Source organism: Medicago truncatula, chromosome 3 (genome assembly GCF_003473485.1).
Source record: "Medicago truncatula cultivar Jemalong A17 chromosome 3, MtrunA17r5.0-ANR, whole genome shotgun sequence".
In the NCBI taxonomy this organism is placed as follows: Eukaryota; Viridiplantae; Streptophyta; class Magnoliopsida; order Fabales; family Fabaceae; genus Medicago; species Medicago truncatula.
Window position 1 is genome coordinate 14904727 of NC_053044.1, and position 60610 is coordinate 14965336.

The 60610-nt window shown below is 34.1% G+C and overlaps 5 protein-coding genes across 5 annotated transcripts; 3 read left to right on the top strand and 2 right to left on the bottom strand.

Annotated features, from left to right (window-relative positions):
* The first annotated feature begins 11511 nt into the window (after positions 1-11511).
* Positions 11512-19659, top strand: LOC25490494 (ABC transporter A family member 7). The gene is made up of 18 exons (XM_013603924.3): positions 11512-11744; positions 12586-12937; positions 13236-13315; positions 13407-13551; positions 13915-14034; positions 14110-14234; positions 14417-14575; positions 14745-14907; positions 14998-15123; positions 15210-15293; positions 15543-15904; positions 16123-16323; positions 16655-16764; positions 16860-16944; positions 17382-17510; positions 17609-17714; positions 18089-18177; positions 19185-19659. The coding sequence occupies exons 1-18, from the start codon at positions 11604-11606 to the stop codon at positions 19482-19484; spliced, it is 2877 nt and encodes a 958-aa protein (XP_013459378.2). The 5' UTR covers positions 11512-11603; the 3' UTR covers positions 19485-19659.
* Positions 19660-21064: 1405 nt separating this feature from the next.
* On the top strand, positions 21065-22391 carry LOC120579425 (nucleolar protein 58). The gene is made up of 2 exons (XM_039831537.1): positions 21065-21324; positions 22033-22391. The coding sequence occupies exon 2, from the start codon at positions 22063-22065 to the stop codon at positions 22378-22380; it is 318 nt and encodes a 105-aa protein (XP_039687471.1). The 5' UTR covers positions 21065-21324; positions 22033-22062; the 3' UTR covers positions 22381-22391.
* Positions 22392-26593: 4202 nt separating this feature from the next.
* Positions 26594-31005, top strand: LOC25490492 (dnaJ homolog subfamily B member 13). The gene is made up of 2 exons (XM_013603922.3): positions 26594-27210; positions 30334-31005. Exons 1-2 carry the CDS (start codon positions 26711-26713, stop codon positions 30767-30769), a joined length of 936 nt encoding a protein of 311 aa, XP_013459376.2. The 5' UTR covers positions 26594-26710; the 3' UTR covers positions 30770-31005.
* A 2942-nt stretch (positions 31006-33947) lies between these two features.
* LOC25490490 (polygalacturonase inhibitor) lies at positions 33948-34628 on the bottom strand. Its single transcript, XM_013603920.2, has one exon. The coding sequence runs from the start codon at positions 34626-34628 to the stop codon at positions 33948-33950; it is 681 nt and encodes a 226-aa protein (XP_013459374.1).
* A 12001-nt stretch (positions 34629-46629) lies between these two features.
* LOC25490489 (agamous-like MADS-box protein AGL62) lies at positions 46630-47172 on the bottom strand. Its single transcript, XM_013603919.3, has one exon. The coding sequence runs from the start codon at positions 47170-47172 to the stop codon at positions 46630-46632; it is 543 nt and encodes a 180-aa protein (XP_013459373.3).
* Positions 47173-60610: the final 13438 nt, after the last annotated feature.

Sequence of the window (60610 nt, forward strand, 5' to 3'; positions counted from 1 at the left end):
TAAAAAATAATTATGTTTCGGTTTAACATTTTTTCATTCAATTTTACCTTTCACCGCATTATTATTTTACCAATTTATCATTCTTTGTTTCTTTAAAAATCATTCTTTATTAACAAAAGCGACTGACGCTTAGTTAAAATTAAGATTATATGCATGTGTATAATGACAATGGATTTGTCGGCTATTATAAAAAATTTACCACGTGAACCATTGAAATTATGGAGCCATTTGTAAAACTTCTTTTAATAATCTCAAATGAATTTAGTTATGAAAATGGCGTCACATATAGTAGCTGCCTTGGAAAACAAAAATGTTTCGTGGGAAAAAGAAAATATACATTGGCATATACGATACGGTATTGAGAAACGAAAATAATAAGTGATGATCATGAATTATTATTTTTTTACAAAGTGTTGATAATTAACGTTAAGGCGGTCATTTGTGTAACATGATGGTTTAGTCCATCAAATTTGTGATTTAGTGGGAATTAAGAAGGACGGTTAGGGGAAAATGATACTCCATTCATCTCACAATAATTGTCACTTTAAATATCAATGAAGTATTTAATTATTTTTTCCATTATTATTTATTTATTGAATTTCATCCAAGTTAACTATTCTATTAGGCAACAATAAAGCATCAAGGTCTATTTTAAAAATAAATAAATAACAAAAACGAAAAAGGAAACTTATGCAAAGATATTTTGGTTTTTTTTTACTAAAAACAAATTTTGAAACGAATTAAAGAGCACTTATGACTTAATATCTAGATGAAAAAGAAGACTTTGATTTACCAAGAAAGGAATTTAAAGAGCACTTATGACTTAATTGAATTGATAAGAAAGAGCACTAATGACTAGATGAAAAAGAAGACTTTGCGTTACCAAGAAAGGAATTTGAAAGGGATTGAGCTAACTGCATAAGTAATACTACTCCCTCCTTCCTTTAATAAGTGACACAGTTGACCCAATTACGCATACCAATGCGTAATTTTGAGTTTAAATATCTTGAATAATATATTAAAAAAATTATAAAAATTTGATATTTTGAAAATATTCATCGAGACGAATCTAACGACATCTTATATGATATTATTTATCTTTGTATATTAGTAGAAAAATATGGTCGAAGTAAATTAGGTCAAAATTGCACATTTTCAAACAGGTCATTTATTGCAGGACGGAGGGAGTATTATGGTGGAATATTCTTTAGTTACTACTCCCTCCGTCCCTTAATACTTGACCCAGTTGACTTTATTACGCATGTCAATGCATAACTTTGAGCTTAAATATCTTGAATAATATATTAGGAAAAATTATGAAAATTTGATATTTTGAAAATACTCATCGAGACGAATCTAACGACATCTTATATGATGCTATTTATCTTTGTATATTAGTTGAAAAATACGGTCAAAGTCAGTTAGGTCAAAATTAAAAAATTCCAAATGGATCAAGTATTAAGGAACAGAGGGAGTAGTATTAATTTACCTGCAATTTTTGTTGTTGATTTTTTTTTGGCTAGCTCTAATTAAAAATTATAATATAAAATTAATATACCTGCAACAGATGATCAGCGGCAGCATAAATGGATGGTGAGTAGACAGTAATTATATACTCCATCCGTCCCTAAATAAATGACGTATTTGACAATATATATTATTGACTTAACGTATTTTGACCATATTTTTCTACTAATTCACAAAGATAAATAATATCATGTAAGATGTTGTTGGATTCGTCTCGATGAATATTTTTAAAATATTAAATTTTCATAATTTTTTTTTGTAGAGAATTGAAGATATCAAAGATAAAACATATGCATTGGTACATGTGCCGAAGTCAACTAAATCATCTATTGAGGGACGGAGAGAGTAGATTATAGTAGTATATACATAGCTTTGACAGAAAAAAGAAAATAATAAAAAAAGAAAATGACTGTAGTGTTCTCAGGGAAAAAAGAAAATGATTGGCGGAAATAATAGACAAGAAATAATAAAAAAAAACCAAAAAAAAACTTAAACCCACGATTAAATATTAATTTCAAAATCAAGATCTTCAGCATCCTTTTTTTTTAATTAACGTGATCGATCTGGACTCATGTTAAACTCATCATCTTCATGATCTTTCAATTGAGAAAAACAATATCTCAGTTTCACATTCAAAAACATCACTTACATCTAGAATCGTCCATCATAATTAGCTTTCTTTCTTTTGTTCGCTTCAGCAAAAATTACAGGATATTTTGAAGAATGAGTAAATAGTCAATTTTTTTCTTGAAATTGTAAGTTTCATCAATTACCTTTCTGAAATTAACAAAACTTCAATTACCCCATGAAATTTCACAACGTTACTCAATTTGCCCCTCCGTCAAATTTTTCTGTTAGCGAACATGACATTTTGCAAATACCCCCTGAAGTTTTGCACTTATGTGCAAAATGCCTCCCAAACTTAAAAATTTATATTATTTATTTCTTAAAAACAAACAATTAATAATTAAATATTAAAACTAACTATTAATTTTGGAGTTTGGAAAAACTACATACATATATACATCAAAATAGAGAAAAATGTGTATTTTTAAAGTGACAATAATGGTTATTTCTAATAGACAAATTATTATTTTTAGAGGTTTATAAACAAATTAATAATTAGATTTAAATTTATATTTTCTCCTTCACCATCTTAGTCTTTCAACTCCTCCAACTCTTTCAACAGTTTGCTCAAACCATTTAAACTACACAACCTCCAATATTAATCCACAAATCATCTCATTATTGTCACTTTAAAAAATACATATTTTTCCCCATTTTGGAGCCTATTTTGATGTATATATGCATGTAGTTTTTCCAAATTCCAAAATTAATAGTTAGTTTTAATATTTAACTATTAATTGTTTGTTTTGAAGAAAAAAATAATATAAATTTTTAAGTTTAGGGGGCATTTTGCACATAAGTGCAAAACTTCAGGGGGTATTTGCAAAACGTCATGTTCACTAACAGAAAAATTTGACGGATGGGGTAAATTGACCAACGTTGTGAAATTTCAGGGGGTAATTGAAGTTTTGTTAATTTCAGGGAGATAATTGATGAAATTTACACTTTCAGGTGAGATAATTGATTATTTAATCATTGGTTATTTATTGAAATAATGTACTATGAAAATGAAGTTATATGCAGGCTGCCGTTTTTTTAGAAATTTGTGAATTGGGATTTTAATCCCGTAGAATAGAAAGATGGAAAACGTATCAAAAGGGGGTTAAAATTTTTTTGGGATTTTAATTTTAGAGTTTAGAAGAAGATGTAAATAAACAATACATATAAATTCATGTAATTTTGAGGTGGATTTTGGTGAATTTATTTTTTTGTTTAAGAAAGGAGATCATGAAGATCAGACGAAGAAGATGAATAATCATGTGATTTTAGAGTTTTATGATTTTCAATATAAAAAAATAGCAAAATTATACTATGTGGTTTGCCACATTATCAGATTTTAATAGAAAATGAAAAAACGGATCAACTTGTGCAAGATTATAAAGATAAAGGACCAATATGAGAACAAAAATAAAGATAAAAGATCAATCTATTACAATTAAATAAGATAAATAACCATTGAAGTAATTTTGTTTTTTTTTTTAATTATGTAATTTCTTTCTTTTTGGATTTTTTTTTCATACGAAGAAGATGAAGATGATGAATGTATGATGAAGATGTTGAAGAGTGACATGGTGATTTGATAAAAATATGGAAGGGAGATAATATGTATAAATAAAGAAGATAAAGAAATATGAGAGATGCATGAGTGATAAAGAGGAGAGAGATTTGGAATTATAAGAAAAATCATGTGTAAAGGGTGTACCACAATAACATAGACACCAAGTAAACCTAACCGTTAAGATCTTGAAATAAACTTGTCCACGGTGGAACATATGAAGCAAGTGATCCATATTATAATTTGTCCTAACATCTGACGTGTCATGGCTTGAAATCTGATTGGTCCATTCAAACGACTTCACCGAAGAAGTCATTTACCCGACTTCATCATAGAAGCTCCCTTGAATAAATTGTTCATTGTTTTAGATCTACACCATAATAAATTGTCCATTTTTTTAGGGATTACATAGTTGTTTATTGTTGCTATGTAATATTGTTGGAGTATTTTGATCTTTTGTAAACTTCAACAAGTAAGATTAAAATATTTTTAAAAAAATAATATAAACTAAAAATGATGGCTGTTTACAATTTCAAACAATCATTTATTCATATATTTGATCTTTTGTCCACTAAAAAAATGGATTTTTGTAAACTCCAACAAGTAAGATTATAATATTTTAAGAAAAAAATTAATATATCCACCGATTTTAAATATACATTTGTTTGTTCACAAGTGAGGTCAAAATAAAATCAATTTAAATGCACATACACATAAATGGAAAAAAATATGAAAAAGAAAAGAATTAATTAATATGTATTTTAAGTAATTAATTCACATTTTGCAAAATAAATTAAAAATTAATTCACATGTATCAATGGTGTATTGGGGTGTAAGTGATTCGGATAAAATCGATGAAACCGAAAATCCAAACCGAACTAAATCGAAAAAGTATTAGATTTTGTTTGGTTTGATTGAAAACCGAACCGAACCAACCTAAACCGATCAATTTTGGTTCGGTTCTCAATTTTTCATCTTAAGATCCAAAGATCCAATGAACCAAACCGATGTTAACTCACTTCTCATTTTATTACTATTAACCCTGAGTTCCGCCGTTACGGTAATAGCGTCGACATGTTGAAGCTACAGAAACATCTCCTATTGATTCTAGTGATTCAGCTCCAAACACTATTATTACTGATTCTAGTGATTCGGCTACTGTTCCAATCTACTCTCCTGTTGTGGTCCCACCCGAGCCTTATAATGACTTACCTATTGCTCTTCATAAAGGTAAAAGGTCAAATGTTAATCCTCATCCTGTCTACAACTTTTTGAGTTACCATCGATCGTCTCCTTCCTACTTTGCTTTTGTTTCTGCTCTGTCAGTTGTCTCAATTCCTAAGACATTTCATGAAGCATTATCTCACCAAGGATGGAAACAAGCCATGATTGACAAAATGGTAGCTTTAGAATCTAACCATACCTAGGAGCTTGTTCCACATCCTCCTGGAAAATCTGTTGTTGGTTGTAGCTGGTTGTTTAATGTCAAAGTGGGACATGACGGACAAGTTGATCGATTAAAGGCTCGATTAGTGGCTAAAGTCTATACTTAGGTATATGGTCAAGATTACAGTGATACCTTCTCACCACTTGCGAAGATGACATCTGTTCGCCTCTTTATAGTTATGGCTGCCATGAAACGTTGGTCTTTATTTCAGTTGGATATCAAGAATGATTTATTGCATGGTGACTTGGAGGAAGAGATTTATATGGAGCAACCTTCTGGTTTGTTGCTTAGGGGGGGCGTAGTCTGGTATGCAAATTGCAGAAGTCCTTATATGGCCTGAAAAAATCACCTCGGGCATGGTTTGGTCGATTTAGCAAAGTTTTGCAGCAGTTTGGGATAACCCATTGTGAATCAGATCATTTTGTCTTTCTTAAATGTTCATCATCAAATCAATATATCTACCTTGTAGTTTATGTTGATGATATTGTGATTACAGGTGATGATTATGAAGGTATCAAAGCATTAAAAGAACACCTATTTCAAAACTTTCAGACTAAGGACTTAGGTCCTCTACGCTACTTTCTGCAGATTAAGGTGGCTCAATCAAAGTCAGACATTGCTATCTCTCAGAGAAAATATGCCCTTGATATTTTAGAGGAGACAGGTCTTATAGATTGCAAACGAACTGACACTCTTGTGGATCCTAATGTGAAGCTCCTTGTAACACCCCGTTTTTCCAACTTAAAAATTTCAAACATATAATCAGAGTAATCATCACATAAACGGAATGCTACACTTCTAAAATCGTAAACAAGATAATTAACTAATTATCCTTCAACATAATTCAAATTCCAAAACATTGCAGCGGATAAGTTCATCATCATAAATAAAGTCTTGGCACGCAGGCCTCATCAAAATATCTCATAAATTCAGTTAAACAACTTATTCATAAATCAAATACGTAAAGGAACAAGAAATAGCCACAAAAGATCCCATCCCGTTACGTATCAGAGCACCTCAAAGGACACAGTGAGGGATAACCACTCACGACAGCAACTCCAGCTACTTAAACTTGATCACCTGCAAGTTACTCACACAAAGAGCAACATTTCCAAGCAGAAGGGGTGAGATTTCACAAAACAATAATATTAAGCATATAATTCAACAATTATATTTAACAACAAAAAATCATCATAATATTCATCATAGATAATAATGTATCATTTATCACTTCATTCATAGTTATATAAACAATCACAACTTCACAACTCAACATCTTTGACTCGACAAATGCGACTATGCAACTTAAACCTCTTATATGCACGTGGTACCAATCAACGTAATAAGTATTAATATACTTCCAAGGCATCAAGCCCCCAACATAATTGAGCTAAAGCTCCAGGGCATCAAGCCCCCAACATGGTGAGCAAAGGCTCCAGGGCATCAAGCCCCCAACAATGAATGCTAATGCATGGACACAACATCTTAACAACTTAGAACAACATCATCTTATAAGTCCAATAATTTGGAACATCATCATCATCATCTTAGACCGATTCATGCAGCTTAGTTAAATAACAAACAGCAACATATGCAGTATGCAAATCATCATGATATAACAATATCGAATGCAATCAACAACATCTCATTTATCAACATAATCCATTTAATGTATTGATGAGATAAAACCGCAAGTGCACGGTCTTACCGAAGTAGTATGAAAAGAGTATCGTTCCGACAGGGAGTAGTTTAATTCAATTAACCTTTGATAATGATTAGAGGAGAAATGAGTTGTAAGTTGGGGTTTTTCAAGCGATTGAAAGATAATAATAATAAAAGGAGCCTTGGGATCGTTGGTTCATCTAAATGACAAGTCCTTCACAAACCAAACTATAAACTTATAACTTTATGTTAGACCTAATTTATCAAGACAGTTTCTCTTTTGTTCCTCTAGCAACCAAGCCTATTTCGCTGACTTGATTACTATTAGATTTTGGTTCCTATAACAACCAAGCCTATTTCGCTGACTTGATCATTATTAGTTCCCTTGAAGATCGAAACTATGTGTCTCAAAGATTGCAAAGACTATTTCGCTGCCTTTGCAATCCTTGTCTAAATTCACTTGTTCGAATATCAAAGCTCCACTTTCGTTTTATGAATTGATATTTGAGATGATGGATAAACAATTATCAAACCCTCCACTTTCGTTTCCACAGTTTGATAATGATTGATCCATGTTAAAGCGATGGATTTTGATAAGAAATTAGGGTTACATAAGATTAAGGCTTAGAGCTTGGCTTGATTAGGATTATGTCATTTAGAATTATCCAACAATCCCAAGACAAAGAGAAGTCTACTCACTCATGTTCATCGTAGACATGGGGAAGAAGAGAGAAAGTATAAAAGTAAATGACAAGAAAGTAAAAGAAAAGAAAAGAACTTTTATTAGAAAAGCAATTGTCACTTATTGAATTCCAAGAAAAGATGAATATTTGTGATGGATAGCTACTCTATTTATAGCATACATTCGACTTAAAATCTAAGCAATTACATTACTGGAATGTTCCACAAGAAACTGCTGGATAAAATAGAGTAGCTTAAAATCTAAGCAAAAGCAGCAAAAGTGACTCTGGAGGGTGGCACGGCCGTGCCAAGCTTCTGACTTTAGGGAGACATATTTTTGTCTCTGAATCTTCGTATTTTCGTACTAAATCAGCTTCAAGTCCCTTTCTTGTGCTCCAAGACTCAATCCATCCAATATTCGTTCCTGAAATATAATAAAATGCAATTTGTAGTAAACTAACTCAAAAAGGAAATAATATTAATATAAAATAAAATAAAATCTATTTAAAACTAAATTAAATAACATATAAAAATAGATATTAAATGACTCATCATGTATATACAATATTATAAACAACATCAATTCATATGCATCAGTCTTACTGGAACAATGACAGCAAGATAAACAACTTAGTTTCTAACCTCTAAGATCAACTCACATCAACTCGTGCGACAAAGATCGCATTTAACCTAAACAAGGAAGTCTGTAACACAAGTACTCGCGAGGCGAGAGTCTCTGCTCGCCATGGCGAGTTCAGGTTCAGTTCACAAAATTTCATTCTAAAATCTTTCCAGGTTCAATCTCATTCTCTAATCTTTCCTAATCATTATTAGACATGTTCAGGCACTCAAAAACATCTAAGGATCAACTCAAAAGTCAAAAGTACGAAATCTGGATAGCTCTCTGGTCATGCTCGCTATGGCGAGTTCATCTGTTCGCTATGGCGAGCTGCGACGTGCAACTCGCGAGGCGAGGAAAAAATGGTTCGCGAGTCGAGCGATGAAGTTCATCACTCGCGAGGCGAGGATCATTGTTCGTGAGGGCGAGCGATGAATGTTGGCTCGGGCAGAAGTGCAGTTTTCACGAAAATTCATCTTTTCTCATGGTTTTAAGCCTAACATTGATTCCAAAATTCATCCTACACATTATCTAAGGTCTAGGAACAGTTTCTACATCAATCTAACAAGTTTCCAACGTTTAATCATTAATTCTACAATTTTGACCTAGTTTTCAAAACCTCTAAAACTCATCCTACATCATGTTAAACCTAACCATTGAATCACAGACTTAATAGAATTGCAAAGTTAGTCTCACCCTTACCTTAATACTCAAAATCGCAGCTTCCTAGGTCTTCTTGCTCTTCTCTTGGCTTTTTCTCCCTTTTTCCAAAAACTGATCGTACGTTTTGTTTTTCTAATTAGGTTTCTCCTATTTATATCTCCTCCATCTATCTTATCTTATTTCTCTTTCTCCCCCAAAACTCTCTAAAATCTCAAAACAACCCCTAAACTCAAGATTTATTTTATTTTCAAATCTTATTTTATTAAACAATAAAATAAGTCACAACTCCTCATAAATCACATAAAATCACCTGAATCATATAAACCTCTTAAATCACACATATATCATATAAATATAATATAAACTCATCTTAATAACTTCTAGACTCAATTAAATAATTCAAAGAGGGCGTTACACTTCTTCCTGACCAGGGGGACCTTATTCCGATCCAGGAAGATATCGGAGACTAGTGGGAAAATTAAATTATCTTACCATAACAAGACCAGACATATCTTTTCCAGTTAGTGTAGTAAGTCAGTTCCTTAACTCTCCGTGTGACAGTCATTGGAATGCAGTTGTTTGAATTCTTAAGTACATCAAAAGAGCATCTGGAAAAGGACTTGTTTTCACTAATAGAGGCCACACTAATATCGTTGGGTATTCAGATGCCGATTGGGCAAGAGATGCGAGTGATAGACGATCTACTTCTGGTTATTGCATTTTTGTAGGTGGAAATCTCATTTCATGGAAGAACAAAAAGCAAACGGTCGTTGCTCGTTCAAGTACAGAAGCCGAGTATCGAGCAATGGCTCATGCTACAAGTGAGCTTGTGTGGTTAAAACATTTACTGCAAGAATTAAGTTTTTGTGAGGTTGGTCAGATGGAACTCGTATGTGATAATCAATCAGCTTTACATCTCTCCTCTAATTTGATTTTTCACAAGAGAACAAAGCATATAGAAGTCGACTGTCATTTCAGTAGGGAAAAGATTCTCTTTGGAGTCATCAAAACCTCATTTGTCAATTCTAAGGATCAACTTGCAGATATCTTTACTAAATCTTTACGAATTCCTCAGATAACTTACATATGTGACAAGATGGATGCATATGATATGTACGCTCCACCTTGAGGGGGAGTGTTGAGATATTGATATTTATTATATTTAATATAGTATGATCTTTTAACATCATTAGGAGTTATGATAGGATTGCATTCCTATTTAGATCATATCTCATGTATATAAATAATTGGTTTTCATTCCTTTTAATATTATGAGAAATATTCATATTCAAAAGTTAGGTTCAATTTCTTTTTTGAAAAACAATAAAAACCAAACCACTGAAGATTTTATTGGTTCGAACATTTTGTTTTTACCAAAAGTCGATCTAAACTAAACCGTTACACCTCTAGCTAGCTGTTGGATTGTGAATTGAAAGATGAACTTGAAAGGGTAGAAGGGCATTGCGGTCACTAAGGAAGGATATAATGGGAATTCTAAAAAAAATCAGCCGTGTCCAGTGGTTAAGGAAAGTTCGCGTGCACATGAAAGTGACCCTACAATATTAGAAAAAAATAAAGGGAAGGAAACTCAAGGTATTATTATACGGTCAAACACTCAAACCAACATTGACCATAAAAATTGGTAAAATTTCTTTATTTGTATTAATTTAATTTCAAATAGTGATTTTCACATATAATTTTTAATATTTAAATCTATGATTTTATTTTAAAATAAGTTTTTAGTATTTAAATTTGTGGTCTTATACTCATATTTTCATATGAATTTTAGATTTTATGTAGGAAAATACATATACAAATAAAAAAAAGACAACAATTGCATAAAAAAAGATAAAAATGAAATTGTTATCTTAAATTAACTTAAGAAATTATTTGTGTAATTTTAACTACTCCCTCTGTTTTAAATTGGGTGTTGTTTTAGCAAAAAAAAAAAAAAAAGGTAAGTTAATGAATCAAATATATAAATAGTTTATTGGAATGTGTGTATTACATTTAATTTTAATTTTTAATGAATTAAATACTCAAAATTTTAGAATTTTTTAACATGTGTCTTTAGAGGACAAGTTAACACCAGCAAAAAAATTGTTTTAAAATGAATGTCACTTGCACTTTTTAACGTATAATTATTATTTTACTTACAATTTTACCCTATAATTAATTGAGTGTAAACTACTTTCAAAGAATTACATCAATAATAAAGCTAGTTTAGTAAAATTGTCAAGGCTTTTGACATGATTATTACACTTAGGTGTGTTTGTTTCAAGTGTACCAAATTTATTCCTAAAAGTAACATTCTTTATAACATAAAGATAAAAAAATTATTCTAAGGTATTTAAAAAAAGATGTTTGATTAAAATTATAATATTTCAAGGAAATCTTAAAAATAAGGAATATAATAGGTAATTACACATAATTTTATTCCCATCTCTATGGGAACTTTATTCCCACCATTTTCTTTGAGAAAACTTTTCTATTCCCATAAACATTTTATACCGGGAATAAAATTTAGTAAACTTGTAACAAACATAGCCATATGCATTTTTATGATTTTATTCCCAACAATCTACAATATAACTTGAAACAAACACATCCTTTTTCTAAAACGACGTTCATTTTTAAAACGAACTAAATATAAGGTTTCTTTCAACTTTTGGGTTCCTCGTGAAAAATGAAGATGTTTTGGAATATCTTTGTCACTTATTGCGGCTGAATACACTTCAACAATTAATTTCTGCAAGCTGCACTTAGATATAACCGGTTAAATAACAAAAAAGTCAAACCAACTTATAAAACATAACGGGTTTATGAATCTGAGAGTTAGTTTTCAAAAGTTGAAGAAGTGTGTTGGAAGAAAGCAAGGCATGAGAAATACAAACAGAGCCAACGAACCTGCCAGCTTCTGGACTCAAGCAAACGCGCTTCTTAGAAAGAACTTAACCTTCCAGGTTACCATCTCTCTCGACTCTCTGTGTCTGTTACTTGAGTTATCAAACTTGTAAGCTCTATTATTAGTTGTTTTAACTAGTGTTGAAAGTTAGCAAAAGAACATTTAGGGAGTATAGTAACAACGTCTCACACATTCAATGATCAAAATGGTTGTTTACGCAAAAATATTTGAGTAAACAATGATTTTGGTACTTAAATATGTGAAACTTTGTCATTATACTTTCATAAGTGATAGATATCATTTACCTTTTTAGTGATATTTGAAAAGATGAGTTAGGTGGAATCCAAAGTTTACATTTACATATCTAAAATTTATTGGCTCACATGCTACTGGATCATATATGTTAAAAGTCTCACATCGGATAAGAGATGACCTGACAATGTGTTCATATGTGGGGACAATTCTCACTTCACAAGCCGGTTTTGTGGGGTTGTGTTAGGCCCAACCACCATTTCTAAGATGGTATCAAAGCCTCCTCCATGATCCGTTGGGCCACCTGCTATCAGGTTTCTGTTATCAGGCCACCACCATTTGTGTCCATGCTCCAGATGTCCAGTCCTAGGCGTGAGAGGGTGTGTTAAAGAGTCCCACATCGAATAAGAGTCAAGCTTTAGATGTCTTATGTCTAGTAATCAGCATGAAAGAATATGTCGGGAGTCTTGAATTGAACGATATGAAGCACTAACACAAACATGGAACATGATATTACCATTGACACGTGAACATCGGCAATAATTTGAGAAAATAAAATAAATGAATGTAACCATAATATGAAGTGTGCTGCATAGTCTCAACGTGCTACTTGATATTTCTTAACACAAATGACATTATTTTTTCAGAAACGAAATGTGAAGACAAACATAAGGCTGATCTTGTTCCCATTTGTGCTGTGTATATTGCTGGTTCTAATTCAAACTATTCTCAATAATCAATTTGATAAGGCCAAATATAAGTGTGGATGCGTGGAGAATGAATGTGGGGTTCAATATTCGGATTTTGACCAAGTTGGCACTTGTCCTATTACTAACCCTATGGAATGGCCTCCTTTATTGCAAACACCTGATCCACGATACCGCGCTGTTAGAACGGATTTCCTTCCGTTTTCTGATTTTCCAAACCCCTTATGCAGAAACAATGGCTCATGTCCCCTCACGATGCTCTTCACAGGCACTAATCAGTCTTTCGGAGAAGGTACATACGATATAACAAAATCAAATTCATTTATTCTCTTCCTTTGTCACTTAAAAGTATATATATGTTCCTGAAATATATGAAACTACGTCCTGATAGTCATGCTGTTAAGATGTTAGGTTTAATAGAATATGGACTTTTACTACTTTAGAGACTAATAATATTTGAAGGATTATATTGAGTGTTCATTCAATTTAATTAAATCTTTTCATCTTTCTTTTACTTTACTAACATGGTTTTCTATACAACTGATGATGTCATGTTTCATGTCATTTTAATCCTGTTTCTCTCTTTACAGTCTTGTCGAGGAATATGATCCCAAGTACCATTGATATAGATAATTCAAATGTTATGGATAGTTTCGCGACAAATGTCTTGGTGAGTCAGTAGTTATTTAATTTTGAGCAAATTACACTCCCTTTTTTTCTCTGTGAACACGGATGATGGGGTGACCATCATAATGTTATAGGGATCGTCAACAGAGACAGAGTACACCAATTTTCTAGAGCCTGCTTTCTTTTCAGAGCTTCCCATTTACTATCTACAAAGTCAGTGCGGAAAGAACTCTACATTGTCCGTTCCTGTACAGATATCGACCAGTAGCATTCAGCAAGGTATGAATGAGACTTGGTTGTATTCATATTTTTCTTGTAAGATATATGATAACAGGAAAATATATAATATGTGCAAGGATTTACTCATGGACAATGTTGTCATTTTTTACGTCGATTCTAATTTCTAATCTTAGTGTCAAAAGGTCATAATTTTAACTTGTCTTGCATCAGAAACAATGACAGGAATAATACCGTTCATGACAATAATTGCTCGTACAAGCTACAAAGTATTTTGAATATGTTTGTATAGCAGATAATTTTTTACACATTGTCAAGTTTCTTTCTAGGTAGGTTATGCTAAAACTTTGCATCTGATGTCGAAGTTTGTACTGATTCTAGTTTATTGTTTTCCGCTGGCTATAGAGTTGAGATGTGCTCAGGCTTTACGGTTATGGCGTAATAGTTCTTCTGAGGTAAACAATGCTATATATAAAGGTTATAGAAAAGGTAACACAGAGAGACAGATCAATGAGATAACTGCAGGTAGATATATCCCTATATCGATATGTTTTACGTAATCCGTTGAAGGAAATACTGATTTCCATATTGTTTTGCCAGGTTATGATTTTCTAAATTCAAATGAGGATACATTTAATGTCAGTATATGGTACAACTCAACCTATAAAAATGACACCGGCTTTGATAAAATTGCATTGGCACGGATTCCTCGTTCTGTAAATTTGGTATACTAAATTAATTCTTAATTGTGATTTCCATTTAAATGTGTATTTTCCTAAATTTGTTTTAATAATATTTGGGTTTAAGATTTTGTGCACCTGGTAAGTTATTTATGATGCAGCACTGGAGTCGAGGTTCCAGTTTCGATTATGATAGGAGCTGACATTTAGTATCTATATCCTTGCAGGTATCAAATTCCTACCTTCAGTTTCTGTTGGGATCTGGTACCAAAATGTTGTTTGAGTTTGTAAAGGAAATGCCAAAACCCGAGACCCCATTAAAGTTTGACGTGGCTTCTCTTTTAGGCGGTCTCTTCTTTACATGGGTCATCTTGCAACTTTTTCCTGTAAGTGCATAAATATGCGAGTACAGCGGAGGAAAGAGAGTGTCAGAGCGAGTGTAGCTCGCATCGTATCAATTCTTCACGTAATACCTTTTTATGTGGTGTAACCATGTAAATCTTGTTACTGGACTTTCTAGTATATTTGTCTGATCATGTTTATATGTTGATGTAGGTTGTCCTCACATCATTAGTTTACGAGAAGCAACAAAATTTGAGAATCATGATGAAAATGCATGGTCTCGGTGATGGGCCATATTGGATTATTTCTTACAGTTATTTTCTTGCCATATCAATTATCTACATGTTGTGTTTCGTCATATTTGGCACAGTCATAGGTATGGATGCAACCAGTAAACTATTCTCTTGCTTTCTGTTTCTTTTTGCTATTTTCTATTTCCCCTCAATGCTGTTGTTTTTATTTTCAGGATTAAAATTCTTCACAATGAATGACTACAGCATCCAATTCGTGTTTTATTTCATCTATATAAACTTACAAATTTCGCTGGCATTTTTATTGGCCTCGCTGTTTTCCAATGTTAAGACGGCTACAGGTTTGATGATAGATAAGCTATGTTATGAACTTTATTTTTTTGTTATCAAATCTGATAACTGACTTTTTCTTCTTTTGTAATGGCAGTGATTGCATATATAGGTGTTTTTGGCACCGGTCTATTAGCTGGTTTTCTTTTCCAATTTTTTATTCAAGATACATCGTTTCCAAGTAAGTCAAATAATTGAGAAATGATGTGCTACCTGGCCAAAGGTTTTAAAGGAACTATGCCTACCACATGTCATAACATGCTAATACGATCATTGTGTCGAGCAATTTTTATCTAACATGCTAATACGATCATTGTGTCGAGAAATTTTTATCAACTTGCGTTTCATGTGAGACGTCTATTTGTTTCATGTGTTAACATGTTGGCTAACCTTTCTTTTGGTCTTTTGATTGCTTGTACAATTTCTTCAGAAGGGTGGATCATTGTTATGGAGTTATATCCTGGGTTTGCTTTATATCGTGGGTTATATGAATTTTCACAATCGTCTTTTACTGGAGATACTATGGGGACTCATGGTATGCGGTGGGGAGATCTCAATGATAGCACAAATGGCATGAAAGAGGTCTTGATTATAATGTTCGTGGAGTGGCTATTAGTTTTGTTCTTCGCTTATTACATCGATCAAGTTTTATCAACACGAAGTTGGAAAAGTCCTCTTTTGTTCTTGAAAGGATTTCAGAAAAAACATAGTTCATCTTTTCGGAAGCCTAGTCTCCAAAGGCAAGGATCTAAAGTTTTTGTTATGACCGAGAAAGCAGATATTCACCAAGAGGTCAGTTTTGCTTGCATTGTATTTGTAGTTTGTGTTTCTACTGGTTTAAGAAATCAAGAAACCTGATCTCTATCATCGGTATAGTTCACTCGTCGGTATTGTAAATTTAACGAATGATGTTACCTCAAGACACACAACTTCTGGTAGAAACCTAAATCTAAATGGAATAGAAAAACTGTATCATTGATTGCGTTAGTTTGTCTTCATTTACACTTTAGAGGGAGAAGGTGGAGCAGCTGCTACTTGAACCTACTACAAATCATGCAATTGTTTGCGACAAACTGAGCAAAGTTTATCCAGGGAGGGATGGTAACCCGAAGAAATTTGCGGTGAGAGAGTTGTCCCTTGCTTTGCCTGAAGGGGAATGCTTTGGAATGCTTGGTCCCAATGGTGCTGGAAAGACTTCTTTTATCAACATGGTTGGTTAAATTTTTATTTACATCAGCAATATAATTTTCTTTTTCAGTTGTCCCTTAAATTGATACTGTTCGATATATGTCATGTTGGACTGGTAAATTTTATCCTTAAAATTGTTTGAGAAGCATTAATATAACTGACCAATTTTAAATTCATTCATCATTTTAGAATTTTCAGTAATTTCAAGGACAAAACTGATAGAGCCCTACAATTATAAGGACTAAATTGATGATTTACAATTAATTGATGGAGATGTAATATATCAATGCTTGTGTTTTCTTCGACTTATTTTCTCCTTAACTCATTAACCATACCATATGCTAATGCTTACAGATGATAGGTCTTACAAAGCCAACCTCAGGTACAGCATATGTTCAAGGTCTTGACATACGAACTGATATGAACGGAATATATACTAGCATGGGTGTATGCCCTCAGCACGAGTAAGCTGGAATTTCTTCTAGTTTATATGTTTTTCGAATTTTATGTTTATAACCGTTGAGAAATCGTATATAATTTTTTCCTTTTGGTATTTTAGCTTGCTGTGGGAAATCTTGACAGGAAGAGAGCATCTACTCTTTTACGGCAGACTTAAAAATCTTAAAGGTTCTGCCTTAACACAAGTAAGTTGAAGTTTGAAAAATCTTTAGTGGAGCCAACTATAAAAATCGACCGGGACTTTTCTTTTACCTATTTGGTTATGAAGTTTTAACTCAAAAAAAAAAAAAAAAGTTTTAACTCTGAAAAGTATCGGAAAGATGAAACTTTGACGATCATTATTTTATAAATGTTTTGAAATTTACAATTATTGTGTAATATCTTAATGACAAAAGTGTGTGGAACGTCGAATATTGGATGAAATTTAACAGTGTCCGTGTCTTTAGACTAGTTTATGTCATCTCCCTAGCGAATAGTTTGTGGCGTGTTTTCCTGTTAAGGCAGCATGGATCTATAGATGACAAGATTGCAGTGTAGACATAAATTGAACCTCTTGCTATATCGTTTGTTTAGTAGATAAGACTCATTTTAAGAAAATTTACCTTCGAATATAATGCTGCAGGCGGTGGAAGAATCTTTGAAAAGTGTAAACCTTTTTCACGGAGGGGTTGCTGATAAAAAGGCTGGAAAATATAGTGGAGGAATGAAGAGGAGGCTTAGTGTTGCAATTTCATTAATCGGAGATCCTACGGTATGTTTTCTTATCAATTCGATCATTTCTATGAAATTACTTTGCTTTCGAATATTTGTGCTATGTTTTCTAATTCTGTTATTGGTAATTTTGTTAAGGTTGTTTATATGGATGAACCAAGTACTGGATTAGACCCTGCGTCAAGAAAGAACTTATGGAGTGTTGTTAATCGTGCAAAACAAGACCGTGCGATCATTCTCACTAGTACTATTTTTCTCCCTCATGGTTTTTTAAAACATTACAAAGTTGTTGCATTAAGTTATGAAAAGGGATCAAGTTACTCTTAGATTAACTTTAAACATAGTTACACTGCTTATTAAGCTTAGTGACTATAAATATTGAAATACACCAAATGATAAAAAGTAAATTCAAGAGTAATTTGATCGCGCCTCTTCATTTAATATAGACACCTCAGTTGCATTTTTCATGAAATTCCACCAAAGTTGTATATTTTGAGGTACTAAAATGTTCTGTAAGCCTTTGATATATCTTCTTAGTTTGTTATTTGGTTTCATAACAGTATCAGTATATTCTCTATTCATATAGATTGTTAAATCTTGTTTGCATACACTTTTCAGCACATTCCATGGAAGAGGCAGAAGTCCTATGCGATCGATTAGGAATATTTGTAGACGGTAGCTTTCAGTGTATAGGAAATCCAAAAGAGGTATGGATTACATTATTAAATTATATGCTTGATTAAATTCATGTGTTAATGAACCTAGTCCCATAGATTGAAGTACACCTTGCTGGAATATATGAAATATCTCTTAATATCGATGTTATGTGAGCATACCTTGAGTTATACGATAGGAGTAGTGTTCCGGATTGAGCCTCTGTCCACGTCGCCGGCCTAATATATGGTGGTCCAATAACCTATAATCCTTGCCACATGAGGCAGGACAGAAGATTTCCTATACTCTTTACGGCACAGGAGCACGGCTCTATCAATCAGGACCGTTGATATGATCTCTAACTTCTGCCTTCCCCGCCGAGTTGTACAAAGTCAGTTACAGCTAGGCTCCTCTATATAAAGGTGGCTTTGTGCCACAACGAAGACAAGACACATTTTTCACCACTTTTCCACCGACTCTTCTATTGAGTCTACTTTGTAACCTCGTTGGAGAACTTCCTTGGCCGTGAATGAGAATAGCTCCGTTGTGTCGGAAAACATCTAGTATACACTACATATATTACACCAAATCAAGTAGTTTTCATATTACTTCGCTATATTATCATGATTATTTCTCTATTCGGTTAGGATTAGTAGTCTTTTATCAATATGAATAAGGGTTAGTACTTAGACCTGTTTCGATAAACAGCTGAATTATGTGTTTATATTCTAACCCCTTGTGATATAAGTGCTTGTGTATAAGCTATTGCTGTAATAAAAGATAAAATAAAGTCAAACTGCTTTCTTATAAGCTATAAGTTGTTTTCCTAAGTTACCTTAGAAAACTTCTATAAATAAGCTGAAAACAACTTATGGACATGTCATAAGCTCTCCCAAACAGTCTCGGTGCTTATGTTAGTAGATAAACTCAAATAACTCAATCAAAACATGCCCTTAGTCATAACTTCCTATAGGCCTCTTAGGCTTCTTCTTTCATCAATTCTTTTCATTGTTACTTCATCTACTGCCAATTAACATTTGTGTTGGTTGTATCATCATAGCTGAAAGGAAGATATGGAGGAACTTATGTATTCTCAATGGCAACATCTATTGATCATGAATCGAATGTCGAGAAATTGGTGCAACAACTCTCCCCAAATGCTAAGAAGATTTACCATATCTCAGGAACTCAAAAGTTTGAGCTACCAAAAGATGAGGTTAAAATATCTAATGTATTCCAAGCAGTTGAAACTGCAAAGAGAAATTTCCCAGTTTCTGCATGGGGTTTAGCTGACACCACATTGGAAGATGTATTCATTAAGGTTGCACGTGAGGCTCAGCCATTTCATACTTTGTCATAATTTCATACACATTTCACTACTAGTCTATACATATTATAAATATTATTGTGTGTAAATAATCAGTGTGTAGTTACTATTTATCTAGTTAGCTACTATATTTATAGTTTGCTTTGTATAATTTGTTTAAACTCTTTCAAATAAAATAATGAAAATTTTTGGGTTGTTTGGTTTTGTATCTGTTTGTGTTTTTACCCTTACTATCTGGATCCCGATAACATGTTGTTTTGGACCGACTAGAACACCCAATCCCATAAGCCACATGGATCAAGCCCTTGAAATAAGGCAAAATGTCCTGAGGGAACACGCTAGTTCCGGTACGGATCACCGTGTTGGAGGCCTCTCCTACCCCAGACACGTGGCCTCCAATGGCTCCATGATGAGACTCCGCATTTTATGGAAATCATTAGCACCTCCTCCCCCGCCTATATAAGGTGACTCAGCGTCACCTGCAATGTGCGATTTATTTTTACACATACTTAGACATATTTAACCTCATTTCTCACACTAACTTGGACTCTGGAGTGCTAACGTGCTTGCTCACTCCGCCGTGAAGACTACATCACCTCCGTGTCAGAACACCGTACGCAACCATTGCCTCTCTCTGATGACTATTGGACAGATCACCGGTAGTAAGGAAAAGCACGTGTTTTCATATCGTAATCGATCGCGATTGTGATTTGAAATAATTAGTTAAGATAACAAATTGTGTGATGCAGCTACAGTACAAAATCTAAATCCCTCACTATATGTCTACATATTTATTTAATTTAAAATATATATTAAACTAATGAAAGTATTACCATGTTTTGTGGTGGATATTGAGATTTCATTTTTTTTTTTTTTTAAGAAATTAAGATTTCATCTTAAATAGTAAAACTTAAATACTTCATCAAAAAACAAAAAAAAAGTATCTCAATTTTTATTTTGAGATTTCACCTTAAATAGCAAAACTTAAAAAAGTAAAAATCATAATTCTCTATTCTCTTCCATTGGTGCTTTCCTTTGTGTACATGCATAGTTTCTGTTTATAATAGATTGTTGGTTGGCGTACTTTAAAATAAGATTTAATAGCACTTTTGACCCTCTAAGTATTAGAAAGATGCAATTTTGGCCTTCTAATAAAATAAAATAAAATATATCCACTTAAGTACCGCCCCCAGACCAATTTTGACCAAGTCAACGCTGACGTGGACGACACATGTGTAATTTTTTTTAATAATTGAAAAAAATAAAAAAAATTACACACGTGGCGTTCACATCAGCGTTGACTTGGACAAAATTGGCCCGGAGCCAAAACTGCAAAAGGGGCGGTACTTAAGGAGATAAATTTTATTTTATTTTGTTAGAGGGTCAAAATTGCATCTTTCTAATACTTAGAGGGTCAAAACGGCTATTAAACCTTAAAATAATACAAAAATAAAAGTAAAAAATATTTATATAATTTTTACCAAAGCACACATTTATGTTTCAGTTTAGCATATAATTACTTGTGTTCATATTTGTACCTACACCATAGATTTTTACTCTATCCATTGCATGTAGTCAATGGATACACGTACATAGTCTCATATTATTACCACACATATTGGTGAAGGAGAACTAATGGAAATTAGGATCCTGTGACTATTAATGGAAATGCTATAATTTCAATTAATGGAACTAATTATGAACGGGTATTAGTGTTTCTCGCATAAACTGTTTTGGTCATGAAAATTAGTGAAGGAGATTTGGTTTTTGGGCTCTGCCAATTCCATACAAATTGAAGTTGCTATGCAATTTGATTAATCAATTTTGAAGTTGCAATCTTTGCCACAAAGAATATTTTGAGACCAGCCTCCAGGTGATACATTCTTTCATTTGTTTGATAAGTTCACTGTATTCTTAAATTGTCTGCATTTTTTGTTTTATGAATTTAATCAAGTTACCTTATGAGTTATGAGTTAGGCTTCTGCATTACACTATTTTTTGTATATAAAAAAAAATTGTTAAATTCTTTTTCTACGAAAGTATATCAATTTTTGTTTTGTGTTAACCCTTCGGTGAACAGAGACTCTCTCGAACAATTCTTCATTTGATGTAGTTCATTACCCACTTGTGCCCAATTGCTTTGTTGATTTATTTGTCATAAACTTTTTTTTTAATTATAGGTTTGTATTTTTGTTTTCAACTTAGTTTATATGAGCTGATTCGAAAAAAATTAGTTTATATGAGATAAGGGGTGGGCATGGTTCGGTTTGAAGAAAACCAAACTGAACCATAAATGTTAAATGAAGAAAGATTTTTTTTTTCTTCTTTTGAAAGAAAGAGAGAGATTTGTTAACGTGTACATTATTTGTTTTCTAGAAGGAGGTATTTTAGCATATTATAATCAAAAATGGTAAAACACATCATAAGGAAAATAAACTATATGGAATTTTATAGTAAAATTGTTAATTATTTTGAATGACTAAAATGAATGCATTTGTTTGCAATTGAAAAATCAAAATGAATATAAACATGAAGTTTTCAACCACATCTAAACAAGCTTATGAACTTGATTGGTTTTCAGAGAAAATAAAAACACAAACTTTGTTCAAGTATGGGAGTAACTGAAGAAAAAGAAAACCATGCTGATGAAATTGAGAAGAAGGAAAAGAAAGAGAAAACTGAGGATGCAAGTGGAAAAGAAGAAAAATCTAAGGATAAGAAGAAGAAAAACAAGGAAGAAAATGAAGAAGGTGGAAAAGAGAAAAAGAAGAAGAACCCTGAAGATAAGAAGGATCCAGCAATACTTAAGCAAAAACTTGAAAAATTAGAGACCAAAATGCAGGCTTTGGTGGCTAAGAAAGAAGAAATATTGAAGCTGCTTAAAGAAGCTGAAACAAATTCAACTGAACCTGCTGTGGCTTCTTCTTAGATTAACTTATGATTACAATAAATGTGATTAACTCTATGTAGAGTGTTCATATTATAATTAAAAAATATAATTGTTGATTTACTTTGTAATGTAAGTAATTTTGATGCCCAGTGTGTTAGATTGCTGGATTATGCAATCATTTGACTCAATAAAATGAGGTGTATGTATGTGATACTATAACACTACATTAGTTCATAAATATATATAGAACATCGAATTTTTCTTTGTCTATTTTTATAAGATCTCTTTAAAATTTTCAACGTTATTACTTATTTCTTTACCTACATGCCTTTAATTATGTTACATCTTTTTCTGTAATATGTAAATTATAAACTAATTCTTTTCTATGCATGGTAAATTTATAAAACAATAAGAATTGTCGACAAATTTAATATTGTTTACACCTAAAAATAATTATCTTGTTAGCCGAATTCGGCAAATAGACAATCAATTGGACAATTAGGTGAGGAGACCCTTCAGCTGAGTGGAAGATATGTGATGCTAGAAAAGCCGAACGATCTAATTTTTTTTCTAGATCACTGACTCGAAACGGGGGTTCTCAAAGGCTCATAACTGAGGCAAAATGTAACACCCCGTTTTCCTAACATATAAATAATATAAAATAAATCTGAGTTTATCGCAAACAGGATGTCACATTTCGTTATCACAAATAGAGTTAAATTCACTATTTATTTAAATCATCTGCTTTCAATAATTAAAACAATGTCGCAGCGGAAAATATTCAACGTTTAAACAATACTTGGCACTAAAGGCCTCAACGTCATCAACATAATTAATTTCATCTAAAAATGGTTCAACAATAAATTCATAAAAAGAATACGTAACAATGGAAATAAACATTAAAGTTCTCATCCCGTTACGTATTAGAGCGACTCCTAAGACGACACGAGGAATCAACTCACATCAGCGGTTACTCCTGGTTATCTGCACGTTACCCACGTAGAGGCAACATTCAAACAGAAGGGGTGAAATTTCACATTCAATAATAATAAGCATATAATTCTATAAAAGAATTTAACAACATGAAACAACAACAATTCATCATCAACAATACTACTACCTCCATCCCTAATTATAAGACCCTCTTGAAAAAATAATTTGTCCCTTTTTATAAGATCCTTTTGGTATTTTCAAGTACATTAATTATTTCTTTACCAACATACCCTTATTTATTTTGCATTTTTTTCTTCAATTAACAATAAATATTATATTGAAAATATAAATTAACTATCTCTCTTAAGGATAAAATTGTAAAAACAATAGTAATTATATACAAATTTAATACTACAACCAACTTTCTTAATCTCCGCAATTTTGGCAAAAGGCTCATATATTTAGGGACGGAGGTAGTAATAAACAATGAGTCAAGTAAGAGAATTTAGCAACACAAAACAACAGTAATTCATCATCAACAATACTTCACATAATTCCAACTACAAATCATCAATTAATTTTGCTCAACAATGTAACAACAACGACTCAACAAATGCAATATGCATGTGGTACCATCAGAGCATCAAGCTCTCTTCGCTTCAAATTAACAAAGCATCAAGCCCCCTTCCCTTAAAATTAATAGAGCATCAAGCCCTCTTCGCTTAAAATTAACAGAGCATCAAGCCCTCTTCCCTTAGAATTAACAGAGCATCAAGCCCTCTTCACTTAAAATGATTATGCATTGACACTACCAATGCAACAACAACAACAACAATAACAACAACCACGACGACTTCGCATTATGACTTCATAATGCATCAATCATGAACAACATCATTTAACATCATATTCAACACCTAGCAATCATTCAAATATCTCCATATAATCATATCATATTATCCACAAAAGATTTTCATGTCAAACCAAGGCTACTAGCAAGATAACACAATTATCAATAACTTTCATATTTACACTAAAGGCCAACTCAAAACAGAAACGTGTGAAACAGACGCAAGAACGCGAAACAGAGCAGACTGCCACTGAACAACTCGCGAGGCGAGCCAATCTACTCGCTATGGCGAGTTCAACATATGGACTACTCGCCATGGCGACCAAGGTACTCGCCGTGGCGAGCTAAAACTGATAGCTCTCGGGAACTTGACATTTTTCATCCAAAAATCTCATTTTTAACTTCCCTATGCCCAAATTTGATTCCAAAACTTGTCTAAATATTTCTAAACATGAAAAGACACTCAAAACCATATAAAACTTGGACCAAAACATTATTTCTACAAAATCACTATTTTTACTGCTGATCAGTCGCGAGGCGAGTAGAACACTCGCCGTTGCGAGTTGACATCGAAGTCACTCGCGAGGCGAACAAGATCATTTGCCGTGGCGAGCAATGACAGAAAGTTCTATGGGAAGAAACCTGTTTTCCCCCAAAAACCCCAATTTTAACCAACAACATCCCGAATTCAATAGGAAACTCTACCTATGATTATTTTACAACCTGAACACCAATTATTACCTTACTTCATCGGATTACCTACTTTTCCAACAATCAATTTTAATTTCAAAAACCTAATTTCTCAACAATCTAAATTAACAAAACAACAACAACCATGTTAAACCCTTTTTTAGAATCATACAACCCATTATTAGAGAAAGTTAGTCCCACCCTTATCTTAGATTGGTTGAATTCGGACTCTACAAGCTTGCTCCTCTTCTCTTCTCTGACTTCTCACTTTTTCCCTTTTTCTCCCAAAAGCAGTTTCTACGTATTCTGTATTCTGAATTTCTAATTTGTTGTAACCCTAATTCTCTAATGGTCTCATCTGTTTATAATCTCTAACTGAGTTTTGTTGTAACTACCAACACATAATATATCACAATTATTCAAATAAATTATATTAAAAGGCACTAAACTCGATAAAATAAATAAATAATAAAATATGGCGTTACACAAAACATAATGAGACTGGACAATGACACTACAAACCCACGATCCCTCCTGTCAAGGCTAATAACAACTTTGATGAATGAGAGAGAGGACATGATCTACGTAGTTGCTCTTTTAATTGCTAAGCTTAAGTTTTGATAATGATGTTTTGTGTTGATTTGTTTATGATTAATTGCTTAGTTGAAATTGTAAAGCACCCTAGTTAGTTTCTGTCTAAAAATCGTCTTTGATGATGTCTTATGAACCTTTGCATTGGCATCAAGTTTGGTGTTCATTGGCATCCAAGTTTTCTAAATAAATTTCCTTTTCTATGAAATTGATTCGATTCAAATGGTTGCTTTGCAACACTTGAATCAATTGACTCATGGTCTCGAGTGTTTGGTCAAAGTTGTTGATTCGATTCAAATTCATGCATTGCGAAATTTGAATCGATTCACTCATCCTCTTGAGTTTCTGATTTTTGTTGGTTGTCCTTAAAAAAAATATCAATATTTATAGAAGACAAAATTAACATTAGAGGTGTAAATACATAGTCTAAATATCATCATACACAAGTATAATAATATATGATAAGCTTTCTTTTTTTAAAAAAATAATAATATAAATATAATGGTAAAAAATAATCACGTTTGTAAAAGTTTAATAGTCTTACACCATTGTTGAAAAAATCTTTATAAATAATAGTTAAAAACAAAAATAAAATAAAATAAATATCAGTGTACAGTTTGTTACCAAAAAAAGACAACTTAAGTTTGTTTGTTTTATTCAGTCAATTTGTTACGTAACAAAAAAATAATAAAATTCTTCCTTAAAAATAATAATAAAAATCTTAGTTATGTGTTATTCTTTAATAAGATAAGTATATCAATTTTGATACTCATGCAAAGATAACTAACAAAAAAAAAAAAATTTGAAAAAGTGGATCCAAAGAGAATCGAAGGGGGTTACATAAATTCATAAACTCTTTCTTAAACCGGAGGGTAAGCTGAAAACTTAAGCTTATTTAAATATGACATAAGCAGTTTATGAAATTATGATAAACTATTTTTATTTATTTATCCAAACACCTTTAAAAAGATTTATGGAGTAAATAAGCCCACATAAACTAAGATAAGTCCTTCACAAAAAAAAAAAAAAACTAAGATAAGTGAATCCAATGAGGACCTATTCTTATTCTAGATGAAACAATTGTAGCATATTTCATTAATTAATTCCGTTAATTAATTTCATTAATTCACCCGTTAATTAATTTTTGTAAACGAGAGCATCACTCCATATAGAAAGCGTAGAGTTACGCGTGCGCATTTACGTCACAGCGTATACACACACGACGCTTCTGTTCTCTGTTCTAAAACATCGAGCACTAACCGTCAAATCCAAATATATTACACTGTCAGTGCATGCAATCCAACCATGGATTACTACAACGTTCTGAAAGTGAACAGATACGCAACAGAAGAAGAGTTAAAAACATCTTACAAAAGATTAGCTTTAATACATCACCCAGACAAACATCCTCCTGAAAAAAGAATCGAAGCTGAACACAGATTTATTCTCATTTCTCAAGCTTATGATATTCTCAGTAATCCCGTAAAGCGGAAAATCTACGACCAATACGGTGAAGAAGGCCTTCAATACGGTGGCGCCGCCCCTCCCCAACATTCTTCTTCTTCTCGCCAACATTGTTCTTCTTCTCGCCGCAACGCTCAATCTTCAACGTATCAGTGTAACCCTCGTTCTGCTGACGATATTTACAATGATTTCTTTCGTCGTGAGAATGGTTCGGAAGTTTTGAAAAATTTGAAAAAGAAAGATGATCCTATTGAGAGAATGTTGTTTTTCACTCTTGAAGAATTGTATAATGGGACAAGTAGAAGGGTAAAGATTACCAGAACCGTAATTAATAATGCTGGGTAATTCAATTTTGATAAACCCTAACTTTATTTTTATTATTATTATTATGATTATGATTATTATATGATGATTTTTGTTGTAATTGATTAGGGTTTAGGTTTAAATGTTTTGTTCATTGAAATTACTAATTATTACTACAAATTTGTTGAATCGTGTTTATCAAATTGAATTGACGACCCCTTTTTGTTTAGAGAGATTGATGATAACAATTAACAGTTATATTAGTGTTATGATATGCTTGTTTGATTTGTTTCTGTTTGTGATTGATTAGTTAGTAGGCTTAAATGATTTGTTGATTAAGTAAATGGTTCATATAAATATCCAAAATTTCGTTTTTAGTCCTACAAATAAAAAATTCGCACTTTTTAATCATGTAACATTTTTCTTTAGCATTTTCTAAAGCTGCGTACGAAAATTACAGGAACCAAAAATGCTGATGGAGTTATTGATAACAGTAGTGTTATATTAGTGCTAAACCTAACTATAAGTGTTGATAACAGAGCAACTTAATGGTCTGACTTGATTGTTCTGAGAGTACAAACCCCAAGTTTATGAAATCGGAATTGAAATTAATTACTAATTATTATGCAAACTTATCTAATGACAACCCCTTTTTACTTAGAGTGATTCATAATATGAGTTGGTTATGTTTGGGAGTTATACTGATATGTCCCCTTGCGGGAAAGAGGCAAGGAATTTGAAGGGGTTATACTGATATGTCCCCTTAGTTTAATTTTAGTAGAAAACTTTGATAATGTGCTTAGAACATGGTTTTTTTGTTTTGTTGAAAAGACAGTTTTTTACACTTACAAAAATGATGTATTTCGATCCTCTCCTAGTATTTGGTTCTCTAGGCGAGGAATAGGGAACATTGAAAATTTTCGTATGAGTAGTGAAGTTGAAGAGGGGTAACCTTGGCGCAACTGGTAAAGTTGTTGTAATGTGACCGAAAGGTCACAAGTTCAAGTCCTGGAAACAGCCTCTTGTGTAAAAAACAGGGTAAGGCGGCGTACAATACACCAAATGGTGAGACCCCTTCCCAGACCCTGCATATGCGGGAGCTTCAATGCACCGGGTTGCCCTTTTAGTAGTGAAGTTGAAATTTATGAATATTAAGTTTTAAAGTTATATTAAATCATTGCAAGTGATTAGAATGTGTGTTTGAAAAATATGAAACATACACCCTCAATCTTAGAAGGGGTGATGTTTCTGATAGACCTGATATGCAATACTTATATTCTAGATGGTTCAAACCCCAAGATGGTAGATACTGCTGCTAAGTACTATATCTGATTCTAATACGATAGGATAGTACGGGATCTGTTAGGATTTAGTTTTGTTATTCTGTTTTCACATTTCTCTAGATAGGATTTGGAATGTGACAGTGTTGTATCTAATGGTTTATAATATACTTCATTTGATTCCAAGGTTATTTCCAAACATAATTGAGTAGGGAAAATTTTAAATTTTCTATCAATTATAAATTTTGCTCTTTTCTGATGATGGTTGAGAATCTTATTGGAAGTTACCTTGGGCAATGTAGAATTTTCGCTTACTTTTAGTTAATGTTTAACTGGAATTTGTTCCAGGTTTGTGAAAGTCCCTGAAAACAATTTAGTTATTTTTCACTGTTTCATGTGCAAATCCTAGAAAAATCAAAATCAAAGTGAATTTAAATTGAAAGCAGTAGTCAAACCAAACATCCCCCAAGCTTATAATTAGTTTGTCACTTTTTTGGTATATTTGGTATGATTAAATGTGTGAACGAGAGGAGTAAAGTGATAGGTACTGAGAGAACTTCAAAAAATCAAAGAATTCGGTTCTGTTATCATTCTACTAAATAACTACAGTTACAGTTTTAGTAGAGATCTTAACTGATAACCTATCTGACAGTTTCCTAACCACTTTAACTTTGATGCGGATTCAACATGAGTCTGACAAGAGGATCTAGTAACCTCTGTACAAGCAGTTACTCTAATAGGTTAAATACACAGCGGAAGACCCTGTCCACTTATTTTGAGGGGGCCTAAGCAATGTAGTCAGGAACGAGTTTCTACGTAGGTTCGATTGGCCGGTTAAGGGACGTAAAGTCGGGGAACGTAACACGGTTCGTAAGAACCCACTCAAGGGCAAAATTGTAATTTATCATATACGCACACACAATCATATTAATATATAATACAAAAAAATATATATATAGAACTCATAAGTACATTAAACTTAATTAGTAAGTCATAATCAGAGATTGAAAACGAAACAGAAACAGATTACTGGAAAGGAAGTGAAGGAAAGGAAAACAGAGTTTAAGTGAGGAAAACGAAAAAGGAAGTGAAGAATGAGAGAGGACGATGGGAAACCGGGCTACAGAGAGAACGACGGCGAGAAATTCGCCAGAAAAATGCCATGGCCGCCGTTCTTGTGTTTTAGGGTTAGGTGAGGAAGATTGAGAAAAATTGAATTTCCAGGTTTTAATTAATTTATTAAAACCGGGATATTTTGACCCGACCCGGTTCGGGTAGCCCAAATCAATTTTGCCAAGCCCAGCTCGTTTTTTTTAACATTCCTGCTTCAGGAACTCGTTCCTGGCCACAAACATGGGGAAAACGAATCGGAGCAAGCTCGAGGCACGTTTTGCTGTGGGAAGCACGTAGGAACGGACGAACCTACGTGCCAGCACTCGTTCCTGACTACCTTGGGCCTAAGTGTTAAACATACTCAAGCCAGCAAGTAAAGCACCCACAGAACTTTTGGCTTCATAAGTTAAAGTATGTTCTGCTAACAACTTAACAAATGGGTATTATCCCACCATGTCTGCCCAATAAACAAAATTAACTAATCAATTCAAAACTGAGAAGTGGTAAGGATACGTAGGACAAACGGTTTAAATAGTTCAGTTTTTTTTCCGTACAGTTTGTATGAGATTATGATTAGACTGATTTATCTGTTATAGTAGGAGACTGAGTTTATCAAATTATTCTATTGAATGGAAGAATTTGGAAAGGATTGGCAAGTTATACTGATAGCATGATTATCCTTTTTGAAAATTTCTTGTACAGTTCATTCATCTCTGAAGTAAAAATTCTGTTTGCTTATGCTGTTTGACTTGTGCAATCCCATTTCAGGTATAGTAATATTGAGGAGGAGGTGTTGACTGTTGATGTAAAAGCTGGATGGAAAAAAGGGACAAAGGTTACTTTCAACGAGAAGGGTGACAAGAAACCTGGCATCATCCCAGCTGATATTGTTTTTGTGATCGGAGAGAAACCACACGCTCGTTATACTAGGAATGGAAATGATCTTGTGATTACAGAAAAGATAACTGTGGCGGATGCTCTCACAAATAAAACATTGGAAATCCCTGCTTTGGATGGGAGGAGTCTTTTGATCCAGTTGCCAAATGTAGTCACACCTGACTATGAGCACAAAGTCCCCAATGAAGGGATGCCAATAACCAAACAACCAGGGAGGAAAGGGACTTTAAAAATCAAATTTGACATCAAGTATCCCTCAAGGTTAACTCCTCAGCAAAAATCTGATCTAAGGAGTGTCTTAAGTTGAATGGTGTAAAATTTTGGGGATGCACATTTTGAATATATGATGTGAAGGGCTAGAATAGCAGTGAGGCATACTTGAGTTTTGGGACTATTTGCAGGGTAGGAATTGTGAGTTAATGATAGGAGGCACCAAATTTTACTAGCTAGTTTTTCTTTTGATTAAACTTTTGGTTTTTGAGTCTTGGATGACAATGAAGTTTACACAATCTAATTTACTTATTAGGGGTGGTTTGATTGATATGTTTTTTTGTTTTAAATTAAATTCCTACGCTTTCATTATAGCCAATTTTTTTCCCCTTGAAAAAGAAAAAGAGGCTAAACTTTTTCAACTTGTATGGTGGTGACTGTGTTTACATAGTATGACCTTCATTACTTAGACGATGGTTGTGTTATCGTCTTCCCCCCCGAATTACGGTATTTTTTTTGCGTCTAGAATGCCGCACCTAGGATAGTACATGACCTGGGAATGTTGACAGGTTTTTTGATAGGGGCTGTCTGGTTTTGAGCAGTTTTTCGAAGGTTTTTGTGTTGACAGGGTTGTGTTTTGTCTGCTGTTTAGTTTTTCTGGTTGAACCAGCAGCTGTGCTGCGCTTTTGTTTTGCAACAGCAGCTGTTGTGCTGTTTTTCTGTCATTAGCGCCTGCTTTATGGTGTTTTGTCATGGCCGTGTTGGCTCTTTGTAATTCTTATTGTGCCTTTTGTACTCCTTGTGCTAGGCGTTAATGAAATATGCTGATTCAAAAAGAAAAAAAAAACATGTATAAATTCTTAAAACTCATACATTCATCCTTCATTTGCTTACTTAGCCTGTACTACGAAAACCACTTAATTCCTTGGTTTCGAGTTCCTCTGTTTCCCACCAAAAAGAATTCATATGAACTTCGTGGTTTTTTCAATTTCTCTGGCGACATACCTCCATCCTTATGTTGACGTGACCTATTAGATTTATTCATGTCTTGACTCTTGTGTTTCTAAAGTGGGCGTCCAACCAATACTACTTGTGTGTTCCAATTCTACTCTTTAGGTACAACGCGGTTCTTCAATTTCTCTAAGGTTTACATAGTCATATTAGTTTCTTAAGAGAAACATTCCTAGCGACACCATCAACAGAGGCAAAGGTTAAATCGACACCATCAACATCGACGGTGGTGTGACCAAGCACCTTGTATCAACGACATCAGCCTCGTCGTCATATCCCATATTGCTGCTTCATTCCGCGCACAAATAGGACTTCCAACACCATTCCCCAATTAAATTTGGCATTATACAACAACTGATTACTACGTACTCCATGTTATTATATTTTGGACATTTTGAAACAAAAATAATTTCATATTTGAGATAAATATTAGCATATGAAGATAAAGAGGAAGAAATAACAAATAAGGTATCTACTAACAAGTATATTTACTGCCACACATCACAAGATCAATTAATACGTTATCATCAATAAACTGATTAAAAGGAGCAAAGTCTATTGACATATAACCATCCCTAGCCGAATGACCAGTGGCGGAGCCAGGAATTTTATAGAGCCTGGGCAAAAAATTTATCGCAAATCGTTACTTCCTTCCCGAATAATTTCACATTTCCTGTAGATAAATTCACATTTCCTACGGATATATCTTTCCTGCGGAACCTAAATCTTTGGCAAAATCTGCAGGAAATCAGAAAATACATTTCCTGCGGAATTTACACAAAAATCCGCAGGAAAAGCTAAAAATTCTAGTAATGGTAGGGCTTGCTACAAAGAAAGTTGGAGCTGAGCCTGGCCCAGGCTAGCTGGGGGGTGGCTCCGCCCCTGCGAATGACGTTCCTCCATACACCGAACAACATTGAAATCCCCACAAACACACACCTTTTTACCATCCAACAACTGTAACCGAGCCGATAACGAATCCCACAACACCTACTTCGCTTGATGATCACAAGAAGCATACACATTGAACAAGTAAAACTCCTCACTGGACTAAAAGAATCTACCAGGTATCATCAGAAAGTGATCACCACCACTAACAGAGGTCCAAACCTCCACTTCAGAAATATCCCACACCCTCAACCGACCTCTTGACGCCTCAGCAGACGGCAACCCCCTAACATTTCAAGATACCATACACACCCTCCCCCCACCCCCTCCAAACAACACGCCTAACACCCTCCCCTATTCGAACTCCCTCTCTCCCACCTTTCCCCGCTCTAGAAAGCACACTGAACATATTATGATTATCACAATTGAATAAACACCAATAGCCTTCCCTATCCCCTACACATCCTCCACCACCGCCACCTTCTCACTCCCATGCTCTTAATTTGTGTCTATACATAATTATCATATTGTGACATTCAAAAAATAATGACACATGGGGTCGCCAAATTACATATGCCTTGGCGTGCATGGACCAGAAAAAGTTGACTGTTCAACAATGTGGTGCAATCCATCTGTTATTCGAAACACCTCCATTATGTGCATTTATAACCTGTCCACATTGGGTGTTGTGCTGGAGGCCTGGTGGGGGCTGTGGAAGAATAAAGAAGCAAAATAACTAAGGTTAAAGAGATTAAATAGAGATAGTTAATAGGTGGGTTAGCCCAAAATTGAGAGCATTATATTAAAGGTATTGTCAACCGTCTCCGAAGCATTGTTTAAACATTTTAAATAAAGTAATTATTTTTTAAAAAAATCAAAATTTTCAATTTTTAATGCACTTAATTACACAGTGTCTCAGGACCACTAGTTAACATTAGTAAATATGGTGGAACCAATACCCACGTTGGTGTTTTTAAAATAAATCTGATGAATATATTTTAGTTATTTAACATGCTGAAAACCTCCTTCAAAAAAACAACATGTTCAAAACTTGCCAAAAAAGAAATGTTACAATTCAGGTGGGATAGCCAAAACAGAAAGAGTTGCAATTCTAGTGTGACGAAGGGATTATTCTTTAAGTATGAATACTGAACACATTAACATTATTTTAAGGAAATTCCTTCAAAAAAAAAAACATTATTTTAAGGAAATAACATTGTCTGTGCCCGTGAACTTAGCTGAGTTGATATGGACAATGCATAATAGTTCAGGGTTCGAATCCCGTCCATAAAAAAAGAAAAGAAAAAAAGGAAATAAAATTGTCACACCCAATGACTCAAACATATATATTCGTTTTATATACTGGCTGGTAGGCCTCACTTGCAAGCTGCTAAAGGTGCACCACAAAGGCATTTATTATGCTCAAACATACTCTTCTCCAACTTCTTCAACCCAGTAGGTATCGCACCACACAGATGGTTAGAGCTAACATTCAACTGGGAGAGAGACGGTAGGGTGGCGAGCGACGCTGGAATAACACCGGATAACTTGTTGTTAGACAAATCAACCTCTTCTAAGCGCTTCAACCGGCCTAGGAAGGTGGGGATCGGGCCACTAAGGTTGTTGGAGTTAAGTTTGAGGCTTCGCAATTTTTTGAGTTTGCTGAAAGAGTTAGGGATTGGCCCAGTTATGTTGAGAGCTCCCGTTAACCAAAGTGTTCCAAGGAAAGGGAGGTCGCCGAACTCAGCTGGAATCGTACCAGACAAACCAAAAGTACTCCCGAAGGTGACAGCGATGACTCTACCGACTGTGCTGCCTTGCTGTTCGGCTAGGCACCCGACGGAGATCCAGTCATCAATACAACAGTCTGCATTGGTGTGCCAGTCGGATAGGGGTCCGTTAGGGCCGCCGAAATGGTCTCTTATTTTGAGGAGAGCAGCTTTATCATTGGGGTGGCAGGATAAATCGTTTGAAGCGTTTGATTTAGAGAAGTATATGAAAGAGAGGAAGATGAGTGTTAACTGGAGTAGAAGAAACATGTTAGGAGAAGTCTTCATCTTAATTTTTGGAGTTCTTTTTTAAGTTGAAAAGATAGTAAGAGATGGTTTAAGATTGGGTTGCTATTTATAGAATTTGTCTTAGCCTGCTTTGAAGTTAGTCAAACAAAGAGGATATGATGCTTTGAAATATCAATGGAAACCATCTTGGAAAATGTCAGCATTAAATTAATGAGTGCTATAAATCCAACTTTGAGACTTATAAGAAAATAATCTCAAATTTATACTTATGTCTGAAAAATATGTTGTATCTTTTCAATTGAGATTCTTTCCATTGAAAATTCCCTCAAGTTTTCTTAAGTGTAATTTCAACCATTAAACATGAGAGAAAAAGTGAGAATTAAGTTATAATAAAAAGTGCTTGTTGTATTTTAAAGGTGGAGATTGAAAATGGAAAAAACTTGAGAAAATTTTCAATAGAAAAAATCCAAATCCGTATCTTTTTATTGACGAAATTGTAAATCATTTGTAACGCCCTAGATTTTTACTTCAAGTTACTTATAAATAATTACTCTTTTGAAAAATGAGGCTTTAAAAAAAAACATATATTTCTTTACTCTAATTCTTAATTGAATAAATATCAACTCTATAGTATATTTCAAAAAAAATTAAATTACGATTACAACTAAATAAAAACTAGTTTTCTTCTTCATTTAAAACCCAATTTGCCCCGCAAGCGTTTCATCACACATCAAGCTTCATATTTGATCTTTGGTACCTACAACATTATATTAATGTAGGGTCAATTTCCGGTTCAACATGAGATCACCTAGACTCAGAAAAATCCCATAAAATAATAATAAAAGTAGTTATCAACTAAAAATGATTAGAAATTTCCAAAAGAACTAAGTGCACAAAACTATTTTGAAAAACTTTATGCATGAGATGCATGATATACAAGACTCAAATGATCTGGATATAAGGCCCACCACCCAGTGACATTAGCCCACCTATAAGGCCCGCCACCCACTGACATTAGCCCAAAATACTTCATGCTATGCTTATATCTTTTCAATTGAGATTTTCTCCATAGAAAATTCTCTCAAGTTTTCTTAAATGTAATCTCAACCATCAAACATGAGGTGGAGATTGAAAATGGAAAAAACTTGAGAAAATTTTCAATAGAGAGAATCCAAATCTGTATCTTTTTATTGATGAAATTGTAAACAATTTGTAACGCCCCAGATTTTTACTTCAAGACGTTACTTATAAATAATTACTGTTTTGAAAAATGAGGCTTAAAAAAAAACATACTACCTCCGTCCCTAATTATAAGACCCTTTTTGATAAATTTTTTTGTCCCTTCTTATAAGACCCCTTTTCCATTTCCAACTACATTAATTATTTCTTTACATACATGCCCCTATTTATTATACATATTTTTCTTCAATCAGCAATAAATAAAATGTTGAAAACATAAGCCAACCCTCTTTCTTAAAGGATAAAATTGTAAAAACAATAGTAACTACAAACATATTTAATACAAATATCCACTATCTTAATTCTCGTTATTTTTTCAAAAGGACCTTATAATTAGGGACGGAGGTAGTATATTTCTTTACTCTAATTCTTAATTTAATAAATATCAACTCTATTGTATATTTCAAAAAAAAAAAATTACAATTACAACTAAATAAAAACTAATTTTCTTCTTCATTTAAAACCCAATTTGCCCCGCAAGCGTTTCATCACACATCAAGTTTCATATTTGATCTTTGATACCTACAACCCAATTTTCCCCGCAACCCCGCATATATATATTTATTTAATATCATAAGTAATTTTTTTTTAGTGTATAATTAAATAATTTATTTAGCTATTTAAGCCTAAACTAAAATCTAAACTAGAAAATTGCTTAATACAATAACAACTCCATCTTGCTAGTGTACAATTTTTAAGAGATATTTTGAATGTTTTTAATTTGACTAAATAATACGATTCATATTATTTTATGAGTTAATTTTAAAAGATGTAGACCATAGTTTTATTTCAATTGTGATATTTTTGTTGTCATTTCATAGTTAAAGTGCGAGTAATGGGTGCGAGTATAGACACTTAGGTACCCATAGAGTTTGGGGAAGGACACTAAAGTTATTGCCCACGACTGTACGGGCACGGGTACGAGTAATTTTTACAAATGTGGGTATGGGGATGGACATTGTAGTACCATACCTATTCGGTACCCATTGCCATCCCTAAGCTCTTATCCATTATCATTTCACTCAAATCAAAAGAGATGGTTAGGATTGATTTCATTTGTTGCTAACCATTGCTATGAGGGTAATAATGATTAAGGAAGCAAAAAGTAGCATGTTTGCATTGGTTTCAACAACATTTTGACTTTTAAAATGTTAAATTTATCATTTTTCACCATTTTCAATGTTATATTTCTATTTTTATCCCCTTATCTAATATTCCAAAGGCAATAGTTAACATTCTCCATTTTATTTTTTTCAATGGTAGGAGTAAGTAGAAGCATGTTCATTGGATTGGATTTATTTCTGGTCAATTTAGCGTACACCGGGCAATACGTTTTTAATGAATATGGGGTGTACACTAATAATTAATTGATTGATGAGGGTAGTTGCCGGCAACTAAATTCATCATTCATTCATATACAGCATCTGGACCATTCATAAATATCCACATCACCATGCATAATTCATGAGATAGTATATGTATATTTGTATATACTCATCTCAAAATAATAGTCGTTTAAGGTTTTAGAAAATAATTAATTATGTTGATTTCAATTATAAAATTAGTATGATTTATCAAAATATCTTTTATTAATTGTAGTTAGTGGAGTAATTAAGTTGGATGAAATTCAATAAATAAGGGTATAATAGTGGAAAAAAAAAATAAAAGCTCCATTAGTATTATAAATTAACAATTATTTTGAGACTAAAAAAATATTCCAAAGAAACAATTATTTTGAGACGGAGAAAGTATGATATGATCATTTGCAAGTAGTCACGGGAGAACCACTGTGGCATTTGTTGCGTTGAAATGAACTTGACCCGAACTTGGCCAACCTGGCATGAATGGTTCTTCAGATCATGTTTCCAAAAAGGTTTATTTTACTTTGGCCTCTTCAACCGGGAACAAAAGCCCAAGATCAACCCACTATGATTGTTGGACTCTTGGTAAAGGATTCAGATGAATGATCTCGGTCAACTTGGGCTCGCTATGAAGGATGTTGTTTAGGAAGATAAGTTGTTGTTTAAGTTTGGGATGATACTTATGAGTATCTTTTCTAACATCAAAATTTAGTATTCAAAGTATTTTATCCATATGGACTCATGCGATATCATAGTCATTCAACAGTTAAAATTGTTTTGAGTATGGAAATTGAGTTTGTTTATCCATATGAACTCGTGCGATATCATTTTATTGTCTCTTGCCAAGCTGGCAAAGCATTGTAGTTTGAGTAATTGATCGTACCTGATCATAATGTGGCTTCCGGTGCTTTGTTATTGCGGTGGTTCACGATGGTGAAAGTGTTCCGGTGAGTGTAACGCCCTAACTCTGATAAAGCAATTAAACATGCGAATAAATCATATAATCAAGAGATAGTTGCTACTTTCACCAATTCAAGAAAATCAAAAACAAATCAACGGTCAACATGCATGTATATATAAACCTCATCAGTCGCAGCGGATACAAATCTCATACATCAACATACATGTCACGTGATCTCAAAATACATAAGTATAAAATCTACAAGTCCGACATATGGACAAAATCTCAAAGTATAAAAATAATCCAACAAGATCTAGAGCTAACAACAAAATCCTAGATCAGAGCCAACTCTACTCTAAGACCCGATAGCGGAGAAAGCTCTCACTATCCACCAACCTCAAGAAAACACCAAGCTACTAATCCTGCACAACGTCTACTCACCCATACAGGCAAGTAGGCTGTTAAAACCACTGGGAGTGAGTATTACTTCAACATAATCAATAACACCGATAAGCAGGCATAACATAATTCAATGTCATGTAAGAATCAAAATAGATATTTATATTCCTTACATACATTATCACCACAATTCATGTCTCACCAAAATATATTCAATGAACACATCGTCATCAATAATCATCATTCACAATTTCACTATTTCCATGAGTTCATCAATTCACATAATTAATCATAACATGGCACAACAACCCAACAAATGCAAACATCACTATTAATCACTTACAACCACAAGAACATCAAGTAATTTGCACAACTAGGTCTCATGCCACCTCATGATATGATCCTAGACACAACACCTATATGCATGCGGTACCGATCTCACCAATATTTAGGCCATCGCCCATGATGCCGACAGAACATCATAATCATCACCAAAGTCATCACCACTTGGATATATAAAATATCTGTCTCCATCAGTCATGTATGCATGAACATATGACTCAACAACAATGCATATGTTCACACAACAACTCACCAAATTCTCACCAATATTATTTGCATTCATGCAATCACACCAATAATTCATCACCGCATACATAATCAATACCATATCATAATAACAATATATATGGACTCACCAATATCATCTCATCATTACAATATTTCTCATATATCAAATAAGAGAACATACAACACCTCATGTTAATATCATATCAAATATATCAACATTCAACCATAAATCTCCATTTCCAAGTAAACCAATTAAAGTTCAAAGGAACCACTTCCATTCATTTCCAGAAATTCATTAATCATTAAACAACATTAATCTCATTCCATTTCTTAAGAAAAATCACATTCCGGAAAAATCGACATTTTAAGTAACTTTCCAAATCAAATCTCAATTTCACAAACCATGTTCCAAATTCTCTAAAACCTTCAATTGAACTTATAATGAATAGACTTTGAAGTTTATCAACTTCCCATAAGGTTTGGGTTGACTTGGAACAATTATGCGGAATTTTCGTAAAGTTTTAGTAAAACCTCCTTAGATTGTTTTCTTCATAACTCAAGAACAAAACATTATTTCCAAGTCAAACCAAGGCCTATGGAATGCCAACTCAATTGTCTAAAACTTTCATGTTAAAATCAAAATCCAAAACAAAACAGAAAAGAGTGAAAACGACGCAAAACGTGAAAATCAGGGATGCTGCAACTGGGCAGCTCGCCTCGCGAGTGAAGGTTGCTCGCCATGGCGAGCGAAGGCAGTAGCTACTCGCCACCAGCTCGCCTCGCGAGTTGTGACAGTTTGCAGAAAATTCTATTTTACGGGAAAAATCCATTTTCACCCCAAAATCCCAAAACTTGAATCACACATCATTTTGATCAAAATCACCAATTGACACATTTTTTCAAAACAACAACATCTTATTTCTCATCATTAATCCACAATTAAGTATATCCAAATCATGATTCACTCACAATAGTATCAGTTAATAATAACAACATCAATGGAATATGAATTACATCTCATTTCAATCAAAACATATCAAATTTAATCAATTAAGTATAATTTCATAACTTAACATTTATACATACTTTGAAACATGTAATTTCACCCACAAACATACCATAATCATCAATTCATGCACAAGAAAATAGCATCACAGCAAGAGCACGAATTTAGCAAGAATTGTTCATCAACCCATTTTCATACAACATGAGAAAATGCAAAAATTGAACATGATTATGATGATAACTAACCCCCTTACCTTAGGTTATGATCAATTCAAACTTGAGCTTCACTTTAACTCCTAATTCTCCAATCTTCAAATTTTCCCCCTTTGCTAACCCTTGTTCTTCCTTTCACTCACTTTCTCTCTCTACCTCTCTCTAATTTTGTGAAATGAAATGAATAAATTCCTCTCCAAGTTTTAGGTTTAGGTGTGTTCCCACTCAATTGGGCTCAATTCTAGACCCTAATGGGCTTAACCCATTCTAACACAATTCTAAAAAGTTTCTAAACACTCAACGATAATTACTAACAACAGTAAAATATAACCAACGGTCACTAAACGGTAAAAACTAATCACGACACTAGTAACTTAGTAAAATAAGGGTTCTCACAATATATTAAAAATAATTCTCACCAAAATTACCATTTTACCCTTACCCACCAAATGACCAAAATACCCTTCTAATACGGTAATCCATGTAAATGCATCCAATGACAATTAATTAAAATGAATCTAGCTAAAAATCGGGCTGTTACAGTAAGCGTTGGACCGAATGGGGTGTGTGTACCTGCAGACACTCCGACGCTCAAGTAAGTAGAGGTTATGAATGAGGGGGGTTTTAGAGTGAAAAGAGATTATGCCTTCGAGGCTGCGAGGAGCCTCCTATTTATAGAGGTGGGTGAATGCAGAACCGTTGTAAGGCACACGTGTGACTGGCGGTTACGAAATCGTAAGAAGTGTTGCAGGTGAGAAAAACACAAGACGGAGGGGGGGGGGGGGGGGGGTGTTGAATTGTGTTTTCTTTTTCTTCTTCTAAAAACGAATTCACCGATCAGAAGCTGATAGAGTTCAGATTTTGATGCAATGTAAGTGAAGAGAGAGCAGAAAGACACAAAACAATTATAGTGGTTCCTTAATTTCACAATCCAGAAGTAGTCAACTCCTCCTTCAATTTATTAATTTATTTAGTTATATATTTATGTATTTTAGTTATTTATTTATTTAAATAGTCAACAAAAAGAGCCCCATTCAATTTATTTAAAAAAAAAAAATGTGATTGCTTGTGAGGGGTCACAAGTCCATTTAATTTAAATTAAACCATCTACTTTGTGACTGTTAGGAACTGTCACAACAGCCTTTGCGACAGTTGAGACGACTGTTCTCTGAACTGTCGCAAAAGACAGCTGCGACCCCAACATCCGCGCTTGTTGGGGAACAATCGCAAATGTACATTTGAGACCCTTCTAACAGTCATAATCAGTCATATTAAAAGTCGCAAAATGCATTTTTTTTTTCTTGTAGTGAAGGGACTATGATCTTAAAATATTATTTTTTCTAAAGAAACATAAATAATTCAAGGAACTATGCTCTTAAGACCATGCTTAATTCTGAGGGGACGTTATACCGAAAGAGGGGCTATGTGTTGATATAAAATCTAAATCCCTATTTTTAGTTTTAAAGATAACAAACTAATTAAATTAAACTTTATTAATTCTGATTTTAATTGTTATATAACTTGTGCTCTTGAGTATCTCTTTTAAGTTAAAGGTATAAAAGCATTGTACAATTATCAAGGAAAGCAGCAAGTTATGATGGAGAGATTGATCTCAAGCATTGGTCTCAAATATGGATTTAAGTTCAAATAAGGCCAAGCACGTACAGGGCAATGGAATGTTACATTTAAGGAAGCAATAAATATTTCAAGCATAAACTATATCATGACAAGGAAATATTATTTGAAGCTTACTAGAAATGAACATATGAACAAAAAGAACATATTTAATGTCATGTGCAAAAAGGTTGGCATGAGAATGACCACTATAATTTCGACAACACATCAAGAGTGTAAGACAAATACAAAACTATGAACCTTTGGATATTCACTTTATGGTCACCTCACAACATGACAAGAAAGCTACCTAGTACAAGAAAAGCCTTTTCTTTGGGCTCAAGACTTATGTTACAGCAACAAGTGAAAAGGAAATGAGTTGTACAAAGCTCATGTCTCACGTAGCAAGCAACAAAGTACAAAGGAAAGCTTCAGCAGATTTAGAGATCGATCTCAACTTTGAAAGGAACAGTTTCATCTCAAAGGCTCCCATGATTCTTGCGCTGCAAGAAAGGAAGAATTTATCAAGAGTTTTTCTCCTATAAATAGAAGACTTCAGCAAGAGAGAAAAACAACTTTTGAGCAAAAGAAAAAAGACAATATTCATCAAGAATTTCTTTGTTTACAAATCACTCAAGAACTATATCTTTGTGTTGAGCAAGCAGCTCTTTTGTGTATTAAATCTTTGAAGAAGTTTAATACTCTCAAATACTATTGTAAAAGAATCTGCAAGTGTGCAGAAAGGTTGTAAAAATTCTTGCTCGTAACGGCAAGTGACTTGACCAAGTGAAGGTTGAAAGAAAGTGTTGTAAAGATCAGAAAGATCTAAAAAGAAAGAAGGAATTGAGATTAAGTCATAACTCAATTACCTAGTGGAAAATCTCACAAGTATTGTGGGGACTGGACTAACCCACGCTGGGTGAACCAGGATAACTCTTTTGTGTGATCCTTCTTCCTTATCTATTTTATATTTGCACTAGTCACACACCTTCACTATATCTATTTAAAATTTCATTTAAATCACTAACATTTTTGTTGAGAATTTTTAATAGGTAATTTTTATTACATCACAATTCAAACCCCTTTTCTTGTGATAATTATTTATCTTCACTATGGTCTTATGAACACTCTTAATTCCGAAGGGACATAAATAAGGAGATGGGGAGAAGAATAGCTCGTTAAGACAAGTTGGGGGAAGAAGAGATCTCGACAACTCAATATAACCTTTTTTTTTTTTTGTCTAGAATGCACTATGTGATCTCATTATTTATAGAGAAAATTCACAGCTAATAAGTGAGAAACTTTGGGAACAAGTAATTCACATATTAGATTTAGTACAAAAATATCTCAAATTGAGTATCAAAATATATCATGTTGACTACAAAAATATATTATTCGAAATATATTATTGAGTATCAAAATATATTTCTTATTATGCACTGAAATATATTTGATTGCATACCAAAATATTTCAGGTTGTGTTTCGAAATATTCTAGATTGCGTTCCAAAATATTTTAGCAAAATTTAGGGACTAAGAAAAAACTTTCTAATAATGATTAAATTAATTATTTAATTTATCATTTCTAATAATAAAATATATATTAATATATATAGGAGAATTGCTGTTCCCACATTTGGTTTGGCTATGCCACACGAGTAATTTACCCAAATGCCCCTCGACAGTTAACTGCCGAATTATGAAACCGGCTGCAGTTAATTGCCGAGGAAAACTTCGGTAGTAAACTACCGAGGAAAACTGAAAACTTCAGCAGTTAATTGCCGAGGAAACCTCAAATCTGTTTTTTTTTTTTTTTTTATTCTTTGAGAATATTCCGCGGTCTTTATCATTTTTGATTGATTTTTCTTAATAATTCGTTTTTAATTTTGTTGATTTGCCTTCCTTATTTATTTTAATTATATTACTCCTTTAAATTTTTTTTTTGTTATAACTGCTTTGATCTTCAACAATAGTGAATATTTTATTTCCAAAGAACTTACTCATTTTTCTTTTTTTGTCTATTTTATTTCCAAAGAACTTTCACGAAATTTTCTTCTTTTATTTCCTTTTTCTTTGTTTTAGGCTTAACATTTAAGTCCTCAAAAAACATTTCAATAAGTGTAAAAATTAAGTATTTGAATATTATTTTGCAAATTACTTAAATAAAAAAAAATCTTTGTACACAATTATTTTAATGTAGAAAATATAAAAACATATTATACCTTAAAATAAATCGTTGTGCACAATTATTTTTACGATTTTTTTATTGTTATTTGTATTTAAGTAATGTGCAAAATAATATTCAAATGCTTAATTTTTACACTGATTTAAATGTTATTCTTATTAAGATATATACACATAAGTATAATTCTGAAATTGTTTAAAACGTACCAAAATAATGATTGAAGCATTCAAAATCAATAAATATTATTAAAGACAATTTATGGTTTTTGTCAAAAAAAAAAAAAATTTGTTATTAATGACAATTTATGGATTTTGTCAAAAAAAAAAAAAAAACAGGTAACTGCCGAAGTTTTTTTTTCCTCGGTAGTTTACTGCCGAAGTTTTCCTCGGCAGTTAACTGCAGCCGTATTTCTAAAACTTCGGCAGTTAACTGCTGAGGGGTATTTGAGTAATTTACTCGTGTGGCACAGCCAAACCAAAAGTGGGAACAACAATTCTCTAAAAATAGGTGCATCGGTGAACCCTTCCACTTTTACCTCATACAACCGGTTGTTGTAACATTCGTACGGAAGAGGTATTGTTTCACATTAGGCTTATTTCTGTTTTAGCAAACCATAATGAGGAAATATCCTTTTACTTTATCTTCCTCCCTTAATATCTTCCTGGAAAACATCAAATTCTCATACTCAATGGCAAACAAGAAAAGGAATGAAGACGTGTTTATATAACAGACCAATATCCAATTAAATTTATATTCAACTCCAAATTAAATGAAGTATTTTTTTGTCAAAAAAATATCAATTAAATTTCATTGTATGTGACTCGAGTCACCATGAAAGAAAAAGAATCTCAACCCTTTCAATGAGCAGTAGTTGTTAATAGTTATGTAATGAAAGGAAAAAACTGATTAAGTTTGCAATTTTGAAAAAGAAGATACTTGACCCTTTTAATTCTTATTGGTAAATTGTACCTTGAGGATTTTGAGGAGCATAAATGAGGTAATAAGATAGTCATAGAGAAAATATGAAGCAAGGAAGAAAATGGCGTTTAAAGGCAGAAAAAAGGATTCAGTTTAAGCAAGCTTTTCATAATTTGATTCCACAAACTTTGCCACTCAACACAAGACTGGCGAGTGATGCGGAAACTTGCAATTGGATTGATGGTGAAGATATGCACTAAAGGACGAATTAGAATGGTGGGATCTATACCCAAATTTTGTCAAAAAAAATCATTTCAAAGACCTTTATTTTTAATTATATAATATAATAAAAACAACTAAAAACCTGCTATAGCAGGTAAAAGTGGAAGGGTCCACCGGTGAACCTCTTTTTTGGGGTGCATACTAGGGGCTTCCATATATATATATATATATATGAGATTTGCTAGAACACACCCACTAGTTTTTATGTGGAAGTGTTTTAGCAAGTTATAATTAAAAAGTTAATAAATACACCTTAAGGTGTATGTTGCTATAACACACCTTCTAACAAAAACAAGTGGGTGTGTTCTAGCAAATCCTATAGGCATTTGCTAGGATACACCCACTTAATTTTTGGAAGGAGTATTTTAGCAAGTGAATAACTAAAAAGTGGTTAAATACAGGTGTAGCTTTGCTAAAACACTCCCACATAAAAACTAGTGGGTTTGTTCTAGCAAACCCGTATATATATATATATATATATATATATATTAGCACTTACTCACCTAATTATGTACCCATTAGAGGTATAAAGAAATGCTAGTGAGTTCTGATCATGTAATGAATGCTGCATTCAAGAGTATATGCTAAATTTATGAACATCGTTTGAAACATTTGTCTCACTTCTCTTCACTTTTAGCAAAGTAGCATAATACCTAGGCTTTACATCATTTAACGAACCATTCAAATAGAATGAAGATGTAATAATAGTACAAGGTAAACAATTGTTGCATGTAGATATTATGCTACTTTGCTATAGTAAATATGTTTTGTTCATGTTTTTCTTAAGCAACATGAAATTACATCATAAAACTATAATAATGCTACCCAAAATACACACCTAGAAACTATAAAAATTCACTCTTAAAACTATAATTCCTTAAATGTGAGCTACCTAGCTAGAAAGAAATCCTTAGAGTAGAATTTAAAAACAGTTGCAAAAACCCTTTAGAAACATTCAATAAAACATTAGTATCTTATTACAATATGATTCTTCAAGAGATACACAAACCTTATTCCAATAAAGATAAAATCAGGTCATTCCCCAATCACATAGACATGATACAAAACAAATAATTTTAAAGCAATTCATAATTGAAGACAAAAACATAATACTAATAATAATATAAATTTGAACACATTTACTTGTTAAACATTAACTGTAATAAAGACTTCCAAAATTATAAACTTTTAAGCACCATTCCTTGATTCAGAACACCTAAAAAAATTTATTAATAGTTCTACAAACATTCGATCAATAATAAAATAAAACACAATAAAATCTCATCATCAAACAGAAAATTGAAAGGTCGAATATAAATTGTATTATCACACTGTTAACAGTGCATAATCACTATTAACACACATTCTCTTGAATTGGATGTAAATTGAACTTCTTGGCTTGGCTTGCTACTGATAAATTAATCTTCAATTTATCCAAAGAAGTGGTAATATCTTCAAGAGATGTTAAATCCATATCATCAATAGATTTATTCCACCAATCATATGGGAAATCAGAATTACTCTTTTGTGCCTCAGTAGCTTTCAATTTCTCCAATTTCTCCTGTTCTTCGTTAAGTTTTCCTTGCATCGCTTCGTATCGAAGCCTTAGGGTTTCAACAATGTCATCATCTTGTTGATTCTTTTTCTCATTCTCGTCCGTATGTCCGGTCAGAAAACGTTGAATGACAGCGTCATAGTTAGGGTAGCCACATTCATAGAGCTTGTTTTCGTCTGGTGATATTACGATGAGTGCAGTTTCTGATTCGCATAGAATAGATAGCTCTATTGCTTTGTTGAAAATTCCGAGTTTCTGTTTCGAGAAGGTCATGTTAGGTTTTTCGTCTTTCTTGATTTCATCCTTCTTTCTCTTCCGTGTGTTGTTTCTCTCAGCCGCCATTGGAATTTTCTTAGACATTTCACAATTATCTGATGAGATACATAAACAAAATAAAGTAAATATTCAAACCCACAAAGTCAGAAATCACACACTTTCTTGGTTTATGTGAATAATCTTGGCCAGGCCACTTATGTGAAAACCCTAATCACGCACTTTCTCGGTTACAAAACAAGAAAATATGATTTAATAAATAAACAAAACAAATATGAAGATAAAACCGTACCATCCATGATCTTGAAGAAGAAAGAATCTGTCTTGAGTGAGAAAGAAGGAAGGGTTTAGTTTGCTAGGGTTTACTTTGCTTCTTCAGAGAGTAAAAGATAGAAGGAGGGAACACAAGAACGAGGGAAAGAAAGAAAGAAAGAAAGTTGAGTTAGTTTACTTTGCTTTAGGGTTAGTTTGGTTAAAATATTTATACAGTTAGCTAGGGGTTAGTTTGGGCCTGGGCATGTGTTTTGCATCCTCTCGCTTGCTATATACTTTTGTTTTCTTAATTCTTTTTCTTCTAGAGGCTTGTTGGTTCTTTTTTAATAGATAAAATAAATTCTGTTATCCCGTGAGCTTAACTCAGTTGGTAGGGATATTGCATTTTATATGTAGAGGCCGGGGTTCGAACTTCGGATACTTCACTTCTCCACAATTAAATTGTGTGAGCTCTAGTCATTAAACAACTTGACAAAAAAAAAATAAAAAAAATAAAAAAATAAATTCTGTTAAAAAAATTAAAAATACTACTAGAAAATTGGATACAAGAGGAAAATGGTAAATATTATGTAGATATTTTATAGACGAAATAGCAATAATTATTGAAAATTAACACACACGACTGAGGAGAGAGTGTGAATTTTAATCACGTGTCTGACATAGTAATTTCGACATTTTTCGTCAATTAAACTAGAACCTTAACTATTGTCTTTATTTTCTTTAAGTAGTTTTAGTTGCTAGAAATTTACCCTTAAGGTGAATAAGTGATGAATCTATGTTCGAATCTCGACCTCTACTTATGCACTGTCTTTATCAAATGAGCTATATTCATAGAGACATTGTCTCTCGTATTCATTACAACTTTTATTTGAAATATATAAAGGATGAAAGGTTTGAATTGTGTTTATTTTTCTTTAACAAGCTAATTTAATTCACCCAAATTGACATCGGAGAGAATTGAACCTAAGATTTTTAGGAGGAGCGTACACTCTCAGGTCCCAAGCAATACCATCAGGTGAATCCAAGTGAGTTTGTATTGTGTTATTTAAAATCTTTTCTTTTAGATTTTGTTAATAATTTTTCATTCTAAAACGAGAACAAGAATAAAAAAGTGCATGGAAAGAATAACGCAGATTCTAAAAAAGTGATATTGGTTCAAGCCTAATCGTAAAGCATGTCTAGTCATCACTTTACCATTATCTTAATTTTCTTTGCATCAAAGCATTATGAAGATTCTAAACACATAAGAGTGGATTTGGAATTGTGATTAAGTTAAAAAAAAAACTTTAAAATTGTTGCAGTCTCGGTTAAGTAAGTATTCATCCGAGTTAGGATCATGGCCATTTCTAAAGTTTTACAGGTCTTAAGACATCATATTTTTTTTTAACTCATTGTTGTGTTTTATTAGCTCGTCATTTTGTTTTTCACTACCTCATAAATATTTTGTTAGGCAACATATGAAAATAAATCAAATACTCTATATACACCAAAATAATATAAAATACCGCAGAAGTAGAGAACAGTGCATGCGAAGTAGAATTACATTTTAGCACCACGAAACATTGTTTGTCAAATGCACTATTGATAAAAATAACAATGAAACAAAAAAGTTGAGTAAGCCACATGATCCCAAATGTGTCTCACATCGGTTTCATAATCATGAATGCGTTTTGCAAGATCTTGCATTATCAAATTCAATTATGCAATCCTTTTAATCAATTCAAGAAAGTTGACATTACTATGTTGATATAATTTATTTTTTTTGGAATATTTGAAAGATAAGATTAAAATTAATTTCTCTAGTAGGTCCATTTTCAACTAAAATAGAATATGTTTTCTTATAAAAATTATCTCAATTTCTTGGATAATAAACATCACCAATATATTTAATATTAGTGAGGCACGTTCTTAGGAAAAAAAAAGGCCCAAAAAATACCATTAATTTATTTGATAACAACTGTTTTGGCACATTATTAAGAACAACCATTTTTTTTATAGGGAGGGTGTGTATAGAAATCTTTGTGCTATACGGAGGTATGTATAGCAAATAGCGTCAAAAGGGCAAAAACATTAACAGATTTCAGCTCAGCCCTTCATCATGTCAATATGTTGGGCCTTTCGGTAAAATTTGCAATAGATACACAACAAAAACCAAATATTTATATATTCACATACATCATAAAAAAATAATTGGGAATATCAACATGGGCCCTAAGCCTTCGCACCCCGACATATGTGTAACGCCCACTTTCGTTTAATCGTTTATTTAATCGAGTTTAGGCGATTATATTATAATTATATAATATATGCATGATTTTGATATGTTTTGATGATTTACGATGATTTTGGTGATTTGATTGATGACGTGATAAGTTATGAGTTTTGGAAGATTTGATAAGATTAAGGGATTTATTTTATTGTTAAATAGAATAAAGATTTGAAAATAATATAAAATATTTAGTTGAGGGCTGTTTTGATATTTTAGATAGTTTTAGGGAAGAAAGTGAGATAAGATAAGTAATTAAGAGGAGATATAAAAAGGTTAGACCTAGTTTTAGAAAAACATTGTTGTACGTACGTTTTTGGAGAAAAAGGGAGAAAAAGCCAAGAGAAGAGAAACCAAGAGAGAGGGCTGCGATTTCTTCATACAAGGTAAGGGTGAGACTAATAATTCAATAACGTTAATTGCTGTAATTCTGATGATTAATTGACAAAGTTAGGATTGATTTAGAAAAGTTTTGGAATTAGGTCAAAACCCTAAAAATTGATGATCAAACGGTCAAACTTGATTAGATTGATGTAGAAACCGTCCTATGACCTTAGAACATGTTTAGGATGGATTATGGAATCAAAATTAGGCTTTGAACCATGTTAATTGATGGGTTTTCGAGAAAACCCTTATTCTGCCCAAGCTTCTGTTCATCGCTCGCCTTGGCGAGTGATGATCCTCGCCTCGCGAGTGATGAACTTCATCGCTCGCCACGCGAGCCCCTTCCCTTCGCCTCGCGAGTTCCTTGGGTACCGCTCGCCACTACGAGCAACCTTACTCGCCATAGCGAGCTAAGGAAGAGTGTGTGTTAGATTTCGTGTTTCGACCTTTTTAGTTGGACCTTGAGTGCCTGAACATACCTAGTATTGATTAGGAATGAATGTAGGATCAGAGGGAACCCAGAACAACACTAGTTTGGAAGTTGAGTGGTACTCGCCGTGGCGAGTAAGAACTCTCGCCTCGCGAGCACAACCAGGATGAAGTTGCTTGAGTGTTTGTGCGATCTGTGCCGCACGTGTTGATCAAGAGTGAACCCCTAACTGATAATGAGACCTAGTGATGTCGTTAAATGCAGTCTGTAGAGTAGTATAAGATTTGTTGATATTAATTGAACATGAACTAATGTATTGTATATTCATGCAAGATATGAAAGTTGATTATGATGCAATTGATGTGCTATTGATATAATGATATCGTCTTGTTATGTGACTTGTTTATGCTGTTTCCGTTATTTAACTAAGTGCATATGGTATATGATGAAGTTTAGCTCCAAATTATTGGATGCATGTTGATATGTTGATTACGATATTTTCTTCATAAGAGTCCATGCATAGCATCTCATTGAGCTTAGTCCTCACCACAAATATTAGGAGCTTTGTCCTCCGCACGTTTTATAGGAGCTTTGTCCTTCGCACGATTAAAGTATATTAATACTTATGATAACGATTGGTACCACATGCATATAAGGAGTCTAAGAGCATTGTCGCATTTTCATGATTAAGATGCCTTGTTGATAATGATTGAATGTGTGATTACGTGATAAGTGTTTCTCAATTATGTTATGTCGTTCATGATAAATGGATATATGATTACGTGATAACTGTTTAGCAATTATGCAATGTTGTTAAAGAAATGATTATGATGTTAATTTATGATTCGCAATTACATTGATTAATGTTATTTTGTTATGAAATCTCACCCCTTCTGCTTGAAAATGTTGCCCTTCGTATGGGTAACTTGCAGATGATCGTGCTTAGTGTGCAGTTGCCGTCGTGAGTGGCCTTGCCTTCACTGTGTCGTCTAGGTCGCTCTGATACGTAACAGGATGGGGTTTAATGTTATACATGCTTCATTCTTTTACGTGATTAATATGTTATTTTTATCATGTTATGGATTACGAACTGTTTTGATGGGGCCTACGTGCCAAACTGATTTATGATTTCCGAACTAATATTCCGCTGCTATGTTAAGATATTATGTGAAGGTTAAGTTATTATTTAACTGTTTTTGGATTACGTTTCTATGTGATATCATGTTTATGTTTTTACTCTGATAAATGTTTAAGAAATTTGTATATTGGGAAAACGGGGTGTTACAATTGGTATCAGAGCAGGTCAGTCCGTCCGGTCAATTAGAGAGTCGTGTCGAGTCTTAGTAATATTTATATTACTATCTTATGTTGTTGTTGCTACTTTTGTAGAATATCAGAAATGGCTGGAAGAAACGATGTTGCGTTAGCTGCTGCTCTACAAGCTGTTGCCCAAGCTGTGGGACAACAACCTAACGCAAATGCTGGTACGAATGCTGAAGCTAGGATGTTGGAGACGTTCATGAAGAAGAACCCTCCAACTTTCAAAGGACGTTATGACCCTGATGGAGCCCAGGCGTGGCTTAAGGAGATTGAGAGGATTTTCCGGGTTATGCAGTGCACTGAGGATCAGAAAGTGCGGTTTGGTACTCATCAGCTAGCCGAGGAAGCTGATGACTGGTGGGTTGCTCTTCTGCCTACCCTTGGGCAGGAGGGAGCTGTTGTGACTTGGGCTGTGTTTAGGAGAGAGTTCCTGAGGAGATACTTTCCGGAAGATGTTCGCGGCAAGAAGGAGATCGAATTCCTTGAGCTGAAGCAAGGAAACATGTCTGCGGCAGAATATGCTGCCAAGTTCGTGGAGCTGTCAAAGTTCTACCCACACTATACTGCTGAGAATGCTGAGTTCTCGAGATGCATCAAGTTCGAGAATGGTTTGAGGCCCGACATCAAGAGGGCGATTGGGTACCAACAGCTGAGAGTTTTTCCGGATTTGGTTAATAGTTGCAGGATCTATGAAGAGGATACGAAGGCTCACTACAAGGTAGTGAATGAGAGGAAGGGCAAGGGACAACAGAGTCGTCCTAAGCCGTACAGTGCCCCCGCTGATAAAGGAAAACAGAAGATGGTCGATGATAGGCGGCCTAAGAAGAAGGATGCTGCAGAGATTGTGTGTTTCAATTGTGGTGGGAAAGGTCACAAAAGCAATGTCTGCCCTGAGGAAATCAAGAAGTGTGTCCAGTGTGGCAAGAAAGGTCATATTGTAGCTGATTGCAATCGTACGAACATTGTGTGCTTTAATTGCAATGGAGAGGGTCACATTAGTTCACAGTGTACTCAGCCTAAGAGGGCGCCGACTACTAGTAGAGTCTTTGCTTTGACTGGGACTCAGACAGAGAACGAGGATCGTTTGATCAGAGGTACTTGCTATATTAATAATACTCCTTTAGTTGCTATTATTGATACTGGTGCTACGCATTGCTTATTGCTTTTGATTGTGTTTCTGCTTTGGGTCTTCAGTTGTCTGATATGAATGGAGAGATGGTTGTTGAAACTCCAGCTAAGGGTTAGGTGACTACTTCTCTCGTATGTTTGAAATGTCCTTTGTCTATGTTTGGTCGTGATTTTGAAATGGATTTAGTTTGTCTACCCTTGAGTGGTATGGATGTGATTCTGGGTATGAACTGGTTAGAGTACAACCACGTTCTCATCAACTGTTTTAGCAAGACAGTACATTTCTCTTCCGTCGAAGAGGAAAGTGGTGCAGAGTTTTTGTCTACTAAGCAGCTGAAACAACTGGAACGCGATGGTATCTTGATGTTTTCATTGATGGCTTCTTTATCTGTTGAGAATCAAGCAGTGATTGATAGGCTACCGGTGGTGTGTGAATTTCCTGAAGTTTTTCCAGATGAGATTCCTGATGTACCTCTAGAGAGAGAAGTCGTGTTTTCTATTGATCTTGTTCCTGGAACGAAGCCGGTCTCGATGGCACCTTATCGTATGTCTGCTTCCGAGTTATCTGAGTTGAAGAAACAGTTGGAGGACTTGCTTGAGAAGAAGTTTGTTAGACCAAGTGTTTCACCTTGGGGAGCGCCGGTTTTGCTAGTAAAGAAGAAAGATGGTAGTATGCGGTTATGTATTGATTATCGGCAGTTGAATAAGGTAACTATCAAGAATAGGTATCCACTTCCGAGAATTGATGATTTGATGGATCAGTTAGTGGGTGCACGAGTTTTCAGCAAGATTGATTTGAGATCAGGTTATCACCAGATTAAAGTAAAAGATGAGGATATGCAGAAGACAGCTTTCCGAACGCGTTATGGTCACTATGAATATAAAGTTATGCCTTTCGGTGTGACCAACGCACCTGGAGTGATTATGGAGTATATGAATCGCATCTTCCATGCATTTTTGGATCGGTTCGTAGTAGTGTTCATCGATGATATTTTGATTTACTCCAAGACTGAAGAAGAACATGCCGAGCACCTGAAGATTGTCTTACAAGTGTTGAAAGAGAAGAAACTTTATGCCAAATTGTCTAAGTGTGAATTCTGGTTGAAAGAGGTGAGTTTTCTTGGCCATGTTATTTCCGGAGATGGTATTGCTGTGGATCCGTCTAAAGTCGAAGCGGTATCGCAATGGGATACTCCTAAGTCCGTTACAGAGATTAGAAGCTTTTTGGGTCTAGCTGGTTACTACAGAAGGTTTATTGAAGGATTTTCCAAGTTAGCTCTTCCGCTTACGTAGTTGACTTGTAAAGGTAAAACTTTTGTGTGGGACGTCAATTGTGAGAAAAGTTTCGGTCAATTGAAGAAGCGTCTGACGACTGCTCCAGTTTTGATTTTGCCGAAGTCAGATGAACCTTTTGTGGTGTATTGTGGTGCGTCCAAGTTGGGTTTAGGAGGTGTGCTTATGCAAGAAGGTAAAATGGTAGCTTATGCTTCAAGACAGTTGAGAATTCATGAGAAGAATTATCCTACGCATGATCTCGAGTTGGCGGCCGTAGTCTTTGTATTGAAGATATGGAGACATTACTTGTATGGTTCGAGATTTGAGGTGTTTAGTGATCACAAGAGTTTGAAGTATTTGTTCGATCAGAAGGAATTGAATATGAGGCAGCGTAGATGGCTAGAGTTGCTAAAGGATTACGACTTTGGTTTGAATTATCATCCAGGAAAAGCTAATGTTGTTGCAGATGCCTTGAGCAGGAAGACATTGCATATGTTCGCTATGATGGTTAGAGAATTCGAGTTACTTGAACAGTTCAGAGATATGAGTTTGGTTTGCGAATGGTCACCTCAAAGCGTGAAACTGGGTATACTGAAGATTGATAGTGAATTTCTAAAAAGTATCAAGGAAGCACAGAAAGTTGATGTAAAGTTTGTGGACTTGTTGGTTGCTAGAGATCAGACTGAAGACAGTGATTTTAAAATCGATGATCAAGGTGTGTTGAAATTCCGAGGAAGAATTTGTATTCCAGACAATGAAGAGATTAAGAAGATGATTCTTGAAGAGAGTCATAGAAGTAGCTTGAGTATTCACCTGGGAGCTACGAAGATGTATCATGATTTAAAGAAGATTTTCTGGTGGTTTGGTTTGAAATAAGATGTGGCACAGTTTGTGTATTCCTGTTTAGTTTGTCAAAAGTCGAAAGTCGAGCATCAGAAACCCGCTGGGATGATGGTACCTTTGGATGTGCCAGAATGGAAATGGGATAGTATATCAATGGATTTTGTGACGAGTTTGCCGAATACACCTAGAGGGAACAACGCAATTTGGGTTATTGTGGATAGATTGACAAAGTCGGCTCATTTTCTACCTATTAATATTAGTTTCCCTGTTGCCCAGTTGGCAGAGATTTACATCAAGGAGATTGTGAAGCTGCATGGTGTTCCTTCGAGCATTGTATCAGATAGAGATCCAAGATTTACTTCTAGATTTTGGAAAAGTTTGCAAGAGGTCTTGGGTTCGAAGTTGAGATTGAGTTCGGCGTATCATCCGCAGACAGATGGTCAGTCGGAGAGGACGATTCAGTCGCTAGAGGATTTGTTGAGGATTTGTGTTCTTGAGCAAGGAGGAACTTGGGATAGTCATCTTCCGTTGATCGAGTTCACATACAATAATAACTATCATTCTAGTATTGGAATGGCACCTTTCGAGGCTTTATATGGTCGGAGATGCAGAACTCCGTTGTGCTGGTTTGAGTCGGGTGAGAGAGTGGTCTTAGGACCAGAGATTGTTCAGCAAACTACTGAGAAAGTTCAGATGATCCAAGAGAAAATGAAGGCGTCGCAGAGTCGACAAAAGAGTTATCATGATAAGCGTAGAAAAGATCTTGAGTTTCGGGAAGGAGACCACGTGTTTTTGAGAGTCACTCCTATGACTGGTGTAGGACGTGCTTTGAAGTCAAAGAAGTTGACCCCGAAGTTCATTGGTCCATATCAGATATTGAAAAGAGTTGGAACGGTGGCTTATCGAGTGGGTTTACCGCCGCATCTTTCGAATTTGCACAATGTTTTCCATGTGTCTCAACTTCGGAAGTATGTTCCAGATCCATCTCATGTAATTCAGAGTGACGATGTGCAAGTTAGAGACAACCTTACGGTAGAAACTTTACCGGTGAGGATTGATGATCGTAAAGTGAAGACGTTGAGAGGCAAGGAGATACCTCTCGTGAGAGTTGTTTGGACGGGAGCGACTGGTGAAAGCTTGACGTGGGAGCTTGAGAGTAAGATGCTGGAGTCTTATCCAGAGTTGTTTGCTTGAGGTAAATTTTCGAGGACGAAAATCTTTTAAGTGGGGGAGAGTTGTAACGCCCACTTTCGTCTAATCGTTTATTTAATCGAGTTTAGGCAATTATATTATAATTATATAATATATGCATGATTTTGATATGTTTTGATGATTTACGATGATTTTGGTGATTTGATTGATGACGTGATAAGTTATGAGTTTTGGAAGATTTGATAAGATTAAGGGATTTATTTTATTGTTAAATAGAATAAAGATTTGAAAATAATATAAAATATTTAGTTGAGGGCTGTTTTGATATTTTAGATAGTTTTAGGGAAGAAAGTGAGATAAGATAAGTAATTAAGAGGAGATATAAAAAGGTTAGACCTAGTTTTAGAAAAACATTGTTGTACGTACGTTTTTGGAGAAAAAGGGAGAAAAAGCCAAGAGAAGAGAAACCAAGAGAGAGGGCTGCGATTTCTTCATACAAGGTAAGGGTGAGACTAATAATTCAACAACGTTAATTGCTGTAATTCTGATGATTAATTGACAAAGTTAGGATTGATTTAGAAAAGTTTTTGGAATTAGGTCAAAACCCTAAAAATTGATGATCAAACGGTAAAACTTGATTAGATTGATGTAGAAACCTTGGTAGTGAAAACCGGACCGGACCGGCCGGTTCAATCGGTTGAACCGGGAACCGGAAGACTGACCGGTCCGAGTGACCCTAAAAACCGCTGGTTCATAGAACCGGGAAAACAACCGAAAAACCGGCCAAAAACCGGAATAAACCGGGAAACCGCCGGTTCAGGCGGTTTTGCAAGTCTGACCGGTTGTGGTTTCGTTTTTTCTCGGAAGGACGGGAATCTTATTGATATGTTCTCATTCCACACAAATTGTTTCAAGATTTGTACAATTATCAATTGCTACAAGATTCAAGACAGGAAAATATATTGGTTTGATAATGATCAGTAAGAAACAAGATTTCAGAAGAAAGATTAGTAAAGAAGGGAAAGCAAGCAAAGCAATTCATTATGGTGATGTTTCCATGGAAGTACAAGTGAAGATGTAAGATCAGAAAAAAGAAAATTGGAGAAGAATAGTGAATCAATTGGAATCTGAGAGTGAGAGATTGGAAAAGGGAAAGGGGCGGCTGATTGTCCTCGTCAAGAAATCAATATTGAATGTGATAATTTAGGGTTAGTGATGGGTTGGGCTTATAAACGAAGCCCATGAAAAATGTCATTTAAAAAGAAATATATATTATATGTTAAAAAATAAAAAGAAATATATATTATATGTTAAAAAATAATAATGACTTTGGGCTCGATAGGTGAGTATTCATATATATATATATATATATTTTTTTTTTTTTGAGTTTTGATATATGTAATAAAAAAATTATATTTTTACTAGAATGTTATAATAAAATAATAAAAAAAATATTATTTAATTAATTCCGGTTGAACCTCGGTTCAACCCCGGTTGAACCCCAAAACCTTAAACCCATGCCTACACCGGTTTAACGTCCGGTCCGGTTTTGATTACCTTGGTAGAAACCGTCCTATGACCTTAGAACATGTTTAGGATGGATTATGGAATCAAAATTAGGCTTTGAACCATGTTAATTGATGGGTTTTCGAGAAAACCCTTATTCTGCTCGAGCTTCTGTTCATCGCTCGCCTTGGCGAGGGATGATCCTCGCCTCGCGAGTGATGAACTTCATCGCTCGCCACGCGAGCCCCTTCCCTTCGCCTCGCGAGTTCCTTGGGTACCGCTCGCCACTGCGAGCAACCTTACTCGCCATAGCGAGCTAAGGCAGAGTGTATGTTAGATTTCGTGTTTCGACCTTTTTAGTTGGACCTTGAGTGCCTTTGAGTGCCTGAACATACCTAGTATTGATTAGGAATGAATATAGGATCAGAGGGAACCCAGAACAACACTAGTTTGGGAGTTGAGTGGTACTCGCCGTGGCGAGTAAGAACTCTCGCTTCGCGAGCACAACCAGGATGAAGTTGCTTGAGTGTTTGTTCGATCTGTGTCGCACGTGTTGATCAAGAGTGAACCCCTAACTGATAATAAGACCTAGTGATGTCGTTAAATGCAGTCTGTAGAGTAGTATAAGATATGTTGATATTAATTGAACATGAACTAATGTATTGTATATTCATGCAAGATATGAAAGTTGATTATGATGCAATTGATGTGCTATTGATATAATGATATCGTCTTGTTGTGTGACTTGTTTATGCTGCTTCCGTTATTTAACTAAGTGCATATGGTATATGATGAAGTTTAGCTCCAAATTATTGGATGCATGTTGATATGTTGATTACGATGTTTTGTTCATAAGAGTCCATGCATAGCATCTCATTGAGCTTAGTCCTCACCACGAATATTAGGAGTTTTGTCCTCCGCACGTTTTATAGGAGCTTTGTCCTCCGCACAATTAAAGTATATTAATACTTATGATGACGATTGGTACCACATGCATATAAGGAGTCTAAGAGCATTGTCGCATTGTCATGATTAAGATGCCTTGTTGATAATGATTGAATGTGTGATTACATGATAAGTGTTTATCAATTATGTTATGTCTTTCATGATAAATGGATATATGATTACGTGATAACTGTTTAGCAATTATGCAATGTTGTTAAAGAAATGATTATGATGTTAATTTATGATTCGCAATTACATTGATTAATGTTATTTTGTTATGAAATCTCACCCCTTCTGCTTGAAAATGTTGCCCTTCGAATGAGTAACTTGCAGGTGATCGTGCTTAGTGTGCAGTTGCCGTCGTGAGTGGCCTTGCCTTCACTGTGTCGTCTTGGTCGCTCTGATACGTAACGGGATGGGGTTTAATGTTGTACATGCTTCATTCTTTTACGTGATTAATATGTTGTTTTTATCATGTTATGGATTACGAACTGTTTTGATGGGGCCTACGTGCCAAACTGATTTATGATTTCTGAACTAATATTCCGCTGCTATGTTAAGATATTATGTGAAGGTTAAATTATTATTTAACTGTTTTTGGATTACGTTTCTATGTGATATCCCGTTTATGTTTTTACTCTGATAAATGTTTAAGAAATTTGTATATTGGGAAAACGGGGTGTTACAATATGCCTAGGGTCGGGCCCTATTGCTCACCACCTAGATGGGAGTTACTCAAGCACGTACCCGCAGGTACAGTTGGCAAGATAAGGCCTGAGAGTCAAGCCCTCCTTGATCACTATAAATACATAGGCATTAGGATTGGGTCTGGTATGACAGTTCTTACACAATATAGCTGCATATCTCGTGTACCCCTCACCGATTTAGATGTCGGAGTGCGTGCAGGTACACCGCCCCCCTCCGGTGGAGAAGGGTTATTAACGGACAGCTAAACATAACTTGGCTCGTGGAGGATAAATTGAAGCTTGATCCCTTCACACGACAGGTTTTAGCAGACCAACCATCTTTTATGGTCCAACTGGATTAGTGGAGACTTCACTAGGGAAGACTGCATTCCTCAAGTGAATCAATCTCGTAAGTTTAAGATGTGAGTACCAGATCTATCTACCAGAACGCTAGTGAAATCGACGAAACCATTGACACCTCCTCCTTGGTCTAGAAGCCTCCGCAAAAAAATCTTGGTCCCATACTCTCACCAATGGCCTTGGAGAAACCCACCAGATCTAGGGTGCCAACAACGACATCTGCAAATCGCACATCCATGAGGAGTCAGAGCTGAACAACTCAGCTCGCAAGAGATCTACCAACTCCGATAAACACTATTCTCATGATCATAAGTTGTTTAGAGAAATGTTTATGTGGTTTGAAATTGAGATATTAAAAAGTGTCATGGGATTGAAGTTTTCATTATAATGTTAAATCCTTAGCATTCCTATACATTCCTCTATTCTATAATGAATTCATTTCTAAGGAAAATGTGTTCTTTGGTATTTCATGTTTCCTCTCAAAATACATGAATGTATCTCAATAATAACCAAGCTTATTCTTTTGGTTAATTATCATTAAGACCCTTTGAGTGCAATCTTATTGTCCTAAGACTCACATAACTATTCTCATGTTTTGTTTATCTTGCCTAAACTAAGTTGATCCAATATCAAACTTCACCTCTCGGTTCTTCGTTTGATATTTGAGATATGATTAAATAACAATATAAAATTTCACCTCTCGGTTCTTTGATTGATATTTGTTATAAAATTTAGGCTTAATTGCACTTTTGGACCCCTATCTTTCCAAAAGTTGCGGTTATGGCCCCCTAACTAATTTAAATACAAAACAGCCCCCTATGTTTTGATTCTTTGGCAGTTTTGGACCCCAGTCCTTTAGTGAGGTGCCACGTATATTATTTAGAGGGCCACGTGGCACCTCACTAATGGACTGGGGGTCCAAAACTGCCAAAGAATCAA

Bases quoted from the DNA above. Each gene is read 5' to 3' on its own strand.
- LOC25490489 (XM_013603919.3), bottom strand. From the start codon at position 47,172: ATGGCGGCTGAGAGAAACAACACACGGAAGAGAAAGAAGGATGAAATC.
- LOC120579425 (XM_039831537.1), top strand. From the start codon at position 22,063: ATGGGAGTAACTGAAGAAAAAGAAAACCATGCTGATGAAATTGAGAAG.
- LOC25490490 (XM_013603920.2), bottom strand. From the start codon at position 34,628: ATGAAGACTTCTCCTAACATGTTTCTTCTACTCCAGTTAACACTCATC.
- LOC25490492 (XM_013603922.3), top strand. From the start codon at position 26,711: ATGGATTACTACAACGTTCTGAAAGTGAACAGATACGCAACAGAAGAA. The intron at 27,211-30,333 runs GTAATTCAATTT...ATCCCATTTCAG, and splicing joins ACCGTAATTAATAATGCTGG to GTATAGTAATATTGAGGAGG.
- LOC25490494 (XM_013603924.3), top strand. From the start codon at position 11,604: ATGAATCTGAGAGTTAGTTTTCAAAAGTTGAAGAAGTGTGTTGGAAGA. The intron at 13,316-13,406 runs GTGAGTCAGTAG...ATAATGTTATAG, and splicing joins GTTTCGCGACAAATGTCTTG to GGATCGTCAACAGAGACAGA. The intron at 16,324-16,654 runs GTTGGTTAAATT...TAATGCTTACAG, and splicing joins AGACTTCTTTTATCAACATG to ATGATAGGTCTTACAAAGCC.